The 72089-nt window shown below is 38.8% G+C and overlaps 2 protein-coding genes across 2 annotated transcripts; one reads left to right on the forward strand and one right to left on the reverse strand.

Moving 5' to 3' along the window:
* Positions 1 to 6271: 6271 nt before the first annotated feature.
* On the reverse strand, positions 6272 to 40879 carry LOC140242767 (proteasome assembly chaperone 1-like). Its single transcript, XM_072322525.1, is given in 9 exon segments — positions 6272 to 6529; positions 10057 to 10193; positions 25147 to 25188; positions 25191 to 25341; positions 27865 to 27945; position 29843; positions 30242 to 30371; positions 31423 to 31517; positions 40762 to 40879. Coding segments are annotated over 9 exon segments (816 nt in total). The 5' UTR covers positions 40863 to 40879; the 3' UTR covers positions 6272 to 6451.
* Positions 40880 to 60391: 19512 nt separating this feature from the next.
* On the forward strand, positions 60392 to 66968 carry LOC140242555 (protein fem-1 homolog A-like). Its single transcript, XM_072322298.1, has one exon. It carries the CDS (start codon positions 60392 to 60394, stop codon positions 62372 to 62374), a length of 1983 nt encoding a protein of 660 aa, XP_072178399.1. The 3' UTR covers positions 62375 to 66968.
* The last annotated feature ends 5121 nt before the right edge of the window (positions 66969 to 72089 follow it).

Here is a 72089-nt window from a genome sequence, read left to right on the forward strand (position 1 = left end):
GAATCGATGCGATGAAAAGACTAACTGCGTTGAATCATCAAGATATGTATTCATTTTCTGAATGTTTACTGTGGTTGAAGAAACCTACGAAACAAAAACCGCATGTACGCGCTTATCAGGTGCAAGAGGAAGAATACGCGCGTCGTATCCAGTGGTATCTTTTATGACGTCATAAAAGGACGTGCACGATATGCGGGCCTGTTTGCACATCCATTATAGCGTCATCTAAGTATTCAGGTTGCTAGTATGTCCTTTATTACGTCATCTACGCGCTTGGTTCCTATTCCGATTACAAATTCCTTCCCGATCAAGATACTCAAGTACTGTAAAACGAGATGTGTCCGCGTGCATTTTAATTTCGGGAATATCGCGAGAGAAATTAAAATGCACGTGAAAGTTCTTGTCTACACTATGTGCATTGAATGTTAGAGGCAACTCGCGACAATTTCGTGCCGAAAAAAACAAAACAAAACAAAACAAAACAAAAAAGCCATCGGCTCCAATTCGCGAAAGTTTCATGCCGCGAAAATATCGCGTTTTACTAACCCCTCCCTTCTATTATTTCGGTATAGATAAAAAAGGAACGGAGATGAACCATTACTTACCTCGTCCTCAATGATACTGCCCCTTTAACCTATAAAAAGAAGAGTACGGACAGGAGGGTCTTGTACCTCTGACGGTAGGTCCTACAACAGAACACCCCCTCCCCCCCCCCCCCAACACACACTAGACTTGGTAACTTGTGATCATCAACATACAACTGTACGTACACATTCACATGTATCATAAAGAAGAACTACAGCACGGACAACTAGATGAAGTCAGCATCAAAATCAATGTACATGTATTTTATTGCCTCAAACAATTTTACATACCTTCCAGGAAAACATCACATATGAATATGATCTATATACTCCTATCTTACAGAGAGAATCTAGCGGAGAGCTCTTCACAACTCTGATACATGTACACTATTGTACATGTAAATAGCACATGAATCAAATTGATGTCATTCAATCTCACTTATCATGTCTACTGACAAAGTAAAAATGAACAAAGATCATAATTGTCCATGGAGCATTAATGCAAACATAATTTGATTATGTAAACACATAGTGACGAATTCTCCCATGAATCTTGCCACATGGATTCATATTGAGAAAAAAAAAATAATAGTGGCCATGTTCATTGAAATGAGTTGCAACTGTGAGATACAATGTAGTCATTATTCATATCTTGTGACAACAGCACAATCTTGACCAATCACAAATTATCATGCTTACATCTCTTAATATGAAAAAGCAGCTACACGACTACAAGTGTTCAATGAAAATCACCAGCTGCATTAATTTGACGATTGGTACAATGTACATGTACTTCAAAATAAGATGTGGGGGGAAAATACAATGTACTAAGTACAGGAGTTCCTTTTTTGACAATTTTACTTTTTGTTTAGTTTTTTGTTGAAAACAGACCTTCAAGAGACAAGCCAGTTCCCAAGTTATCATATACAGCGTATATTGATGGAAAGAGATGAAGTACTGCTTACGTACTGTCGTAGCAAACAATTTTTTTTTTTCTGTTAACACTGATAATTGACATGGTTTGGTGGAGATTTATGCGCAAATGGACAAGCAGGGTGCAGGAAAACATACAATGTATATGAAAATGCATGGCAGGCATTTAAAGTTTAATGAAGAAAAAACCAACAGGTGACCCCCATTTCTCCCCTTGTCCATACCCCTTTCCAACCAAGGTTTCTTGGGTAACATAAAACAAAGTAAACACATTATTGTACAAGCCTGTATAATACACACAGGAGAAGAAGTTTATTTGCAAAAGGGGCTAGATCCACTTTTAGTACTATGGAGAAAAATTGGTTTGTTTGTGAGAATTTGTACACAAGTGTATGGAAAATCTAAATCTAATTTTGCGATGATTTCTATTCAAACGGTTGTCTGGAGTTGAAATTTTCAGTGTAACTAACTCAAATGGAATTCTGTGCAGTGATGCTAATAACTCAATTTTCATCAAAAATGGATCTAGCCCCTTTTGCAAATATGCTCTTCATATTCATCTCTGGCAATGAAGGCAAGGAAAATGAAAATCATATGATTGGGACAGGTAATACATTGTTGATTATCCACTTTCATTTAAACCCTTCCAATCAGTTGTGTCACAGCAAAGCAGACTATTCATTAGATACTTTGATAAAAGTTATATGTCTTTTCTAGAGAAAATGAAAGCTTGTCAGAGAATACAGAGTGTTGTGCCTGTTGACAACTAACTTGTAAACAGACCCAGTCAACCTCACTCAAGTTGACACTGCGTAAGCACACTAACCACTGATTAACTTTAGTATGAGATGTGTGGCTGTACACTGCTTTCACTTTATTCCACAGGTCTCTGTCATGGAGTCAATGTTCACAACCCCTGCAGTCAATTATTTGTACGATGGCACACATGTTCATCAACAACTTCAGGGGATTTAGTATTGATGGAGATGAGGATTGGGCTTTTAACTTTCTGCGAGATACCCAGAAACCGCTTATGAAATAATACAGAGCATACCATTCTTAGAGGAATTCAAAATTTATGAGATGAAAATTGGTTTTGGAATGGCTGGGGCATCCAAAAACAAAGTAAAACAAAGCAATCCAAATAAAAATCACCTTTTATTAGGGTTGCTCTGTCTTGGATAGCTCAGCCATTTCAAAACCAATTTTCATCAAATAAATGTTAAATCCTTTTTGAATTACATGCTCTTTCATAGTTCATAAAAGGTTTCTCATTTTCTCGTTACTCCATTATGTTATCTCATTATCAAATAATGTTAACCAATTCTCATCAAATAAATGTTGAATCCCTTTTGGAATTACATGCTCTTTCATACTTCATAAAAGGTTTCTCATTATCTCTTTATTTCATTATGTTATCTCATTATAAAATAATGTTAGAAACCTGAAGTTAGGTCTCAACCAAAACAATACGATCCCTCCAATGCATTACGTTACATATTCCTTGGTATGCATAAATTTTCTCCATATTTTTTTTTCCCAACCAGTGCACATTAATGTACGCAATGCTTTACCATACACATATTCCCATTTAACACGAGTCCTCAACTTGTCTAGAAATTGTGATTCCTTCATTCTTACAGCACTAATTCTAAGAATCTGCCTAACACAGCAGCAGCTTTCATAGCAACTATAGTACTGTAGAAGCATACACAGCCAAAGATTTTCTCTGACATTCACATGATATATGTACAGCTCAAAATGTTGTAAAGAAATATAAACAAGAAAGTACATCACATGCATTTATCATTACCAATGCAAAACAAAAAGTTTATTTTCATTTTCGTCTTTTTTTCCCCATCTTTCCATATTTTCCACTGAAAGGGGAAAAAACTCAGGTGAATTATAACATATGAAAATTCTCCAACCACAAAACTTTCATCATTTACTTGACTCGCTATTGATTGATTCTGCGATGACAGATGGGGCAAAACACTGCATGCAGCCATACTTCAGTACAAAGCATTAACTACAACACTCATTTGTCACTCATGTATACCTATCCTCACACTACTCTATGATAGTATGTCTATATTGCATAAGAAGCTGAAAGAGAAGACCTTGCCTTGTTATGTTTGCAATTTCCAATATGCATTTTGCCCATTAGAAAAACATATACAGTGTACAACTAGAAATGTCGCTTTGGCGACTGGTATGCCTCCGCCATAATGCATGATTTTCCCAATAGGTCTAGATAGTACATGTGGACACTGTGTGATTACATTTTCACAAAATTGGTAAAATATTGGAATGACAAGTTTGTCACAAATGTGTTGAATGTTCACCTTCCTTGACGTAGGTTTAATTGGATGAATAGGAGAGCATGTATCTAGGGATTTAAGGACTTTAACTTGACTTTGACCCATTCATACATTTAGGCATTGAGTAATTTTCAAGGTACAGGTGTGGAGAAAAAGTGCAATTTCTGAATTGAATAGTAAATTGTTACCATTTTCATCTGGCCCTTGACCCTAAAATTCATAAGATATTACTTTCAGGTAGAACATGCATAATATGTACTAAGTTTCAAGGTAACTTGAGCCACTTCCGAGATATGGAGGAAAAAGTTAGTTCAGCACTTTCACTTGATCTTTGACCTTTTGACCTTTGAGGCAAAAAGAGAAAAAAAAAACTTTCCAGAGAATTTCTATTAGGTTACACACGCATACACCAAGTGTAAAAAAATAACCCTGCAGGCATTGCATAAATATGAGGGTAATAGTAAAATTTTGAAGTCTTGCACTTGACCTTTGACCCCTGACCTTTGACCCCATGAACCCTATATTCTCTAGATAATCACTTCCAGTCAGTACATGTATATACTATGTTCCATGAAGATACCTTGAACAATTTTCCAAGGTACGGAGAAAAAAAAGAAGTTTTAATGTTTTTACTTTACCTTTGACCTTTGACCTTTGACCTCATGACTCAAACTTTCACCAGAGAATCTTAATTGGGTAATACATGTATACACTAAGTTTCAAGAAAATCTCTTCAGGCATTCAATAGATATGGTGGAAACAGTGAAATTTTATGTATTTGACCCTGACCTTTTGACCTTTGACCTTTGACCTCATGACCCAAACTTTCACCAGAGAATCTTAATTGGGTAATACATGTATACACTAAGTTTCAAGAAAATCTCTTCAGGCATTCAATAGATATGGTGGAAATAGTGAAATTTTATATATTTGACCCTGACCTTTTGACCTTTGACCTTTGACCTCATGACCCAAACTTTCACCAGAGAATCTTAATTGGGTAATACATTTATACACTAAGTTTCAAGAAAATATCTTCAGGCATTCACTAGATATGGTGGAAATAGTGAAATTTTATATATTTGACCTTGACCTTTTGACCTTTGACCTTGAGCATGTGCACCCAAAAGTTGATAGGCACAACTTCACCCCCTAATACACATACATGCCAAGTTTCATTAGGATACCTCAACAGGTTTCGATAGTTACCTTGTCCACAAAATTCATTACGGACGGACGGAAGGACGGACGGACGGACAACCCGAAAACATAATGCCTCCGGCACCACTTCGTGGCGGAGGCATAAAAACAAAGAAATAACTTTGCATGAGAAAGGATAGTGCTGAAGTGATAAAAACGAAGATTTGGTTGGGAAGAAAAGAGTTCTAAACATTCACAATGGTGCTTCTAAGGTGAGTAGCTCTTAACCATTAATTCCTGTGTATATACGGTGAACTTTTACCACAGCAGAAGCAAAAGAGTTACATTTCTCTAGGCTACATACAATCCTTTTGATATTGTGGCAGAAATACTTTTTCAACAAATACAATTCAGCAAGACTTATAAACATCAGGATGCCAGTAGTATCAATAGTGCCATATCATACCATTCTGACCCTTATCATTAATTGAGCGACAAAAATGAAAACACATAAAAAGATTGATATTCATGAATCTGTTTATCCATAACTCTTCCAGCATAATGTTTAATGCACCCAATTTCCTGTGGAAATATCAGATCCACACAAAGCTGTTAACATTGAGGCACACTATAAAAAGTCTCTCCCTATTAAAATCATCTTTATCAGTTGAATTTACTAAATGTAACATCAATCACTATTAAACGCTCCAAACACTGTTTATATGCATTTGATAGTTATCAGGTCATATGACCAAGAATACCATAATCATAATTATACGCAGCAAAGTCTAGTCTGTTTGTACACTTTCTGATATTGCAGCAAAAGCGATGAAAATGAAGTTTAACCTGACCAGCTACAAGATATCTACATGCGAGATGTACTGCCCAACTACTTCCACACAGGGCTCGATTCTGTTCACACAATTTTCATGTCTAGATGAAACTGGGCCTGACAGTTTTGCTGGAGGAGACTGGTAGAGGAGACTATCAAATTTACAGTACTGTATTCCCATGCACTTGACTGGCTGATATGCTGAACATCACAGGAAAGATATCAAACAGTCACTTTTCCAAGCTGAAAAAGTAAGAAATAACCGGCAATTTTGACTGCCATTCTCCCATTTGGCACGAGGTGCGGGGGAGGGGCATTATTTTTAAGTCCCCAATCACCTGCTTCTTTTCCTACTGCCCGGTTAACTGCCTCCTTTCCATGGCATCAATCATCGGGAATTACCCGATACTTTTTGTGCCCGACAGCAAGCTGCTCGATTCCCCCCCCCCCCCCCGGTCCGTAAACAGGATGAGGGAAAACCAGTGCGAATGGAAGTACCAGTAAGTGCAGGAGATACAACAGGCGTTGGAAAACCAATGCGAGCGAAAGTAAACACAGAAGACAGACAGACAGACAGACAGACAGACAGACAGACAGACGGACAGATGGACAGAGATTGAGGACAGGAGAGAGATATGCCATCACAAGTAGAGAGAGCCTGTGTCTTTCATAAATGAGGCCAATTTCTTGTGTTCCGCGGCAAGCTGTTGGGACACGTCCTGTGAACAGAAGCGGGGGAAAAAAAAGAAATAAGAAAACTGATACATGACAAATGACCAAGCTCGCGTTTCACAGAAATGCCAACGGGCAGCTCAGCTTGCAGCATTTCTCACTTGTTTGTTAAACTTTTGATGAATATATTTATTCACAAAAAAAAAAAAACCTCTCAGAATATTGCAGACCATGAAACATTGATATCCAAGTCTACAGTGTTCCTATGAGGACTGGAGTATGGTAGTGGAAACACTTGGGGCATAGAGACAGATAGACATGGGGGAGAAAAAAATAAGAAGAAAAGACGACCCCAAATCAATCTGCCTTGGGCAGTCTTATTGGCAGCTCTATGAAAACATTTCTAAAACCACAATGAGAAGAAACTCTATGAAGAGCATACCCTTAGAGGACAACCACACAAAAATCCTACTGACCTCACAGGAACTAGTATAATAATGCATTGAGAACGAGAAGGTGCTAATTCCATGGTCACTGCACAGTATTTGTGTCCTTTTGGTGCTTAGGTGATGACAATAGCATGAAACTCCATTCCACATTTAAGTTAACATCAATAAAGTGTATTCACCAAAAAAAAAAAAGAAAAAAATGAAAAAAAAATGACAAAGAAAGGTGTTTTTTTTTTCCTAAATTCAAATAGAAAATAAAAGAAAGCAATGTAATCTTCTGAAGTACTGCATGCTTTATGAATGGGTCACAATTACCGATACATTTATGGCTATGCAATGTTAAATTAAAGAAAATAGTTCGGTGGAGCTGCTACTTTAATATCAATATTAAATTGTCAGTAGGTGTAAACGTTGGACAACAGCTGATGTTCAAAATATATCTTATGAGTAGATCAATGGGAAGCTTTGAGGGTATGACATCATCACCTCATAAAACATGCATTACTCCTGATTATGGTTGATCTTACTGTTTCACCAACAACATCAAAAACACAAAAATAACAACAACAACAACAATCCTTGGAAATTCGTTTTACAGCATTCTTTTAGGATTTCACTGGAGTGACATTTTCACAGCTGTTTTGACTAGAAGTACTTTAACACTGTGACTGTTGACTGAACCTGAAGGTGGAAGTTCCCCTTTCACACACACACACACGACAAAAAAAAAAAAAAAAAAAAGCCAATTGTCATCACCATTAGGTAGAAGAGGCATGAAGGAAAAGGGTGTGGTTGTCCCAACCCCACAGCCTAAACAAAGTCAAGCTTTTCAGAGGAGACTACCCCACCCACCACTGAAAAGTGAATGGAAGAAATCCTTACATGATTCTTCATGAGAAATGAGCTTCTCTACACTAAACATTGGTTTCAAGAATGTCACCCATGTGGAGAATCTCCAGAGTAGTAACAAAGGTTAAGATCAGACGGTGATCCTTGACCTCAAGGATGAGCTAACTTTGAGGATAGGCTCTATGGGGCGCCAAGTGTCGCACGGTCAATTTTGTTACGAATTATTTCGTCGATGAAATGACTGATTTTGAGATGAATTGGCCATTTCATCAAGTAAATGACCAATTTCGTAACAAAATCGACAGTACGACACTTGGCGTCCCATAGAGCTTATCCTCAAAGTTAGCCTATCCTCAAGGTTAAGGATCACCGTCTGGACATTACTTCTACTTCCACAAACGGCTACAAATTTGTATGAATGGCCAATTGCATCATTTGATACAGATTGCACAACAGTTGAAACTCCACATTATTCTTGGGATGAGAATTCTGTACTTCGAAATCTCACTTTCATAAACTAGGCCATAGTAGCAACATTTTTGTCAGTTTTAAGATGCAAGGAAGTAAAAAGAAAAATAGGAAACTAATATAAGTAGGACAGTGAGATATCACAGTTTGGATGTCTTGAAGACAGTCTCTCACATAAAGATGGAACAAGTTCAGAAAAAAAAGATTGCAAACAGAGCTACACAATGATGTTAAAAATGCATGAAGAAACATGTCAGCAAGCAACATTCTGAAATTTACGATGTCACTAGCAAAAGATCTATGAAAAAAAAAAAAATCACCACACTGATATAAAACCAGTCACTAAATGGTTTATTGTACATAATACCTCACACTGGAGTCTATAGAAATTATTGAGTATATGGGAAGCACAGTAACTTGTAGATTCTCACTCACTGAAGCATACAACGCACATGAATGTTAACTTAGGTTGATTCTTGAAAGCTTGATCATTATGTGGCCTAAAGAATACCTAAACAAGTGCTCTATATTTTATAATAATTTTCCTGCTATTTCTTCAGATTACTCAGAGAGGTGTATGCCCAGAAAGAACATCCAAACCAAGATTCTGTATTGACATCATCTGCCAATCACTTGTAAAGTACCAAAAGATTAACAACAGACATTGGGCCGAATGCATAAAACAAGCAATTGCTTCAAGCAAAAGCAGAAGCTCGTCTAGCAAAAGGTCTAGATCAAGCAATTGCTCAAATCCATATGCATAATCTTTTGCTTATGCCAATACCTTTTCCCGCACAAGCAATTGCTTGCGTTTTCAACAAAAGGGATGTCACGCCTGTGCGAACACAAGAACAAAGGCGAGTGTGGCAGCATGTATTTGAAAGGGCATGTGTGTGTGGAAACATTTCCTGACATAGCAGAAGAGCTATGAAATGCACACACAGACACAAACACACACACGTATTACTGGCTGATTCCCATCACTGCAGCTTACAGCAGCCCGGATCTGCCAGATCGCACGTGGAGAGAGGTCTCCTCGCTCTCCACCGAAGTCAGACATCCTACCTGTTTTTTATCACATTTTGCGTGCTAACCACCGGACATTCTCGTTGTTGAAATGAAAAAGTTTCTTACACTACTTATGAGTAATTTCTTGTAGATTTATACCACTCCTTCACAAGTGTGGTCTTTCTTTCATAAATATGAAAATGATACTTAAAAGGGAACGTTCCGGTTCAAACAAAAGCTCAAGCTCATTTTACAGAGCTTGGAAAATCGTAAGCAATTGCTAGCAAGAACTAACAAATGGTATGTTTTATGCATACGTTTTTAAGCAAATGCTTGGTCTCTACGCAATTGCTTGCGGGCAGCAAGCAATAGCTTGTGCTTGCTAGCAAAAGCTTCTGCTTGCAAGCAATTGCTTGTTTTTATGCATACGGATTCGAGTAAAAGGCTAGCACAAGCAATTGCTAGCATTTATGCATTCGGCCCATTGGACTGCACCTTACATTTAACACACTGTCGTGAGTATAATTTGCCTGTTTCCATATTACTAATATGATTTAAACATAAGACACTGCCGGAAAACATGCAAGTTATGCTCAGTCTACGGGAAGGTGCAGCTATGAAGTTATGATGCAATCATAATAACATGCATATGAGTACAAGTCGAAAGGTTATAGACAAATGACCACAGAATTATCAAGAATGCTGCATAAAACTGAAAATATTTCATACTTCAGATCATTTTAGATTCAGAAATTCAAACAAGAGGCAGCTACGTATACATAGATAATCAACGAGCTCACCTGTATGTAGGGCTGGATGACTGAGCAGGCGAGGATGGGTGTGAAGGCAGCTATGAGCTGTGTCAGCGGGTCCCTGCTCGATACGTAGGCTACGTAGAGCACAGCGGGCACATGCTTCACTTCACAGTGCGTCAGAACTGGAGGAGGAGGCAAAGCAAAGAGAAGGAATTGATATTTTCATATTCCTTTCTGTTTGGGTTTTTTTTTTTTTTTGTCTAAAAAAGCAATATGATAGAGTACAGAGCGTGAAACAATTCTGGGTGAAACTACTCGGTTGCGCCTGGAGGACAAGGCGTTTCATCTGAGGTCTGTCAAAAAAAACAAAAAAAGAAAACAAACAAATAAACAAACTAAGCAAAAACAACAATAACAAAAAAGTGGTAGTATAGTATCGCCGTTTTGAAATTTGATTTGTTTTATGTGGTTGCTGGGTAGCAAACCAACAGCTTTTTTAAGTTCTTCTGAAATCATTTTTTTTTTTACTGCACAAAACAGGGAGTGAGGAAAAAAGTACTTGCAGAAAGAAAAAGAATGACATTATGCATGTACACTAACTCCCACCCCCATGCCATTAGGATGTTGAACATCAAAACACAAAAACAGTGAGTGATTACTTGTCACAAGAAACCCTCATTAATTTGTAAATTTATGAGTTGAATAGCCAGAAAATATTTCTGTCGACCTTTCAATTCTTCACACAATTCTGACAGGTGTTTGAATTCTACGTAACAAATGTCTGCAGCCCCTCCCCCCCCCCCCAATCTTTTGGGCTCTTAAAAAGGACAAATTAAGAGAAATCACAACACCATAGACTTTCCGGAAGGTTCTGCCATTATATTCTTTCAATGTAAGTGGGGTCGTGGTACAATTGACTCTTGTGCCCTGACCCAGGGAATGTTCTGCGGCCCCTGCATCCTACAGCGTATGTGTATCATGACAAGCACTTATTTTCGTTTCTGTTCATCTTCACAGTGCAGTTACCAGAGAACTCTACCTGACATCAGCGCAAATAATTCACATGAACTTGCAATGTATGAAGACAACACTCATACATCGTATCACAGTATGAATTTCTTGTTCTATGATTTCATCTGAGAATGCTCCCATGCAGGAATGCCTCTTGTCCTATGAAGAATTTTATTCAAGTACACATTACAATTGAAATGCGTTTATCCTGTTGTATACTTGAGGCACACTGCAGACGATGTGATTTTCACTTGTAACTGCATGGTTGCAAAATACATAATGTATGTACATGTACAGTTGTATGATATGTTGTATAGTAGTGCTTGATGTTCTAAATGTCAGTGTAGATAACATACTGCACAGAACATGCATTGGCACAAAAGATCTTATCTTCAGTTATTATTCAGCTACCCCCCCTCCTTTCTCTCTTTGTCGTTCTCTTTTTGTGGTTTTCTTTTTCTCTCTGCCTCTGTCTATCTCTCTCCATCACACAACCAGTGATTGATTGTTACATCATGTCTACCAAAGTACATTGCAGAAATTTTGTTGTAAAATTCAAATCTTGTCCTTGTTCAAGTCTTAAGCATTGGCACAAAAAAAAAAAAAAAAATCCTTACAAGGAGCAAAAGGTAATGTAAAGTCAGGAAAAAAATGAAATAAAAGCAGAATTGATTTCATCAAACTATTTTTTACTTTTTCCTTTTAGTATCGAACCTATACTGTGCTTCATCTGCCATTTGGCACGGATATTTGGAACTCGATTGTCAATCTAAAAAGATAACTTTAGAATACATGTAATCCCCCTTTCGAAGCAATATTGTGTCAATACAATGTATTACCTTCCTTTCATCAATTCATGAGGTATTGCAACACCTACATGTACAATGAACGGTAGGCTGTCTGTCTTATAGGGCATTTTGGTATTTTTGTTGCTGCTCATTTGTTGTTGTTGTTTTGTTTTGTTTTTTGTTTTGGTTTTTTTTTTTGGGGGGGGGGGAAGAGGGGACTAAATGAATGCTTGTGAAACACATTGGCAGGTTGTAGATAAGTGCCTGTTTATGAGCACATGAAGGGTAAGGATTAAAGAAGGGTTGGGGAAGGGGGAGGGTTATGGCCAGGTTGATTGCTAAGGAGAGCCCACTGTGTTTGGTATAATGTGGCAATAAAAAGATCACCACCCCACCTGCCGGCTACATCACCTTTCACCATTGATATCAAACTGACATGACATGTATCACGATGGCGAGAGAGCTTCCACTCCATCTCTTGCTTTTAAAGGTAGGGGATACCTTTTACAGACCTCCCAAAATGCAGCAAAACATTAAATATGAACCTCAGGGGACTTGTTTAGGCCACTGCTGAGAAATTTGGAAGTCAACAGTTATCTAAAATTTGAATAATGCACAAAACTCAACTGCTCAGTAGTTCTGTGTGTCAGCCACACTTAAGCCTTTTTGTTGCAGTCTTCTGTATTTTTTTTTTTTTTATCTATAAACACAAATCTAAAAGTATAAGAGCTGAGAGTGTGTGGCAAGAATGTATATAGAAATGTTTGTAAGTTTTGATGAACTTTCTTCACAAAATATACATGATGGAGACACATGCAGTGCATGGGTCTGCAAAGGTAGCCTAGTAATGTACTGGAATTTACGGTGAGCCCCGAAAAAAATTCAATTCAAAATCTAACGGTCAATAAAAATGTACTAAATGTTACCTTCCACTTTTAATACTTAATGGGAGTTTCTAAAATGATACTCTCTTCAACATACCACTGTATTTATACAACTCTTCATTTAAGGCATGCAAATGGGATTCCCTACCTTTAAACATACCATTACCAATAACATCTCAGCAGGAAATAACTGCAGCTCACATTCTACAGTCATCAAAATGGTACTTGCACTTTATAATGACTTGGTTTTCTACTCCCTGCAATATGGATTAAATTGACTGATAAAAACTGGTGGGGGGGGGGGGGCTTCTGTACCACCCCCCCCCCCCCCCCAAGATCGGCTATCGGCTTGTGGCGAAAATTGGCACACACATTGCCTATCATATAATCTTCAAGAATGAATCATTAATTTTTTCAACAATATGATCGTTTTTTCTTTCTAAATTATGCTTATTATGTTAAAATCTATGCATTTTTTTTTTTTTTGGTGCATCAGATTTTAAGCTCTAAATCCATACACAAAGTTTCAAATGGGCTAATTTTTTTTTTCTCTTAATCTTTTGCAGTATCATTAACGAATTTGCACAAAAAAAAAAAATTGCAGTATCAAAATGAATCTCTTACGTATCTTATTGTTTTTTTTATTACCTCCGCCAAGGGAGGAGGTTATGTTTTCGTTACCGTTGGTTTGTGTGTTCGTTCGTTCGTTCGTTAGTTAGTTAGTTAGTTAGTTTGTCCGTGTGCAAAATAACTCAAAAAGTATTTAACAGATTGGGATGAAACTTGCAGGAAAGGTTGAAATGACACAGGTAACAAATGATTAACTTTTGGTAGTGATCCGAGAATTTTGGGGGAATTTATGAAGGATTTTCTGATATTTTGGCAGGTAGGGTCAATGAACTTGGGAGTTCAGGCTGCGTGCATTTGAGGTTTGTATGTGCGCACTAAAGTGCGTGCTCTAGTTTCTGCTAGGGCGAGGTGCGCCGTGCAGCTGAGGGTTTATGACGTAACAAAGGCTTCTATGTTGGGAAATCGGGCGACTTTCAGCACACTATAAACACTTTCAGCATGGTGCCTAAGTACGTATGGGTGGAAATCACTGATATCTCTATGGAAGAACAAGATCAGCGGTGGAAATGAGCTGCATGCTCGGCGGAGGTCTGCGCTCTCAGAGTGCTTCTCTAGTTTCTTATAATATGTATTTTTTGGTTTTTTATTTGTTACACGTATGCATTTCTTTGTTTTGTTTTTCATTGTTTCATTGTTTCTCTTCACCTTTATGATAACAAAACAAAAAAAGAATGCTATCTGAGAAAAACTAAGTGGAAACCATTGATCTTACACTTCTTGCAAAACTCATACAATGTACACACAGAAGTCATTGGAAGCAGCAGTTTTTGATGACATTGGTCACATACATGTGCCATATCTCAGAAAGCATACTGTAGCGTCGATTTTTGCAAATAAGGTCCTCACAATGTTCGCAAGATGTGACAGAAAAAAAGTAATGAAATTTAAGCTCAATAGATTCCCACATTAAGAAAAAAAAAATTATCGTGAAAAAGGCTACCTTTCATGGCACTGAATAGATCCCTTGAATACCCACACATCGAACCCTCGAGTGTGAGCAACCTCTGGCGGATGTGTAAGCACACGCTTCTTTACAGTTGACACTCCTTTCTTTTCCAATGTACTACTGTAAAACATGAAATATTCGCGGCATGAAATTTTCGCGAATTGGAGCTGACAGCCTTTTTCGCGGCATGACATTTTCGCGAATTGCCACTGGCGTTCAATGCATGTAGTGTAAACAAAAACTTTCGCATGCATTTTAATTTCGCAAATTTTGGCGCTCGCAAAATTCGCGAAATCAAAATGCACGCGAAAATTTCTCGTTTTACAGTATCTCTTTCGCATCCCCTCTTCATCCATGTTGTTATCCTCCCAAAGCAAAATGTATTCAGAGTCAGCACCGAGTACAAAGATTGTATGATGGATCTGATGGCTGAAACAGACACCATCCATTTTCCGCAATTCCCCCAGCAGCCCCCGGGGGGACGGTAAGTGGCTGTCGGCAACAAGGAGTCAAACGCTCCCTTGAGCCGCTCAGGTGGGCCACGACTTCACCTCTTGCTTGGTGCATTCACATCAGGCAAACTTTCTCAAATTATGTTTTTGTTGCTTTTGTTTTGCTCCATTCTCCTTTGTCAACTTATAAAAATTTCCAGCCTCTCTTCTTCCTGCAATTCAAGCTCCTTGCACACAAACACACAGACAGACAGACAGACACAAACACACCATTAAACTTTATAACTTTGATAAAAATGCAAAATATCATATCTAAATTTGAATCATGGCAGAAGACGGTATGTAAACACATTATGAATTTTGATATAAAATTCACATGAACAGGAGTATCTAATGCCTTGCATTTTTAACAAAATCACAAAAATAGCACAAAGCACATGCTAAAGATGAAATAAGATCTTCCCATTTGCACAATGCCAATGACTACTAGATAAAGTGTGCATAATATTCAGTACACTGATGAAATTATAGAATGGTATGAACATATTTTGACACTGGCTAGTGAAACATAAGTCACATTTTTAACAGTATGTAATTTTTTTCTGAGCTAGAAACCTATCAAAGTTTAAAAAAGAAGCTCTTTTCCTTTACATTGTATGTATAACATTGCCAGGAAAAATAAAGAAAGTCTGTCATCATCCTTTCAGAGGAAGGGCTTAAGATGTCAGTGGCTCAACAGATTCCATTCAAACTTTAATCTGCTAATGTCATATCATGCTATAAAACTGACCCTGTGAAGAGGTTTAACTCAGTCTTAAAGGGAAGGTAAACCCAAAAAGCAATGTGGATTGAGTGAAAGCAGCAACATTAGTAGAACACATCAGTGAAAGTTTGAGAAAAATCGGACAATCGATGCAAAAGTTATGAATTTTTAAAGTTTTGGTGTTGAAACCGCTGGATGAGGAGACTACTAGAGGATATGACGTATGAGTGGACAACAATACAAAGAAAATATAAAGGAAATTCAACAAAAATTCACTTTTCTAAAATTATGAAAGAGCAATGGACCAACCTCTTTCAGAAAGCAGGGGGAATAATTGCTACCCCTAACATACTTATGTCAATATCAAGTTGATGGAATTTGTCATTTTCATGAAAAATGGATTTTTGTAGAATTTTCTTTATATTTTCTTGGTATTGTTGTCCACTCATACGTCATAACCTCTAGTAGTCTCCTCGTCCAGCGGTTCCAACACCAAAACTTTAAAAATTCATAACTTTTGCATGGATTGTCCGATTTTCTTCAAACTTTCACTGATGTGTTCTACTAATGTTGCTGCTTTCACTCAATCCACATTGCTCTTGGGGTTTATCTTCCCTTTAATGATTCTTTTTTCTCTCTGAAATAAACTCTGGTTTGAGAACCAACCACTTTGCTACAGTCAATTGTAAATTGTTGATTTAAGAAAGATATTCATACTGTTATTCATCCACCTACATGTATTCATTCATTCATTCATTCATTCATTTATGTCTATGTATTGTTTTCTTGATGGTTTGTTTGTAGGAGGAACATTGTTCGTTAAATAACTGCTTTTTGGTTCTTCTCATCATATCATCATTGACAAGTAATGTGAAAACATTTACATTCCTAACACATAGTCACATGAACCTGGATTCCTGGTCATCAGTATCCAAAATGGCACAAGATCATTATAAAATTATAAAAATATCATGGAAAATTGAAGGGCTGAAGCAGTGATAATCTTGGAGTGATAATCTAATAGAAAACTCTATCTTTGTGATTAAAATGTAACATCCAATGAGCAATGAGCATGAAATGGCTGCGCTATCTTTTTTCCCATGTTTATAACATGCTTCAGTGCCCACAATCAAAATGTGTTTGACACCAATAAGCTTTTCCGATTGCATTTCTCGAGTTGTTTAGTTAATCATCTCTAACACAAGTTGAGAGGAAGGTCTTGTAACTGCGCGAACCCATTGTGCAGTTTGACCCAAGGAGCAGAGATTGTGTAGTTGGTACATTGTAGTGGTTGGCATGGGCAGGCCTGAGCTGTTAACACGTTTCTAATGACTTAATGCGTTTATAATCTCCACAGAATGCATTTCAGGCTCAAATACATAATTTACAATCACTTTTTTTCTACGTTCCAGAAACATGTTTAACAACTAACCCCAATGATAAAACAGCTTTGCGATTATCAACTGTCCACATTTCTCTGAAAGTACTTTGGAAACCTTGCGCCAGAAGTGAGTGAATAAAGGCACACAATGTCTGGTGTAAACTCCCTCCTTATGAAATGAAACAGGTGGCAGCACTGCTAAAATAGCCAAAAATCCCTATGAGAGGGGAATTTGTACTCATGATGGATGGGGCTCAAAGAGACAGAGACAGACAAACAGACAGACAGACAGACAGAGACAAAAACAGACGCTGAGTAGGTCGTGTGTTGAATGTGGGGGTGGGGGCAGGTTTAATGATGGCATATGAAATGTTAGTACGTTGTAATTGCAGAAGACACTTTAACTCCCTATGTGCCACGTTTGCACGTACGGGTGTACAACTCAGTCGACGGCGTGCCAACTTCGCAGATTCTGCTCAATCCTACAAACCCGCCCAAACCGATCGACAAATTGCCAAATGCCGCTGTACGTGTACAATGAAAGCTTTTCTCGCACTTCCGTTCGTCTCATGTACCTTGCATTTTATGTGATGATTGTCCATCAAGCAGGGTTCCCCATTAAAGATTTGTGTGTAAATTCTAAGTTTCTGTCACTGTTTTGTCTGCAGAAGTCATGCCTTTACAGTAATGTAGCGGAAAACAATCATCGATCGATATTTACAGATCAGCAGTTGCGATCTTAACACATTTGATTTGTAGAGGGAGACAAAGTGAAGAAACTCACACCTGAATCATCGATTTGTCATTCGATTTTCATCATTTAAGCAAAGCTTGGCATTTTCTCTACAACTTTGCTCACTACAGGTCCAGCTTTAACAGAACTCTATAGAAGTTTAGTTACATAGATTAGGAAAAACAGAATGTTTTCTCAAAGCATGACTACAGTGGTGTCTCAGAATAATGTGGCACACAGGGGGTTTCCACCACGGTGCATAAAGAGTTAATAAATATCTGCACTCTTTCTCAGCTGGCACATACACTGCACATGTACCAATGTTCTCCCTGCAATAGTTGATTGTGGATGGCCACTTGCTTTTCCTCACTTCAATGTACACCGTACTGTAAAAACTGGAAATCTTTCCTGCATTAAATTTTCGTGAATTGGAGGCGACAGCATTTTTCACAGCATGAAATTTTCGCGAATTGCCACTGGTATTCAATACACATGCAGTGTAGACAAGAACTTTCACATGCATCATAATTTCGCGAATCTAATTGGCTCTCGTAAACTTCGCAAAAATAAAGTGCACGTAAACACTTCTAGTTTGACAGTAACACTTCATGCTAACAGAACTTATACATACCCAAGTAATTGCGTATTTAATTGTGAGAGTGAGATAGACAGATAGAGGTAAAGGAGACATGATATAACATAGTAGGCCTACATTCTAACACTGAAAACTATCAAAAAGCATATTGCAATGCAATTTAATGATTATTGCAAACCATCAAAGAACATGCTTGTTGATAAATATTCACCCTGTGAAATCTTTCTCATTTTAAAGCTTAATAGAGTTTATACTCTTTTAAACTATGTACACTGTAGAAAAAAAGTAAATTCATCTTGGCCTACTGTTTGCAGGTTTTGAGCTGGGCAGTCAAAATGAAGAAATCAGTGATATTCCTGGCGAAGTGAAATTTACATACAGGTGTTAACCACAACCCCCCCCCCCCCCCCCCCCACAAGAAAAAATAAATGTGTGTTACTCTGGACTAAAGGCCATATGGAAGTCAATCACAAGTTAACTTTTACTAACAGAGAATAAACTGTGAGAACTCTGTTTGCAATCATATCATACATAGCTACATGTATTTGCATGAATCAGCACTTTGCTTATAAATTCCTTTTTTTATTATGTTTATAGGTGTGCCATGGTATGTGACATTTATGATCTCAATAGGTCTTACCGACGGATGAACTCGCCATGAGGCAAACACTAATGAGTGACCTGACAAGTTTGAGCAGATGCGTGACCTGTTACCAGGGGCAACATCAGAGATCACTCTGACTGCCATTTCAGAACATCAAAACCATTGCACATTTCTTCTGTGTGTGTGTGTGTGTGTGTGTGTATTTTGTTTGTCATTTGCTTGCTTGTAATACCATAAACCGTGTACGCAACATGATGTGGAGAAATATGCAAAAGCTATCGACCCCTGTATGTCCTCTCCCTGTGGTGAAATTGGCTCTTTAGAAGGGAATGAAAGAAATGTAACTTGAAGAAAAGAAGAAAGAGACAAGATGTCAGACAAGAATTTTGCACACTTACAAGAACACGAAACAAATGTCTGTTTCTTGCAAACTGGCTAGATGATTGCAAAAGAAGAAGAAGAAGAAGAAGAACGAAATAAATATGACATTCAGGTGGAGCAGAACTAAGAGTTCCAGAGTGAGGACTAGGCATGTATTCTAAAAATCAGTCATTATCTCTGTGGAAAATTAGAAAACATATTTAGTGATGAAAAGCAGTCAGCTCTTTAGCAATGATGACCTTGATTTCACTCTTCCTTCCTGCTGCCCACCCCCCCCCCCAGACTCTACTGCCAACTATCCCATTAAATTTGATCAATAACATTCTTCTTCCGTTTTCTTGACTAATGCAATAATTATAACTCATTAAATAGCAAATGTTTTGAATAACAATGACCTTTATATATATATATTGACTCACTGCATGTTCCTGATATTTAAGTTCAATCTCTTTGTCATGTTTTTTTTTGTTTAGTTATGAAAGAGAACATTAATCTCTGAAGTATATCAATTGATGCCTTTCGTGTGTTTACTGCATACAAATCTGTACAGTCTACATTTCACTGAAATTGTTGCAACAGCAAACCACAATGTTAATTGAACTGAATTGAAAATAGCTTGGATGAAAGAAAGGTATAAAGAATCCAGTTGTAGGAAAAAATAGTCATGAAATTCAGATGTGGTCAAGCAGAGGAAATAATAACAAATGCATGACACCCCAACTTTCTACTAATATGAATTAATCAGGCATGAGACAGAGAAATGCAAAAAAAAGAGGAGGGACCCTGTGAGGGAGCGCAGCGACCGAGCGGGGGGAGGGTGTGGGAGGGGGGTGTCCCCCCTCCCATGGTGAGGACTTTTTGAAATTTAAGGCATGAAAAAACTTATTTTAATGCATTTTCCAACTGAAATTTACTTTTGTTATGAGGTACATTTTACAGATAAACATTGTGATAATTGAAGTCATGAATGACACTTGCAAAATCAAAAGGAAGGAATATGCTTAACTGTTATACCTACTCAAATGTGAGGCCATTTGCGTGGGTGGAAATGAGCTGCTTGCCGGAGGTTTGCGCTCTATGAGTGCTTTTCTAGTTTTGTTTTTGTTTCCTTCTTTTTTTTTGCCATTTTGTAGTTGCTGGTTTGTTTGCTTGTTTGTTTGATTTGGGATTAGGGGGGAGGGCATTTCCAATGCTTTATTTTCAATCTGATATCACTATTACACTTGCTACACCTTTGCTACTTTTTTGTACACCAAATATTCAACAGGAAATGCTTGCCCCATATCACAAAAATAAAAAAAAAGATGTACATGTATGTAGCATCTCGCACAGCAAAAAGTAAGAATCTAAATTCCAAAAATGACACTTCCAGCGAGTTGTAAAATGACCCACAGTGCAGTTTCATGACACACAAGTGTAAAATGATAGCAATTGATTTGAGTCATGTATTGCATTCTCCTGAGCCTTACTGAAACCAGAGATTTGAGAAAATCTGTGAAAACTTTGAATTTATAGCTAAAAATGATTTTGCATAAATGAATGCTTCTTGGCCTCTGTGAAGGGTTCATTTTTAAAGAGGTCAGATATTCATAAAAACAAAACATTACCCGAGGGGAAATATATAGTGAAAAAGAATACTCCCTGATAATCTTGTTTTTAAGACTGTAAATGATAGCTTATTTCAATTGCATAATATTGCATTGCCTCACAAACAAATTCCAATTAAAATTTGACATCTTCGTTTTATTCAAAGTGCATTTCTTGGTGATAGTGTATTTATAGTATTCTGAGAATACATACAGTGAGCAAGTGCATACTGTAGCTTCAAGGCATTGTTTACCATTTGCAGATGAAACAAAAACCCAGCTTTAGTGCTTCAAAAAGTAAAGTTAGGAATAAAAACAACTATGTTTTTTTTTATCATGTTGAAATGATATTCAGTATAATCAATGTCAAGAATTATTGAAGTTAAACAAAATGTGAACAGTAACTTATAATAACATTGTTTCTAGAATAAACCATAAAGGTTATGGTTTTTGAGAAAAACAGTGATATCTCCTTATATCTTAGGCTTTATTGCGATTTTTTTTTTATATGCAGGATGTTTTGTGACACCACTGACCTACACATATGCATCAAATGTGGTAACTCAAAAATTTATCAAAATCACTGCTCCCAATGGTAAATAATACCTTTAATAATCATTTGAACTGGTATTTCAAACATTCACAATCTAAGGGGGGGGGGGGGGGGGGAAAGAAAACGTTCCTGTATCATACACTTTTTTTTTTTGTTGTAAACACTGCAATATTACAAAACAACACCATATTTTCGTATATTTGATTTCCTTGAAGGTGCTGATGGCATTCACTATTAAGTTCACCTACAGTACATGTGTAGGTTGAAGTTACATGGAAACATTGACATCTGTTTTATTTTAAATATCAAATAAAAATCATTGAATGAAATGAACGTCCTACACAGGCATATCAGTGCTTAACCCTAAATAGGCCGGGCTATTCCGGTAGATGATAGAGCCGGAGGGGCCATCGATAGCGCGATCGCAACGTAAATTACATGTAGCACACACATTGCCTGTGATGTAATTTAAGAAAACTGTAAAGTTGATTTTTCAAAAAAATTATCATTCATGCTAAATTATGCTAATTTATGTATAATGATGCATGAATTAATTTATGTATAATGATGCATGAATATCACACTATTTGTGACCGTGCACCACAAAACAAACAAAAAGTCACACCCCTTGATTTTTACGTGAGGACTGAAAACAGTGAAATGGGTCAACTATGTCAATCTTGAGTTTTTCATTTTTTCTGAAAGAGCTATCTTTCTTCTACATTATTCTTTTAAGTTTGGGATCATAACACAAATGGGAAAGTGTGTTATCAGCAGTTTTTATATAACCCTTTTTGGGGGAGAATATAGAATGATCACAGTGTATGTATTAGAGGCCCCTTTTCATTTCCTTGAAATCCTTTGTACATTCTTCACTTTCGAGTCTAATAACTTTTGAAAGGATAATGCTACTGCTTTGTTAGTTGGCATTAATCATGGACAGAATGTTTTGATAGAATATGCTCAATTTCAGCTTAATCTGATAATCCCTTCATTGTTGTTGCTCCGGTGGTTGACATCCTGTGTTTGTCCCTTTCATCGCACAGCTAGCGCTGCTTGGTGAAAGATTAAGCGGTTGAATAGACCTTGTACTTCAGAGCCTCTTTTCTCAGTTCACACTTTTCCAGAGTGTGTGCTTTCTTTCCAGTATTTAGGTAGGTTAGGGAGTCCACTTGAATTGAGTTATACATCATTTTAAAGCTTAGAGTCTGCTCTTTCAGAATCTGCCTTCAACTAAAAATCCATGTCTGGCGACGTTGGTTTTGTGATGCAGGGTCACATTTGGTATAAATCACTAAAGCTCAACAGGCACATTTTTTGTGTAAGTATTCTTTCTAGTGTCCTTATAGCAAATGTAGATGAAAAAAGATTGTGCCATTGTTTTTTGAATTTCTTATATATTTCTTTGTTTTTTTGACTTCCTGTTTTTCATTGTTTTTTTCAATGAAATTTGTCCGCACCATTGTTCCGAACATGAAAATGTGTTTTTAATTGATTTTATCTATAAAACCCCAAAATAATCATGTTTTACGAATTTGACTGTAAGCACAGTTTGCATTGAAATTGTACAAGAACATGTTTTTGAGCAATTTTTGGTCTGACATGCATGTACTATGCGTAACTTTGGAACCGCATGCCCGGGCATCGCAAATTTTGTGTCAAAAGATGCGGGAGACCCAAAAGAAAAAAAGTCATGAAACATCGCGGTGACAGCTTTTGCGACGGCGATACATCGCGTGGAATGTCAAGAGGGGCCTCCGAGGTCCCCACCCCCCCCCCCCCAGCCTAGTTAGAACACTTTCTTCAATTCTTATATATTGTGTCCATATACATGTACTTCATATTATACTCAAACTCATTACATATACTTGTGACAAAATGATGGACAATTTCCGTGACTGAAGCAAGATGACCAGCTGAACTTGTGTGATTATACAACTGTACAATGTAGTTTATATGTACAAAAGTTGTAATATGCCCTGCACTGAGATAATCTAGTTGAAAACACAGATTCTGATGGGTGATAGCATTGTTTTCGTAGGGCAAAACAAGCAAACAAACAAACATAAACACACACACACAGTGCTATTGCTGCCCCTGAGAATCTAGTGGCTTGAAACAGTGCATGATATTGTCGGCTGAGAATGAGAAGGGTGTTCAAGTTGCCTCAAACGCTATGGCTTTACTGGTCCACTCGACCTGCCAACTGCTGTCTAGTGGCATAATCTTGCCAACCCAGCTATGTACGTTTAGCAGGCTTCTCAGCACAAAGGCCTAGGCCATTCATCTACACGGAGGGCAGGTGGAGGGTGCAAAGATATCAGAAGCATTACTCCAAAAGAATTTAGCTTTTAGAATAGTCACGTTTAGAATAGTCATGTTTCTTGCCTCAAAACTCTAAATAAAACTTTGTAGCTACAAAACGAAGAAAACTGACAATCTTGGTGCTCATTTTGTGTGTACACTGTTTGTCAACTGATGACTTTCTGATTTTGATAAAGACCAAGGCTCTGTTTAAAGACATTTGAAGGTTTGAAAGTGAGATATACTGGTATTATAATTCGTGGTATCGTCAATGCACGGAAAACTTTTGCGCACGCTACAAAGCCCTGTCACAGATGCACTGCGGGATTCCTTGATGCCATTGTCACTTCTGGCTGTCTTCCTTGATGCCATTGTCACTTCTGGCTGTCTTGTGCGTGTCTTAGTTCCCATGCAATTCAATGCAATTTCTGTCTGCTTTTCTTTCATTGCTGCTTTTCAACTAAAGAAGAGTTTCAAATTTAAAAAAAAAATAATGATTTGCAGTCACCAGAGTCATGTTTCAGTACTGCAAGGCTTCAAAGTGCTGGTCACATGATGGAAAGCAAAGAAATCTTCAACAAAAAATACCCTGGGTAAAGATGGAACATGACCTGATGAGTGCATATGTGACCCTGCATCACAAAACCAACAAAAGGTCGCGAGACATGACTTTAATAGCTAAGGGCAGATTCTTAAAGAGCAGACTCTATAAAGCTTTAAAATGGTATATAACTCAATTCAAATGGACTCTCCTATCAACCTATCAAAATAATGACAATAAAGCACACACTCTGGAAAGTGTGAACTGAGAAAGAGGCTGTGAAGTACAGGGCTTATTCAAGCGCTTTAATAAATAGCAATCTTTACCTCACAGCTAGCTGTGGTATGAATGGGACAAAAAAAAAAAAAAAAAAAAACAGGATGCAAACCACAGGAGCAACATCAATGAAGGCATTATCAGATTAAGCTGAAATTGAGCATGCTGTATTAACACACTCTGTTCATGAGTAATGCCAACTGTCAAAGCAGTAGCATTATCTTTTCAAAAGTTATTAAAGTTGAAAGTAAAGAGTTTGCAAAGGATACGAAATGGGACCTCTAGAAGACATACCTCATCACACTACTCTTAAGAAAAAAAAAAAAAAAAAAGTTGTAGAAAACTACTAAAAACACACTTTCCCATTCATTCTGCGATCCCAAACTTAAGGATAATGTAGAAGAAGAATAATTCTTCTGATAGTATTTAAACTCAAGACTGACTTGGCTGACTGGTGTCACCTTTTTGAGTCCTCATGTAAAATCAAGGGGTGTAACTTTTTGTTCGTTTTGTGATGCACGGTCACAAATGCAGCCAAACTGGGGCAAGTTTGTCCCCTATTAGAGCTATCCCATACTGCATCTAAAACGCTGCTTTGCGCATGGCACTTACATTATTAGCTATTGCCGATACCAAGAATTGTCCCCAGTCTGTCTTTCCCCAAAGCAGTATGGATGTCAACTGGAGGAAAAACTAAGCACACTTACCCTCAGCACTGAGTCCCCCTATAGTGTTGGGTGGCTCTAGGAAGGGCAGCACGGCTGGGATGTGAGGGCAGATGACCGCAGGGCATACAGCGGGAAGAGATCTCCGCTGGTCAGGAGTTCTGACCCAGACTTCAGCCGGCTAACATTCTGACTATCGAGGATTATGACTGTGCTGGGTTTGATTGTAGAAAACAGCTGGAAATAAGACAAAGAAAACAAATTTTAAACAAGAAATAATATTAGGGTACTTGTATGTTTCAACAGTTTTGCTTTTGTAGTTCACAAAACACCTGATATTGGTGCTCATTTCACTGAGGGCTGCAGCAAGCCCCCAAAAATGTACTTTACATAGCATGATAGATTAGAAGCATTAATTATGTAAACATCCATTTCTCCAATACCTACATAAGTAAATGTTGTATGTTTGTGACAATTGAAATAAAAAAACATTCTCAGTGCATTATCCTGAAAGACGCATGCAGCAAATATGCTAAACTATAAAGATTGTCATGGTTTCTATCATAGCCTCTTCACAGACACAGCCAATAATCATTAACCCTTGCAGAGCTTTATTTGCCATTAGGCACACACATTAGAGTGATTATTCCTTTGGCATATGTGACCGTGCATCACAAAATGAACAAAAAGTTACACACACTGATTTTGCGTGAGGACTGAAAATATATGAAATGGGTCAACCTAGCCGATCTTGACTTTTTCATATTTTCTGAAAGAGCAAGTCTTTCTTTAACATTATGCTAAAGTTTGGGGTCATAAAACGGATGGAAAAGTGTGTTTTAGCAGTTACTCTTGAACATTTTTGGTAGAATAGTGTGATTAGGTGTGTCGTTAGAGTCCCTTTTACATTTCTGAAAAACCTTGCACACACTCTTCACTTTCAACTCTAATAACTTTTGAAAGGATAATGCTACTGCTTTGAAAGTTGGCATTAATTATGGACAGAATGTCGGAATGAGGCATGCTTAATTTCAGTTTAATCTGATAATCCTTTCATTGTTGTTACTCGGGTGATTTACTTCCTGTTTTTTGTCCTATTCATCGCACAGCCAGCACGGTTTGGTAAAGATTAAGCGCTTGAATAGACACTGCACTTCAGAGCCTCTTTTCTCAGTTCACACTTTTCCTGAGTTTGTGCTTTCTTTCCAATATTTAGAAAGGTTAGGAGAGTCAATTTGATTTGAGTTATACATCATTTTAAAGCTGAAAGTCTGCTCTTTCAGAATATGGTCTTAACTAAAAATTCATGTCTGGCGACTTTTTGTTCGTTTTGTGGTGCAGGGTCACATATGGTATCATTAGGCCAAAAAAAAAATTGTTGCATTGGCGTAACCCGCCCGACCCTAAAAATTCCGCCGACCCCATGTTTTTTTTGTTTTTTTTTTTGCTATCGATATCAAATATCTTGTTGAAAACCCGGAAGTGGAAACGGCTCTGGGGATATCGGATGTACGAGGGAGAGATCTAGCGCCTCGCATAAGCCTTCCTTGATCAGTACGTCATCAGTTTCCAACACGGACACGTACTCTAACAAGATTTATTCAGTGTATACGTAGCATTCAGACTGCGATGTATTGTGCACAGTTTTGCCATAGGTTTCTTGTGTGGAGAACTTACACGAATCTGTATATGTGGGACTGTAATAGAGATCGCCGTGTGCGATGAAAAGATCGTACATATGGGTCAATTTGCATCTATCTTATCTAAGTCAAAATAGTAAAATATGAAGTGAAAACATTCAGGATACGGATTTCAACATCTTTAAATTCTGTGAAGGGGTATAATTCCAGTAATATCGGCCTCATAAATGATTTGTAGAATAGATCGATGAACACAGCACATTCGGTGCAGCAGCTGTAACTGTTTACTGAGCTGAGCACGAGTTTTACACGTAAAATGCAGGTAGCAAAAAAAAAAAAAAAAAAAAAAAAAAAAAAAAAAATCCGCCCGACCGACCCTATTTGAAAATCTCATGTTATGCCAATGCAACAATTTTTTTTTTTTTGGCCTTAAACGAATAGAGACTGACTAATCCCCCTATTCTCTTTTGTGTCACCATGGCCACGACAGCAGCTCTTGCTGGAATGGCAATTGTTACGGTAATGACAAGAATCCTGATAGGCTGTTGCTATGGGAAGTTGCTATTCCAGCAAGAGTTGCTGTCATATCAACTTTCATGAAATGGGACCCCGGTTGGACAGAGTATACATTGCTTCACCCAAATTAGACTTGCTAATCTGCAACACTACGGCCCGAATTCACGAAGGTGGAACAATTGAAACCATGGTTTAAACCATGGACAAAGACCACAGTTTTTCATGGGGCGCCAAGTGTCGCATAGCCTGTTTTTTCACGAAATCAGACATTACATTGACGGAATTACCATTTCGTTAACGACGAAATGTGAACATTACGTCGATGAAATGGTAATTTCCTTGCAGAACTGACTGATTTCATATTAACGAAATAGGCCATGCGACACTTGGCGCCCCATACAAAACTACGGTCTTTGTCCATGGTTTAAACCATGGTTTCAATTGTACCCCCTTCATGAATTCGGGCCTACAAGTTGAACATCAAATTTAAAATGATTATGGAATGCTGACGCTTGGCAAGCTACATGTAATCTAAGTGCTTGGGCATGCAAAGGGTTAAAATGTATTAAACCAGAACATGAATGCAAGATCTGTTAATCCCTACCTGTTGGACCCAAGAGAAGGACTGCTCACTTGACACCTTTTCTCTGCACTGCAATAGGGCTACCTCTGGCCTCCCTTGCGTCTGTGAAAATCATAAAACAGTTAAAGCCAAATTTAAGAAGAAATCCACTCCAAAATTCTGTCAATTTCATAAAAAAGAGAAAAATATTCCCTGCAGAAAGGTGCAAAAATGATTGAAATCGGATAATAAGGAAGTTATGACATTCTGAAATTTCACAATTTTCCAGAAATCATGTCTTGACCAGGCGTTATGGATATTCAAATCATCAAGTTGACGATGTCATGTTCTCACACTTTCCTATTCATTTCAATAACATACAGATATGACAAAAATCTCATATTTCAGCTGATGAATACAAAAATTGCCTTAAAACTACACAAAATAGAAAAGAACAAATATTACCTCTTATATATTTTAGTATGAGAATAATGCATTTATTTCAATCTTTTTTTCATATTGAAAATGCAAGAAAACTTGTGAGGGCATGACATCTTAAATTTGAATATTCATAAGCACTGATCAAGAATTGTTTCCGAAAAAAAGTTGAAATTGCAAAATGTCATATCTTCCTTATTTCTTGTCTGATTACTGTCCTTTTTTAAACGTTCTCTTCTGTATTCTTTTCTCTTTCTTTTGGAGGTTGATAATTTTTTGGGGTGGATTTTCTCTTTATAAACTAGAAATGTCGCTATGGCGACTGCTATGCTTCCGCCATAATGCATGATTCCCCTAATAGGTCTATAGGACGTCTTGACAATGTGTGATGACAGTTTAACCCTAACTAGGCCGGGGGGGGGGGGCCTCCGAGGCCCCCCCCCCCCTCGACGTTCCGCGCGATGTATCGCTAACGTGAAAAGCTATCGCCGCGACGTTTCATGACTTTTTCTGTCGAGTCTCCCGCATCTTTTGACACCAAATTTGCGATGCCCGGGCGCGCGGTTCCGAAGTTTCGCATAAATATGTACATGCATGTCAGACCAAAATTGCTCAAAAACGTGAATTCGTGTACAATTTCAATGGAAACTGTGCTTACAGTCAAATTTCATAAAAGCATGATTATTTTGGGGTTTTATTGATTAAAATCAACTAATAACATATTTTCTCGTTCAGAACAATGTCGCGGACAAGTTTCATCGAAAAAACAATGAAAAACATAAAGTCGAAAAACAAAAAATACATAAGAAATTCAAAAAACAATAAAATACTTCAGAAATTTTTTTGGATGGCTCAATTTTTTTCGCTTATATTTGCTTAGGACACTAAAAAGAATATTTACACAAAAAAATGTACCCATTTCGGGCTTTATTTAGTGATTTATACCAAATTGTCTGATTTCATGCATCATTATGTATAAATTAGCATAATTTAGCATAAATGACAATTTTTCAAAAATGTAACTTCGTAATACTTTAGATTACATCATAGGCAATGTGTGTGCAAATTTTCGTCGCGATCGCGCGGTCGACGGCCGAGATCTTGAGGGGGGGCCTGGGAGGCCCCCCCCCCCCCCCCCCCCGGCTCTATGATCTACCTAAATAGCCCGGCCTAGTTAGGGTTAAAACAATTAGCAAAATATCAAAATGACACGATTGTCACAAATGTGTTGAATGTTCACTTTCCTTGAACTAGGTTTAATTGGATGATTTGAGGATTTTTACTTGACTTATAAGTCCGACAGCAAGTGTTGGTTCTATGAATTCAGTGCTTATTTACGTCGAAATAGGGCAATTTGTCAATCAGTTGCAATGAAACCATCTCGACAGAAGAAATTCATGAATTTGAATAACAAAGCAGTACCCGCTGCATGCTATAAGGATTAGAACCAACACTTGCTGTCGGGCGAAAGCTCGGTGGTCTAGTGGAGATGACGCCTGTCCGGTGATCAGGAGGTCGTAGGTTTGAATCCTGCTCGAGTATGTACGCCCATGATTTTTTATCATGGCTACTACTAAAAAACACTGATCAATTCAGTGCTTATTCACGTCGATGTAGGGCGATTTGTCAATCAGTTGCAATGAAAACATCTCGACGGAAGAAATTCATGAATTTGAAAAACTTCACTTTTGCGGGCACGTTAGGCATGACTTAACCCGTTGAAGACGGTTTGATTTTGCTACAACATGCATTTTCCATAGACACCTGCCCGAGTATACTCGGGACTCGTCCTCAACGGGTTAATATCAACAAACCTGATGCTAAGAATCTTGAAATATTTAAAGGTACAGATTGAGAATAGAACAGAATATGCTTGGTACTCCTAACTGACAGTTTTTTGGTTGGCTCTCTTTTTTTTTTTTTTTCATTTTTACAACTTTTCTTCTTTATGTAGTAAGGTATTGTTTGTCCTTCATCTTACCGCCAGACGAAGCAGGAAGAATCTTGAGGCGCTGTTTGACTCCAGCTGCTCAGGAGAGTGCTGCTGCCCCCACAGCACACGCTGCATAGTATCTCCCTTTCATCCGAACAGAACAGACTGTCTACAAATGCTGGATACAATCAAGGAAATGGGATAGAGAAGAGAGGCAAGATCAGATATGGACTGGGTCAGAAGACATTAACAATAAAGTGCTCTCAACCTGGATGAAACATAAGCACTGTCTTTAAATCATGCTCATGATAGGGTACTCACTTGCGCATTTGTCAATTACATTTCGGAAAGAGAGTAACAACACATATTAGAAAACATACGTTCACTCTTCAGCTATCCAACATCACAATACTTCTGACATCTAAAAAATTTAGTTCATAATCACAACTGAATAAACTTTAAATTAAAAATTTAACTTTAAAATCTAAATTTAACTCAAAAGTATATCATGTTCAAACTTTCCTCTATGCCCCCTTCCCCTCCCTACAGCAAACACCTGACGTACCACTTTTACATACAATGTACATGTACTTGTGTTCATGAGCTTGCTCTTTGAACACAACAGTCATTATGCACTTTCAAAATTCATTTTGTAAGCATATTTCACAAATCAAGAGTTGTATTAGTTAAACACAATTACATCAATAGCTGGGAGATACTATTTAAAAAAAAAAAACAAAAAAAAATTCACTCACAAAATTCACAAACGTATCACCAGAACCAGAACATGTAATAAGTCTGATGCATAATTCTTCAAAATAAAAGTCTATGCGCAAACACCATCATCATTCAGGTGTAAGCAGGTGAACCTTCACTCCTTTGAATAATATTTTTCTTTCATTTAATATACCTTGTCCGCCTTGGACAATTTAACATTAACAATGTCAGAATTTCGGAGCTTGGGTATTTGTTCCAAGTTCATCGTGTCAGTGCCGGCAACCAGGGACAGCCTGATGGTAGTGTTGCTGCCCGGAAAACAGTAGATGACAGGTTCGAGTCCCACTGGTTCTTTTTTTCCGACATGTTTGTTATTTACAGATCAGCAGTTGCGATCTTAACAAATTTAATTTGTAGAGGGAGACAAATTGAAGAAATTCACGGTACCTGAACCTTCACCCTTCCGAATAATCGATCTTTCTTTCATCATCATTATTTGCGGTCCTACTCACCTGCTGCTACCTGACCCACTGCGATAATGAGACACTGGCAATTCAGTTTTCCCTCTCCATCCAGGAGTTTCTTGTTCCACCTCAAGACAGGATCCCTACAGGAAAGAAGTGCAGACAGCAGTGAAATTGAGAACAATTCACAGAGAAAGGGAAAATGAGCATGGCCATATAGTTGAACATAATCATGTGATCTCTCACTAGACCAACCTCCTCCCCAAGTTAGGTGCATGTCTGGCCCGGGACCAAGCTACCTGGGGCCCGTTGCATAAAACTCCCACCGGACTTTTTTCCGGTTGAAATCACAAAATTCCGGTTGGAAGCTCCCAACCAGAGTTTTTATGCAACGGATTTTACATTCTTAGGTTAGCAACCTTAAAAAATTCAGGTTGGGTAAATCCCAACCTGAATTTTCTAAGGTTGCTAAAAAAGTTTTATGCAACGGGACCCTGGGGAAAACAGGACCCAATATAAACTGAAGTCTTCCTGTTCTGGACAAGAACAGTCACTGTTGTACTGCATAATATGGCCAGGGTCTAGTGTACCGTTGGTCAAAAAAAAAAGAAAAAAAAAATACAACAGGAACTAAGCAATAAAACTTTAAAAACAGTGAATCAATTCAAACACAAGTTCAGGGTATGAAACTATAACTTATTACCCACATTTTACAGAAAATCCCATCCGATTTGCTTCAGTGGTCAGAGAAAAATGAGAAATTTTGTAGAGCATGTCAGGAATCCCTTCCCTCCGAGTTCTGTCCATTGTGTTCACACATGAATATGCAGTTTCCAAGAGCATCCAAGTGCCTAACATGAACGAATCAGACCCATGACATGCATTACAATGATCCACATTCTGATTGTATTTTTTTTTTTTTGGGGGGGGGGGGGGGGGAGGTACTTTACATTGTACAAAGGCTCTGTCTGCATTGTATACCCCTGCCTTAAGACTGTGTTCTTAGATAATCCCTCTGTGCTAATTAACATGGCTATTAAAACAATAACATTCATGTTAGATTTCCAGTCACACACACACACACACAAACACACACAAGCACCAGTCATGAAAGTCTAGCAATGTCAGTACGCAGTAGACTTCAGTGTCAATTTACCTTAATAACACAAAATTAGATAAATTGATCTAGATCTAACAGTAGTAAATAGTTAGACAATGACTAGAATCTGGAGTAGATCAGATCTAGAATTCTAGACAAGATCTTGATCCTATTCCCACATCCTAGATCTTCAATCTAACCATTTCAAGAGTTCTACATCTCTCATCTAATTTATAACTAGAAAAGCACTCTGAGAGCGCTGAACTCTGCCATGCAGCTGATTTCCACCCATACACACGTCAAAAATTGCCCAATTTCCTAACATATGTGATATAACAGAAGCCGTTTGTTTAAGTCACCAGCTTCCAGACCAGGCTCTGCAAGTTGCCTTGCCCAAACAGAGCCCATGCTTTTAGTGTGTATGCAGACCTCAAGTAGGCCTACGTCAGGCAACATTGCCAGAGTTGTCATAATTAGCTTATTATGCTTTCTGACATAATTTTAGACGTATCAGCATCTGGCATTATGCTATGCATAATTTGGTTGTTTTTAGCATAATTCTGTTCTAATTTCTACAGATAGGAAATCTCCACGCAGTTTTTGTGCTGTGGTACCTCTTTTTGGTTGGTTTGTTAGTTTGGTTAAAGGGATAGTACAGTTTTGGTGGAGATGAGAATTGGGTTTTTAACTTTTTGCGAGATACCAAGAAAACATTTATGATATAGTACAGGACATACCATTTTAAGAGGAATTCAAAGTTTATTTGATGAAAATCGGGTTTGGAATGATTGAAACATCACAAAACAAAGTAAAACAAAGCGATCGTAATAAAGTGTGGGTCCCACACTTTATTAGAATTGTTCTTTTTTGATATCTCAGCCATTTCTAAACCAATTTTCATCAAATAAACATTGAATTCCTCATAGAATCACATGCTCTTTCATATCTCATAAGAAGTTTCTCATTATTTCAACAAAAAATGTTAGAAACCTGAAAATAGGTCTCAACCAAAACTGTACGATCCCGTTAAGTTGTGAGGACATATTTGTTTGTTTTCTGTGTGTGTGGTTTTTTGTTTTGTTTTGGCAATTGAGAGCCACAGTTCAGTTGGGAACATAGAAGTTGAGGACCTTTTTTTATCTCCCTGTACAAATTAAATTTGTTAGATCACAACTGCTGATCTGTAAATTAACAAACATGTCGGAAAAAAGGAACCAGTGGGACTCGAACCTGTCATCTACTGCTTTCCGGGCAGCGACACTACCACCAGGCTGTCCCTGGTTGCCAGCAATGACACAATGAACATGGAACAAATACCTTTAAGCTCCGAAATTCCGACATTGTTATGTTAAGTAGTCCAAGACGGACAAAATATATGAAATGAAAGAAAGAAAGATATTATTCAGAGGGGTGAAGGTTCAGATGCGAGTTTCTTCACTTTGTCTCCCTCTACAAATTAAATTTGTTAAGATCGCAACTGCTGATCTGTAAATTTACAAACATGTCGATGCCTGGAAAGCAGTAGATGACAGCTTCGAGTCCCACTGGTTCCTTTTTTCCTCATGTTTGTTAATTTACAGATCAGCAGTTGCGATCTTAACAAATTTAATTTGTAGAGGGAGACAAAGTGAAGAAACTCGCATCTGAACCTTCACCCCTCTGAATAATATCTTTCTTTCTTTCACCTTTTTTTATGTTATTTTTTTGCTAGTCAAAATGGGAGGACAATTGGGCACCACAATTTAATTTAATTTTTATTGGTTTATTGCTTGTCAGCCAACTGGGCACCATAATTTGTAGAGGTACCGTATATTGGCACCACAATTAGTTGACTTGATGTGACATATTAAATTTCATGGCAATTTAGCATAATCTTAAGCCATTTCAAGCACAATCCCGTGTTTTTCACTGGTCAGTAACACTGCCTACGTGCAGCTTGAACTTCTAAGGACCATAGAGTTAGACCCTTTGATTAATGATTGTCTGCAAAAAAGTCAAAATCTTTCAAAAATCCATGAAAATTCTTGGATCACTACCAGAAGTTCTTTGTGTCATTCAGATTTAACTGCATGTTTCACCCAAATCTTTTTTTCTTTTTTTTTTTTTTCATTTATTTGCACACAGACCGACAGTGACAAATAAACAAACCAACCAACGGCAACAAAAACATAACCTCCGCTCCAGGCCTCCTTCACCTTCCTTGGCGGAGGTAGAGTAGACCTCTACATTGTAGATCCATAGTAAAGTAGTCTGATTAGATGTAACATTACCTGTTAGTTACATTGTTAGTTATAACATTACACTACAAAAGAAAGGAAAGGGTAGAATTAGAACCTAGTAGAAGTAACGTTAGAACATGTATTTTACTATAAAAACCATAGCCCGACCAGACGCTGTGCGAAGCAACGTCTGACAGTCGAGGCATGCACCTTCAAAGTGGGGAACCACAACACAACTACAAAACTTATGAAAATTTATACATGTACATTTCTTATAAAAAAATGTATACGTTACTCACGTTAAGTGCATGCTTGTATTACAGAAGGTTCATAAGTTCATAGAGAGCCCTCGCGATAAGTCCATGGAACAAAAAAAATGACACTTTCTGGCACAATCCCTGACCATCAGGGTTCATCGTTGCAGAATTCAAAATGGCGCATTGACCACTCAGCAAATGATGCGTGCGCGTGCGTGGCTAGGAAGTGCAGCGATCTATTGCCTGCGTGTGCTCTTTGGCACAATGGTAGCAGCAAGGTCGACAGTGTGACCTTTATAATTAAAGTGCATTCAGATCGCGTGAACTGCCGATTATCAGATGTACCGTTCGCACATGCTGTATAAATCTTCATTTTCGGTAAGTTGTGAAATGTGTATGTCAATATCGATAACATAGATAGATAGGTTCTATGTAGCGTCATTAATGAAGATTACATTTAACAGTTAAATGAGTTTCAGGTGACAAAAAATGATGTTAAGAATCAAAACTCAAAAGCGATCGCAATGCGATCGCAGAGATGAGCTCTCGCCTTGTGGGTCATGATGGTACAGCTCTGTCACTATTTATACAGCGACTGAGAGCTGTGTATAGTTACAGTATATACCAAAAGAAACTTTGCGTTAATTTACTTAACGTTTCATTAACGCAAGCGGTTTCACCTGAATCGTTAGTAACGCAAGCTAACGATAGGGAAAATTAACGTTTGTAGTAACAATGAGTAACGATGAGTAACGATCCCTAGCGCAAATTAACGATGTTTCATTAACATTAACGATAGGTAAGTAGCCTTCGTCATTCAGCACTAGATGGCGCTCTCGCGCATGTACATCGTTTTCTACACACGCAGTGTGCTCAGTTTCTGAGCCCATTCGCGACGATCACTAGCTGTAGCAGTTATGACAGGGGTGCATTGATATCATTCTTTTCAAAAGTAATACGGCCGTACTGCAAACAACATGTTCGAATCACAAACCTGAACTACTTTTGCCATCCTGAATGTGGGTTTGCGTCTGCTACATACCACTAGTAGCCCGAGGAGGACGATCTGTTCGGCATGCTAAGTCGAAATTTCGCACTTATTTGTTGTGACCTTGGGTGTATTTTCGTACTTAATCCACATTGCGCAAAATATGGCAGTATCGACACTTCACTTTTTTCAAAATTGAAGTGTTTTCTGATTTTTTGAAAGGAAAATTTATTGACCTCACTTAGGCTCAGTATGTTACAACGGTACATGAAATGGACCTTGCAATGCCTGTTTCAGTGAAATTGGCTGGCCCGATTGGAGCCCGTGAAGAGCTTTGCGGTTGCTGCCGCGGAAGTCGCTATGGGTGTTGTGTGATTTACGACTGCCCGCGGACGCCGCGCGCTGGCTCAGCTCTCTACTTATGATGATCGGCAAATCAAAGCCGCTAACTGGTAGGGCGCTCGCTACTTTAATGGGAAAATCATAAACGTGAAAAGTTATTAAAATGCAATACAAGAAAACAAAAACATTGGCTGATTTCAACACTTTTTATGTGTATGGTAGCCCTACTACATACATGTATCGACCACCCTTTTTGAAACCGACCGCGTATACATTGGCGCACAGAACGCTTAGTACATGTACAGTGTACGCACTTCACTGCGCACAGAGCACATAAAAAGGATTGGCTTTGACTGTTGATGAGGATGGTGTGGGAAAACGCGAAAATTCACTGTTCACTTTAATGGTTTAAATCAAGGACAAAATTTCGAATGAATATTTTCACCGAATCGTAATGTAATGTCTATGGAAGTTTCTAAAAAGCTTTGTACAACTCGGTTTGCGTGCATTGTCAATGCAAAAACAGCGGTCGATCTCAATAAGGAGCTTTACCGCGGGGAGCTGAAACGAGGCCACGCAAGTTCGACGGCGATATTTTTGCACTGAAACTTGGAATCGAAAAGGGAACAACGGCATTTGATAGTGCTGGATTTTCTCAATCACGTAGGTCAGGTTCTTTACGTGAATTTCAGTGTTAAATATTCTTATCAAGCAAATAAACATTAGGCGGTCGATGAGTAGTAGGTCCAACCATACGTATCAATCGACGGATAGAAATTCTAATTGATCTCATGCTCATTTCATGGCTTGGTGTAGCCTGACCAGACCGCTGTGCACAGCACAACAGTCTGACATGTACTAGTGTTTAAACGTACGTAAACGACTGTCGCTTTTGACGGCAAGACCACAAAAATGTCTTTTATTTTGTTTGATTTTAACAGTAATACCACCCACCTATATCGTATGTTGCTGACGGTTGAGTTGAATTTGGTGTTTTGTTGGTATCCAAACCTTATTGTTGAATTTTTCGGAGTAGATTGTGCGATGATTCACAAAATTAACGAACAGCCACGAACGCTCAACCCGAGATACCGTGTTAGCATTTTACGTACGCCCGTGCGTTTCGTGTGTGATACATTGTACGTAAAGCTTGTCGTCTTCTACCATGTATTTCCGCGCGTGCTGCTCTCATGATATGACGTCACTCCGACTACCTCCGACTACCTACGTTGTAGCATAGGAGAGTGATTGCCATTCAATAACACGCAGAAGATGAGGAGTGAAGCAATACGGACGCTCACAGACCTGATTTTAAGGACGGATTTCGGTAGGTTTTTGATGTAATTAAAAAAAGATACGCATACCGATTATTGGATGATTATCATAGATTACGGGGATTCCTTATATTTCAGTTTTCCACGATTCAAAAAGATAGTCATGAAGGAGTCGCACAACCACCACTGAAAAATGACAAGTCTGCGAAGGAGTACACGTGCAGCGCTGTCGCTTCGCCACAGCGGCTGCGTGTAGTTAGGCTTGGTGTAACAGTTACATCTGATTGTGCCACCGCTACTATAAGTTATAACCAGAAAGTGTACACTGACCTACATGTTCTAACGTTAGGCCTACTTGCTTCTACTCTAACCAAGGAGCTACTACAGACATGGAGTCCCATCAAGCCAACCTTCTTTGATCTAGCTTCGATGCCGCTCCGACGAACGCGCGTATACGCAGCGGGGAGCCGAGCGTGATTTACGACATCTGTGTCCGCGTCCGTGGCATAATCGCCCGGGTTTGGCGTTTCTATTGCACGCTTTGGTGGTTTCCGCACTGCGTTGTGATAAACATTACGGAGCGATCGCGTTTTCATCGGGGAAAACCCACTTGTAATCCGTAATTCGGAAATGTGTGTTTGAAGGGGGAGGTGCGGAATTGGTTGATATTTGTGCGGTTTCTGGGAGACACTGCATAATGCATGCGCTCGATCGCGTTCGAACTGCTTGATTTTGCTTGTTCAATTCGTTGTGTACCGTCCAAACATTTGTTCGATATGGCGGGTTTTGACGATATTGCGGACAGTGAATTGTGTAACCTGTTAGAAATCGAACAGTTGGAATTGGTTCCCGATGATTCTGAGATTGATTCAAACAGAATGTCGATTTTCATTGTATTTTTGGCCTCCCCAAATCGGTCTTTATACACCAATTCTACACTACAGTACAGCACTACAGCTACAGGTACCCACTTGCATGTTTTCGTGTCCGTAGTTGTGAAAATATGAGGGAAAGCAAGGAGCTACTACAGTACTATTACAAAAAAAAAAAAAAAAAAAAACTAGCTCCTAGGGGAAAGGAACAGACCATGGCATGGGATGGAAAGGCAAAGGAGAAAGCCGAAACGGCTTAAATTTACTGATTTTATTTTCACGAATTTCGTGAGTTAAGACATGACCGAGTATCACATATTTATTTTATCAAGCTTCTTACTCTAAATTTTGATCTATAGTAAACTAAGTAACAATTTAGTTTTATTCATATTCTTAGACTTAAGTTAAATCTTAAGACTAAAGTTGATTAATCGTGATGAACGGATAATCGTATTCGTAATCAAGTCTGAGTCTGGGCAGAGATCAAAACTTTGTCATGAATTGATGACTAACACAAATATGAACAAATGGGACTGTACGAAGACGTGGGCAGACGACAGTGTCGCCCACCGTCATCTCACTTCCAATGCATTTTAATATGTGTTGGCACCTGTTGGTACTCTTATGCTCGGTTGCATTCGAAAGGTTGAAGTATCCTCTTTCGAACGGAATTTCTTTAAAAGTTCCCACAAAAGTCATGTTTCATGCAGAGGAATTTAAAAAGCGAAGGTAATATGGATCGTATTCGTAATCAAGTCTGAGTTTGGGCAGAGATCAAAACTTTGTCATGAATTGACGACTAACACAAACATGAACAAATGGGACTGTATGAAGACGTGAGCAGACGACAGTGTCGCCCACCGTCAGCTCACTTCCAATGCATTTTAATATGTGTTGGCACCTGTTGGCACTCTCATGCTCGGTTGCATTCGAAAGGTTGAAGTATCCTCTTTCGAACGAAATTACTTTAAAAGTTCCCACAAAAGTCATGTTTCATGTAGAGGAATTTAAAAAGTGAAGGTAATATGGCATGTTTTCATACATATTTCATCATAACTCACCCATCTCAGGTCCAAATTTCGCGAAATAACGACTACCAGATTCGAAATTTCGTTGTGGATTCGATGATTTCGATTGCGCATACTAAAATGGCTGACTTATGGACTGCGCATGCACAAAAGAGACGTGTGTTTGTTTCGACAATTTTTAATCTACTCCACTAACGGACAGAGCTGCGGCATCGAACTTGATCTTGAAAGCGCGCTGCAGCTGTCACCGGGGGCAAGATTTTGGTGATAACGTCGCTGCGGCACTTTGAAGTTAAGCGCGTTGCGTAAAGAGTTCGGTCGTAAATTACTCTGTTGGGACTCCATGTCTGTAGTAGCTCCTTGCTCTAACGTTAGGCAGTTCTATAAACTGTAAGACTGAGTGTTACTACTAATTCTATTTCTAGTCTAACAGTTACCCTTTCCTTTCTTTTTGTTTTCTATGCCAATAAAATAATAGGGTCTAGATCTAGTAATGACTCCACTCAAGACAATTCATGTTCTAACACATGTTACAACTGTAACTGTTAAGTGTACATGTAACTCTTACAAGTCAAAATAAAGGTTGTTCAGAGAGCATAGAGCACATTAAATAACTGTGATTTGGGCATACTCGTGAAATAGGCCCCACCACTGCGTGTCCGTACAAATACTACGGCGGCTCGCGTGTTTATACTCGTGAATTCAGCCCCACCGTGTGGCGTTCATCGGTAGATAAGCACGGCGGTGGGGCTTTCTTCCACAGTAAAATACTCGTGACTGCGGCCCCACCAAGCGGCGTTTACGCGAGATGCATACGGCGGTGGGGCCGATTTCCACAGCTTAGCATCTTTCGTCCTCCCTTTCTCCCGTCTTTTCTTTGGTCTTCTACTTTTTATTCTCAAAAGGACTCCCTAATGTCCCTTGACTAATTTAATGGCCAATTTAACCGTAAATACAACTCTACCTAACCCTAAACCCTAACCCTAACCTAACCTTGCTTGCTAACGCACGGGTGCACGCGCACTGCGGTGGGGCCTATTTCACGATTTTGCCGTGATTTGTGAATGAATGACATTTAAAAATGCGGAACTGCACCCCAGTCGGTTCTCCAGCCTCGCTGTGATCTGATCTGTGTAGGCCCGCCCTGACCGAAAACAGCTTCCCTTTTTAACTCCGTACCGGTGCGTTGAAGTAAACATTAAAAGGGCAATCAATTATCAATTCCGTCCGTGATAAAAATCCGCGCACAGATTTTTATGCCATAACCGTCAGGCGGCGCTGATTATCATATTACTTCTTTTGACTTACGGTTGTGGCTTTTGAGAGTCTTCATTTTCTTCGTCAGAATCGTCTTCCGTTACGCCCTCGGCCCGACTCTCCGGGAGATCGTCTTCACTCTGGCTATTCATTTTCCAGCAGAATGGAGAAACAGCTACAGTCAGGGGTGTTGTTGTTGTTTTATACTTCGCTGATGCTTCGATGCGCTTTCACACAGCAAGCAGCTGCAATTATTTGGTCGCTAGAGGGTGTTCTCACTGTGTGTAGTATTTTCGTCACAATTTTATTTTACAGCTCATCAATGTTGTTGTTGCCCCCACCCCCCCCCCCCCCCCGAGTTTGTGTTCACTCACTGGTGCTGGTCAGCGAGGGTCGAGGCAAGTCGTTCGAGCTGTTTGTCTGTATAAAATGTATTATAAAGTTTTTAGTAAACTTTCTCACACAGCACAACGAAGGCTCTGCCAACGAGAACCTCCAATAAGACAAACAGTGAGACAAAAAAACAAACAAAAAACAAACAAATTAACAAACAAATTTTAACTTCTTTAAGAAATCCAATGATCCCACAGAAGCCTGTCGAACTTTACGGAAAGATATGAAGTCCAATAGATATTAAAGGGTGTGTACAGTTCTGGTTGAGGTGAGGATTTAGCTTTTAACGTTTTGCAAAATGTTCAGAAACCACGCACTACGAGATGTCAAAGAGCTGCAAAAAAAAAAAAAAAAAAAAAGTTTATTTGACGAAAATCGGTTTCGAAATGGCTGATATATCCAAAAACAAGGTGAAACAAAGAGATCTTAATAAAAGGCGTGGCCTGTCGCCTTTCACTTTTTTGGATATCTCAGCCATTTGAAAACCAATTATTTTCATCAAATAAAATAAAATGTTGAAATGCACGGTCCTTCTTAAAATTACATGCTCTTTTCATACTTCATAAGAGGTTTCTCATTATCTCACTTAGGAATGTTCAAAACATAATTATATAAATCCCCACCACCTCAACCAGTACTGTACAATCCCTTTAATCCTAACAAAAAGTCATGCAGGCCCTATCTGTCCTTTAATGGTTGTGAAAAATCGGCCATTCAAACATCGCGCGTTATCTTGAAAAATCCAGGGTACTTAATTGACACGTGCTGAGCTTGATAAAAGTAATGACGCCGACTGACTTTGATATCACCTGAACAAAATTGATCAATCATTTATTTCAATGAAACCTCTCTGCACATAGGCCCTATTATAATTAATATGTCAAATAGGCCTATAGTTAAAGGCCTAATTGCAATGACTGAAGCTCTATCATATAGGCCTACTATAACTACGCGTTTGTAGATATTCATCAGTGTTCATCATTTAATGCGAACACATAATATTATTATCATTCATCTCATTATATCCGATCGTTCGTGACGTTATTCGAAAGTTTGGTTGTCCTTTCGAAGGTTTCAGGTTAATCCGGAAATGAAATAACCGTTCCTTAATAATCCAATCGTTTAAACTTTGTGGCGTTATTCCGAACGGTTCGTTCTTTCTGATTAAAAGGTTCAGTCCAGAAATGAAATGAGGTTCATCGTAAATCCAATCGTTTGTGGCGTTATTCCGACTATAGGTTTGTTCTTTCAAAGGTTCAAAAATCCGTAAGGTTCGTTTTAGTCCGATCGTTTCTGAGGTTATTCTTATAAGGTTCTTTTTTCGAAGGTTCATTAATCCAAAAATGAAGGTTCGTTCATCTGAAAAATAACGAAAAGAAGGTGCGTAGCTTACGAACCTTCGGAATTACAGACCTTTTATGTCGTTTTAGGATCAACGAATCTTCGGAAAAACGAACCATATTTCATATTTTCGTTGATGTTATAAAAGGACATAAAAGGTTTGTAATTTCGAAGGTTCATAAATCATGTGTTTGTGTGTTTCGAATAGTTCAGGAGTGTGATTTTTTTTTTTGCTTTATTTGTTTTTGTTTTGTTAATCTTACAGAGTTGGTTAACGTGTTTTGATTTTTTTTTTGTAACGAGTAGTCAAACATTATGCAAATTGATGGCAACAGCACATTATGTAAGGTAATATCCTGTAATATACTTATTGTTTAAAGCACATATTGAAAAAAAAACACTAAAGAAAACTCATTAACCACCAGTAGTTTTGATATTTCCACAATCGTGAATATCGGCGCGCGGTGATTGTAACAGACTAGTTATCTCCATTTTTTTTTCCGTTCCAAATTAATGGTTACTTAGAGCACATTAATCAGACCTTTTATTTCAAAAGATTTTTATTCCCCCTCTCTTTCTCCCTCTTTCTCAAAAGCACCAGTATCCTATCTGATACAAGATGTTTGATTTTCCAAAATCATTAAATTTTTGGTGAGTTAGGAACATCCAATTTTGATGAATTGTCATCAGAATCTTTTCTTTCTGAACAATGTCTTCAACTGAAACAATCTTATACAGGACTTTTGCACAACCATACAAGCCTTCTCAATAATGTATTTTAGAAGTAACGATGGACCTTTAATAGTCAACTATACCTATGAGAATGACTTAGAAAAAGAAGAAGAAGACGACGACTTTTGCACGGTCACCATGACATAATATACTCAATAAAGTACGGATGGACCTCTTTTACATAATATAATACTTGTCTGAATGTTAACATTATCTATCCACCAACAACAGTACATGTACTTATAGTCTTGCATCAACAATGGCATTTTGTTAATTGCCGTTGTGACGCTCTGAAAAATGTTCTCGAGGTAGGGGCTGCAGAAATATCATTACCCCTGCTGTGGCCTGCATGCATGCCTGCCTGGATGCGATAATAAGCTGGCTTTCCTTTCAATGATTATAAAATTATGAAGAGATATCGGTATTATGTTGGGGGTTTTTTAAAGACGAAAAACAACAACAGTATAAGACCTATGTAGGAAACAGTAAAAGTTTTCCCTGCGGAATTTTGACTTGCTTTGATCATAGGCATATAGCTATTGGACTCTGCAGTAGTAGTTTAATTCTATAGAATTTCACTATTTTTTAAAAGTGTCTTTTTGAAAATATTGCTTGAAATATAGATAGGTCCTATTATAGAATAAGATTCCGAAGAAAGATCTTATGAATTAACACTTAATAAACCCCGTGACCTGCCATGCACATCTACAAAATACGCCTACTGTTGGTAATAATCCAATTAACACGTCATGCAAAGAGAAACTAGTTCATGGCAAGAGGATAGATATTGATTGCCGATATTCCCATCAATTTCTCATATTCATCTACCGTTCTTTTTTTTTATTTTTTTTTTTTACTTTTATACTCTTCATCATGCATGATAGCCAAGGCTATGCAGCCTATAAGATGCTCACAGGTATAGTGCTGCGTACCTCCCTAGTAATGCTTCGACGAAGTTATTATAAGATAGTTTGTAAAGAGTAAAATCTTACGAGTACACGTGTATATTATGGGGAACTATACAACAGTGAAAATTCATCAAAATCAAGGAAGTCATGAAAGAAATGCATTTCCTGAAAAAAAGTTTCGAAACTTCAAATTGTCCTTACTTCCTTATTTTTTTCATCCCATTTTGATCAAAATTGTATTGGTGTGCTACTGAGAAATTCTTTCCCAGTTCTTACCTGAGTCATTAATCTGCTCTCGATCTGCTATGTCAATGTCGTCAGCCCACTCAGAGGTGGTAAGAACTAGAATTTTGTAACCGCAATCATTCCAAATCTTGTTGATACATTTATTTCAGTTCAATTGGAAGGTATGTTTGTGCAGGAAGGTGAGACCTCTCTTGTTTGTGTGACTTTTCTCCTTGTATAATTGGTAGAAAACTAATAATTTATCTGGGGTACTGCAACTTAAAGGAGACCTCCGGATGATTTTCAGATTTTTCCATTACACTTGAACAACTATAAATCAGTTATACTGAGGACAGAGTTTCAGAATTTGTGATAATGTGGATGAAGAATAAGTATATTTTCAGAATTTAGAACAAATTGCAATGAACAAGGATGATGACATGGCAGAGTCACCATAAGAATGCATGAGTTGGGGCTCAAAGAAGCAGAACAAAAGAAGAAGGCGCATGCATACATTGGCTACACAGGTGAACTCGCAAGCAAGCGGTATTGTAATGAAATTGCACTGCTACATTTCTGAAATATGTGAACCTCCTATGTCATCATCCTTGTTCAGTGTAATTTGTTTAAGGTTTTTCAAAGTATTGTTTCTCTGGTCAAGAACCACAATAAATTCCACAAATCTATACATGGAGTTGTCGATTTATGTACTACATGAAGTGAAATAATGAAAATCGTCTGGAATGTCCCTTTAAGTAGCGACAGGATCTTACATGATCTAGGCCCCTTCTAGACTGTGAGCATCGTGAACAAGTATGTGAGGTCATATCAATGGGGTTGTTGTTGTTTTTGTTGCTGTTAATAATATTTGAGTTCCTCATTCCCCTAAGAATATTTACGACGCCAAATCTTTTTTATAAAATTTCTCTCCCAAATTTGGAACCTTGGGTGTCCCCCCTCTCACGGTAGGGAGTTTTTGAATTATATATCTTAAAATGGGGCCATTTGGTGCACACAAAAGTGACCTTTTTCAGCATACTTTAAAAAAAAAAAAAAAACTCATTATGTTCAAATTGGTGATAAAACCTGTGTTGGTCACTTATTACAAGTTCGTTAATCGGTAAGTTGAAAACTGCATAAGTGCATTAAAAAAAAAAAAAAAAAAAGTTGCTGACTAGCTAACCTTACACCTTCCTATAAAGACCCCAGCCCTCGAAAAACAATTGTCTTTTACAAAAAGTGGACCTTTTGAAAATTTGGGGTCGGGAGGTGAACCCCCCCCCCCTTGCATACACCCATGGGGTACCCTTCACCTCCTCTTTAGTGTTTACTCTTTTCCTTTCATGACGTGAGACAAACTTTGAAAGTATAATAAATACATCTAATGGGAATGCATCTAGCAGTACGATACAATAATGTAATTTCCACAATCTGTTGACAAGTGGATAGACATACACGTACTTTAATTTTGGTGATTCGCGTCTTTATATCGCTTTTGCGTGGCGCGTTTTAGGCCGGCCTGAACAAATAAAAAACAGAATTTCGACTGGTGTACACACATGGACGGTATATCTTCTCGCCACGCTTACTCCAAAATTAATGTAAATAAACAGCGGACTTGCAGACCATAGTGGTGCATGCGCCTATTGTAAGTGTACCGTATTTACGGCATACACACACTGGCAGTGCAGCTGTATCATCACCACCACATGCGTCTGTAGAAGTTGTGCGGCAATCGGTGAGTACCAGTCCACTGGTAAATTTACTGATTATTCAGCTACCTGAGTCCGCTTAGGGTGTAGAAATAATGATTCTGACTTATCTTGTAATATCAATTGTAATATCAGTAAATGACTCACATTTTATTAGAAGACATAACATGAGTATTCTAGGCCAGTTGTCATCAATGTAGAACCTTTAGTCCATGACATTGAGAAAGCTGTAGTGTTAGTGTAAGTTGAGTAGTGCGGAATTGAGATGGCAAAACAACGTTAACGTAGGCCTACCCGGTAGCGTATTTTTTATTTACACGCAAGCCTGTGGCTTTTCGCAATTTAATTCAATGAAACCGCTTGTGATGCGTCTATGCTTACTCCGCTCAGGTTGCGAAGAGTTCTGTGGGTTACAGTGCCTCCGCTCGCGCCGATTCGATTCGTACACGTGCATCAGTGAGTGTGTGAAAGTTTTGCTTGCCGTGGTAGACCTGCATCCAACAAGTCCATGTACGTACATTGTACTATGTAAACGAGTGAGAGTGCGAAAAACAAGACAATACAAAACAAAAAAATTGAAAGTTATGGAATAGGCTGGTACATGTGCATGTACATGTATCAGAGAGTTCTGAAATAACATGATCGCATAATCTAATGACACCTGAATGGAATGAAATACATTGGAAAATCATGCTTGCCATTTTTCTCATTTTAAAATTAATACATTGTATCAAAAGTATTTGTCTTTCAAACCCCCCCCCCCTCACTCTCTTATTTCCAAAACGTCTCTCTTCTCCGTCTCTCCATACATCATAGTATTTGTTCCAAATACAAGCTCTCTCCTATCTCTCTTGACTCCCTCTCATATCACATGATTTCTGTTTCTAAGACCCCTTCTATATATAAATATACCGTTAGTGCACCAGTTTTCGACAGGACCCAGATTTCGACACCCAGCAGATAATTCTTATTAAATTTTATACTCGGTACAAACGTCTGACTTCAACAATCAACCAAGTTATCAATCACATTTCTAGTCTTATATAAACACCGTTTGTCACTTGTCATCATAATCCGACGGTAGAATATTTAGGAGAAAAGCAACACAGTGTCAGCAGAAATTTTGATGTCGGCCATTTTCAGGGGTTCACACAATATGACGCATTTTGTAAACATCGCCGTAAAATGAAATTCACCCATGCCGGTTATCTTACTTTAGTATCAGTTTGTTTGCCAAATCCTGATGTTTGATTTCATAATCGTCTTTAGTAATTTCATAACTAAATTCGTGATAAATGAGCAAACTTGTAGAAAGAGTTGGCTTTGAGAATGTGGCACCAGATTTCGACATTCCCATAGTAAGACACGTTATAGAGGAAACAACAAGTTCTTGCGCCGGTACTTTGCTGGTTTGCGTCCACAATGCAGTGTACGCGTACTGTACGCGCCATGTGATTTATGCGTGATGCGCGCTAGTGATTGTGTCGAAAAATGATGCTGTGTGTCGAAATCTGATGCCAGCGACGGCGTGACGGAAATCGCTAAGATTGAACACGAGTGCATTCAAATTGGAATTCGTTCAAGGCACATTATCATTGGCCTTTGTAGCTCAACTTCATATCGAAATTCCGAGGTAAAACGGTGCAGTATTGATGGTAAGCAAGGAAATGTGCTAAAGTGTCGAAAACCGGTACCCTTACTGTACATTGTATGTATACATGTATTTATGTTATTTCTCCGACCCCAACCCCCCTCTGTTATATCTGTTGCTATAATAAAGGCCCTACATCTATCTTCATACTGATGGTATATTATTTTGTTTCTCAAACCTGCCCCGCTCTTTCATGGGCGTAAATCCCGGGGGGGATGGGGGGGATATATCCCCCCCCCCCCTGAAATGGAGGAGGGGGGGATGGCCTGTACAATCATCCCCCCTGAATTTTGAGGGGAAAAAATGGAGGAAGCAGAAATGTGATTGTATCAATTTTGGCATATTGCATGACGTTTGTACGCCGGCCTTTAGACAGGTAACAGAGCTGAACAGTATTCTATCTTGTAGGAAAATGTATAATTTTCTCAAGCGCTCGCTCGCTTCGCTCGCTCGCGAAGAAAGTAACATCGACATACACTGTAGGTATGGCTCAGGCGTTGACAACGTCAAATAGTATAGGCCTACATGTAAACATGCTATGACGCGAGTAACTGGGGACCATCTGCAAAATATGTACGAAAACATACAAACAAACAATAACAACAACTTTATCGCCATAATTGAATCCCCTCCATTTCCTGAATCATTCCTGAGAAACGATAGTGACTGATGACTCAGTCAGGATACATCTATGGGTATACCAAGGGAAGATCAGGGACGTCGAATCTATGGGGGGCAAAGGGGCATTTGCCCCGCCCCAAAGGAAGTGTTTAGACAGACAAATCATTTATCCCCCAAGCAATTCCCGAGATGAGGACAAATCTCGAACTTTCTTAATGGAAAATTGTCCAAATATCGCCAGAACTATGCACCAGATCGTTGTATTGCAATCATGAACATGCAAAAGGTCCGCTATACAGGATAAGGGATAAACTTTGTACACTTTTGACATAGACGTATATTCCCTAATTTATCAGAGTGTGCAGCAGATCTTTCACTTAACAAAAGCAACCTAATATGTATAGAGGCGTCGATGGGGGGGGGGGGGTGGTTCTCAAATAAAAGTGGGACAAACAAAAGCGAAAAATATAGCTACAAACGGCAGTTTTTAGAGTGTAAAATGTTAAAATTTTAAAGCTCGCTCGCTCCGCTCGCTAGCATTTAATCAGTATGCCATTCTCCTGATGTTGCTGCCAGTAATTGCCGGCAGTTGCGCCCGGTGTGCCCCCTTAATTTCCAAAGCGAAAAAATACAGCCACAAACGGCAGTCTTTGGACTGTAAAATGTCAAAATTTTCAAGCTCGCTCGCTCCGCTCGCTCGCATTTAACCGCTATGCCATTCTCCTGATGTTGCTGCCAGTAATTGCCAGCAGTTTTCGCCCGGTGCGTCCCCCCCCCCCCCCTTAATTTCCAAAGCGAATAAATACTAGTACAGCCACAAAGGACATGTGGGACTGTAAAATATCAAAATTTTCAAGCTCACTCGCTTCGCTCGCTCGCATTTAATCGTTATGCCATTCTCATGTTGCTGCCCGATTGCCGGCAGTTGCGCCCGGTGTGCCCCCATAATTTCCAAAGCGAAAAAATACAGCCACAAACGGCAGTCTTTGGACTGTAAAATGTCAAACTTTTCAAGCTCGCTCGCCCCGCTCGCTCGCATTTAACTGCTATGCCATTCTCCTGATGTTGCTGCCAGTAATTGCCAGCAGTTGCGCCTGATGCGGCTCCCCTTAATTTCCAAAGCGAAAAAGTATAGCTACAAACGGCAGTTTTTAGACTGTAAAATGTTAAAATTTTCATGCTCGCTCGCTCCGCTCGCTCGCATTTAATCGCTATGCCATTCTCCTGATGTTGCTGCCAGTGATTGACAGCAGTTGCGCCTGGTGTGCCCCCTTTAATTTCCAAAGCGAAGAATATAGCTACAAACGGCAGTTTTTGGACTGAAAAATGTCAAAATTTTCAACGCAAAGAGATTTCACCGTAGGAGGGGGAAACCCCCCTACCATACCCTCCCCCCTCGCTTGATTCGTTCCCTCACATAACCGCTCCTCCTAAAGATCAAATCCTGTCTACGCCGATGATAGGCCCCATTATTTAGTAGGCCTTCACAGTGATGTCGCACAGCAAGAGCTGAAATACCACGATTTTGTCATGCAATAATATATTGTGAATATTTCATTTTCTTATTTTTTTTTCAAAAGAAAAGAAAACAAAATTTTCACCCCAAGTGAGCACCAGATCGCTGAATTTCAGGTCTGAAAATGCAAAATCTTCCTCGTGTGGGAGAGGGATCCCCCCCCCCCCCCATACACACCCTTCCCCCGTTTGGTCGTTCCGCTCCCTTGAGTCACAGATATTTCCAAAAAAAAAAAAATGTTTTCATACTTTCAAGGTCTGATTTTCCGCCGAAAGTCGTCTGACAAGCAAAAAAAAAGCAACAAGAACAAAAAGTCTTTATGTTGTTGCTGTCACTTTTCTCCCACTTTATATTTCATGCAAAAGAGTGGGGCATCCGATCCCTGTAAAGTGTGTGTGTGGGGGGGGGGGAGGGGGCACAAAGCTTCTCCCCCACCCCCCCCCCCCCCCCAAAAAAAAAAAAAGGCTGCGCCGGTCCGGTTATGGGCTTGTAATCGTTGTGATGGTGACCATCCCCCCCCCCCCCCCCACTCCTCAGTATGGATTTACGCCGTTGCGCTCTTTTCTTCATACTAGTTTCAAAGACTCACTCTGCATATTCATTTTTCCGACCTCTCTCGACCCCTTCCTTTTTCAAATGCATGACTCGTGTATTCCTTGCTCGATCACTGCTTGAATTAGCCTATATATATCATACAATTTATTTGTTTCTCATACTCTCTCTGTCCCTCCCCCTTCTCTCTTTCTGATTCTTAAACTTTACAATGTTTGTTTACAAGACCACTTTCTACTCTCTATATACATTGATCAGTTTGTCTAGAAACATGTACAGTCGCTACAGTCACATGTATGAAGGAAAATTACACCACTATTGCATGAAGTCATTATGCACTTTATTCACTTCTTTATATTCAAGCACTTTTTTTTTCATGAAGGTACAGATGTAATCTGATCCTCCAATATCCAAGAAGTACTGTAATACAAACTAGAAGTATCACCTAATGTGATTAATATATACCCCCAACTAGACACTGAGGCAGTTAGCTCAACTAGCAATGATTACTTTGTATGCTTTTCCTGGAAAAAATGCCATGACAATGTATTATTGAATAAAATTAACAGTACAGTAATGTGTTATTTTGCTCACTCACAATAATGTGCCATATCTCAAGTCATGTGCTCAAAACCTGAGTGAGTAAAGTAAATAAATCAGCAATTTCTATGATTTTCATGAAAATAATGTTACCATGGCAACACAATGTTTGACATTAAGAAAAATATGAAGTTTGCAAAACTATAGCTGTCACATGTGCCAAATTTCAAGTCAGATGCTCAAAAGCTGAGGGAGTTAGGTGATTTCACAATATCATTATATGATTTTCTTTCAAAATATGCTGTCACCATGTTAGAGCTCACTAATGTCAACAATAATCGACCGCTAATGTCATAACAACCACTAATGTGGTTGTCGCATCTTCAAGCTATATGCTTATTTGACGACAGTCTTCTGAATTTACACTCCCAATACATGTGCCATAATTCAGTCAGATCATTTGATTTTCTTTATTCCGAGTGGTTCCCATTCGATGTGTTCTCTTAGCCTTTTCTTTGATCTGTACACGTATATCTCAGTTTTATATTCGGATGTACACACTGCATGTTCCATTGTCTCGTAAACAAAAAGAAATGACTGTACTTCATTTTTATAATATCATGATCGATGCAGAACATTCTTCATAAATTCATTTGAATTTGGATCGTGCAATATCATAACAACCTCTAATGTCATAACACGTCGACGACAAAATGTCGTAATGACCACTAATGTCATAACATGTCGACGACAAATGTCAAAATCGGATTAACAACAAATGTCATAACACGTCGACGACTAATGTCAAAATTCCCATTTTTGCTGCAATGCAAATGTCACAACACGTCGACCACAAATGTCAACATTTCAAAATTTACTGCAAATGTCTTAACGCGTCACAGGGGAGAATCCAGGAATTCCGTAAAGGGGAGGCGCCTTTACAAAAGTAACCCCTCCTTCATTTTCTTTCTCTTTTTTTTTTCTTTTAAACAAAAGAAATAAAACGAAAAAAAAATAAGAGGGATGGGGTTGCGCCAGCCTTTTATTTTGAAAGGTGTCTCCCCTTTACGGAATTCCTGGATCCGCCCCTGAAATGCAAGCAATGAGTTTTGACAATTGTGGATGATGCAATCGCGAATCGAGAGGGAGCGCATCCCCCTCTGGTGCCCCTTATATTCTTGTTAAAACAAGAGAAGTAAAAACAAAAAACAAAAATGGGGGCGGGGAGGGGGGGGGGGTGCGCCAGCTTGTACTTTTGTAGAGGGGCGGCGCGGCGCCCCCCCCCCCCCCCTCCGTCTCTTATATTTTTGATATAACAAAATGAAATAAAATGAAATAAAATGAAGCTGGTTGCGCCAGCTTTTGATTTTGTATAAGGCGCCTCGCCTTTATGGAAGTCCTGGATCTTCCCCTGTGACACGTTATGACATTTGCAGTAAATTTGGAAATTTTGATATTTCTGGTCGAGGTGTTATGACATTTGTGGTTAATCTGATTTTGACATTTGTGGTCAACGCAATCGCGGATCGAGAGGGGGCGCTTCCCTCTCTTGTGCCCCCTCTCTATATTTGTTAAAACAACAGAAATAAAAAGAAGAAAGGGGGGGGGGGGGGTTCACGCCAGTCTTACGGAATTCCTGGATCCTCCCCTATGACGCGTTATGACATTTGCAGTAAATTTGAAAAATTTGACATTTGTGGTCGACGAGTTATGACATTTTGTGATTAATTCGATTTTAAATTTTGTCGTCGACGTGTTATGACATTAGTGTTATGGCCATTATGACATTTGTCGTCGACGTGTTATGATGATATTATAGTGGTTGTTATGACATTACACGATCCAGATTCAAATGAATTTATTAAGAATTTTCTGCATCGATCATGATATTACAAAAATGAAATACAGTCATTTCTTTTTGTTTACAAGAGAATGAAACATGCAGTGTGTACATCCGAATCTAGTCTTGAAGTTATTAAATGTGGCGTCCCTCAGGGTAGTATATTAGGACCTTTACTTTTCATCATATTACATAAAATTTATGTAAAAATTTATCTACAAAAATCATTTAATGATTTTTGTAGATCATCCGACATACTTTCTTTTATACGTTTTGCCGATGATTCAAATATTTTCCCACCAAAATCCAATCACTCTACTGTTAATTCCGAATTAAAAAAAGTGACTCAATGGATAAGAGCCAACAAATTATTACTGAATCTTCAGAAAAATAACTATATGTTATTCAGTAAGTCTATAGAAGTTTTACCCACAGATATCATCTTTGATGACATTCACTTAGAGCGTGTATCTCATATAAAATTTTTCGGTATTACAGTGGACGATAAACTTTCGTGGAAGCCTCATATTATTAATATTAGTAAAATGATTTCGCGTAATATTGGTATTATTAATAGACTTAAATCTCATATCCCGTTGTCTTCTTTGCTGACGTTGTATTTTTCATTAATATTACCTTATTTAAATTATGGAATCTTAGCATGCATGGGGTATAGTGCCCATTAAACTTTATTAGATAGATTATTGTTGTTACAAGAAAAGGCACTTCGTATTATTTGTGGCGTTTCTCCACGTTCCCATGCAGATCCATTATTTGTTAGATATACGATTTAAAAAATCAAAGATTTGTTTTTCTTACAGCTGGGTCAGTTTACGTTTAATTATAACACATATGCACTTTCCAGCATTTTTGATTCAATGTTTCCCCGAAATTATCCCACCAGGCGATCAAATGAGTTTCATTTACCCCTTCTGAGAACATTATTGGCTCAAAATACATTTATATACACTGGCCCTAGATTTTGGAATTCTTTAAGTTGTGATATAAAAAATTCTTTATCTTTGAATTCGTTTCAGCGTAAGTTAAAATATTTTTGTTGAACTCATATATTAAGATATATACGATTCATTACTTAGCTGGTCTTTACAGCCTAAGGGTTCATCGTCAATCATTGATTTCATCATTGTGTATTTTTTTACATTATCTTATTTGTATACACTTTGCTCGGCTGACTGAGCTGAAACACCTCAATTCCCTCTTACGATCCCGATGTTTAGCGTGTTGGCTTTTTCTTTCATTTCCTTTTTCTTTCTCTCCTTCCTTTCGGTTATTCTTTTGTGTTTTATTACTGTCATGGTATACCCTACTGTAAAGTCATGTAATGTCGTTGTGTTTCTATTGTCCTGTCTATTGTCCTGTCTTGTTCTCTCCTGTCTTTGTAAAAAAAAAAAAAAAAAAAAAAAAGTTTAATGTATTCACAAGAATCCTTTGAGTGGTTCACAATTTACAAGCATGCTTTTCAGTGAACCTCTCAGTTCTTTCTTTTTTTCCCCTCCAAACATAACTTTGTATTCTGCCGGTGTGCATGTATAATTTCCTATTTGTTAACCATTATCTACCATGTAAAGTCGAATACATGCCTATGTTATATCTTCTGATTCATTTCGTGTTATGTTTGACGAAAAAGAAAGAAGGAATGAAATAAATGAAATGAAATGAAAATGAAATGAAATGAATATAAAATTGAGATATATCGACAGATTAAAGAAAAGAGTATAATGAGAGAACGCGTCGATAGGGAACCACTCGGAATAAAGAAAATCACTGACTGAATTAACGGAGTGTATAAATGCAGAAGACTGTCGTCAAGTAAGCATATAGCTTGAAGATACGGCAGTCACATTAGTGGTTGTTATGACTCTACTGGTCGATTATTGTTGACATTAGTGGGCTCTACACATGGTGACAGCACATTTTGGATGAAAATCTTATGCAATGATATTGTGAATTCACCTAACTCCCTCGGATTTTGAGCATTTGACTTGAAATTTGGCACATGACCACGTGACAGCTATGACATATAGTTGTGCAAACTTCATTTTTTCTTAATGTCAAACATTGTGTTGACATGGTAACAGTATTCTTAATGAAAATCATAGAAATTGCTGATTTACTGACTTTACTCACTCAAGTTTTGAGCACTTGACTTGAGATATGGAACATGTGACTATCAATGAGCATAGTAACACATTATTGTTAATTTTATTCAATGTTGAACAATACATTGTCATAGTATTTTTTTTAAAGAAAAGCATATATACAAAGTGATCATTGCCTGTTGAGCTAACTGCCTCAGTGTTTAGTTTTGGGGATATTAATCACATTGAGTGATAGTTCTAGTTTGTATCACAATACTTCTTGGATATTGGAGGATCCGATTACATCTGTAGTATACCTTCATGAAAAAAAGTGCTTGAACATAAAGAAGTGAATAAAGTGCATAATGACTTCATGCAACAGTGGTGTAATTTTCCTAGATAACATGTGACTGTACATGTTTCTAGACAAACTGATCAATGTAGGGAGGGGAAGTGGTCTTGTAAACAAACATTGTAAAGTTTAAGAATCAGAAAGAGAGAATGGGAGAGACAGAGAGAGTATGAAAAACAAATAAATGGTATGATATATAGGCTAATTCAAGCAGTGATCGAGCAAGGAATACACGAGTCATGAATTTGAAAAAGGAGGGGGTCCGAGAGAGGTCGGAAAATGAATATGCAGAGTGAGTCTTTGAAACTAGTATGAAGAAAAGAGGGACAGGTTTGAGAAACAAAATAATATACCATCAGTATGAAGATAGATTTGGGGGCCTTTAATGGCAACAGATATAACAGGGGGTTGGGGTCTGAGAAATAAAGTTAATACATGTACATACAATGTATATATAGAGGGGGTCTTAGAAACAGAAATCATGTGATATGAGAGGGAGTCAAGAGAGATAGAGAGAGCTTGTATTTGGAACAAATACTATGATGTATGGAGAGACGGGAGATGAGAGACGTTTTGGAAAGAAGAGAGTGAGGGGGGTCTGAAAGACAAATACAGTACTTTTGATACAATGTATTAATTCTAAAATGAGAAAAAAGGCAAACATTTTCCAATGTATATATGATGTTTGTTCCATTCAGCCGATTCAGGTGTCATTAGATTTAAGCGATCATGTTATTTCACAACTCTCTGATACATGTACATGCATATGTACCAGCTGTAGCCTATTCCATAACTTTCAACTACTCTCCCTTCAAGCTTTCCATCCATGCTCTTCTTCTCCACTCCTATTCCCTTCAATCTTTCCTGTCAGCATATCTAAATTATCAATCAACGGAGATGGAAAAGTGTTACATTATTATATACTTACGTTCTGTTAGATTACTCGTCATGTGTAGGCCTATTGTGTCGTTATGCGTTTCAATATCGGGGGGGGGGGGGTGGATTGGCTTCACCTTCAGTCCCCCCCCCCCCACATATCAGTAAACGCAAACGTGCATAGGCCTACAATTTACAAAGGCGAAAAATGACCATCTAAATGTAATTCTTTGGGAGTATGCTCAGCGCCCCTACCATCCCTTTAAAAATCACTCCAACCTGTATATATATATATATGAATATAAATGAATATATATATATATATATATATATATATATATATATATATATAATATTCGGTCAGTGTAGCCCATTATATACACCCCCATCATACACCAATAATTGGTCTTCCATGGAATGTACCCTGATTTGATGAGATATCACAGAATATTCATTGCTTTTTTTATCTCATTCCTTATGATTCTCTCTCTCTCCCCCTCTCCTCCTGGTCAGATTTTTTGTTTTGTATTGTTTTCTTTTTCGCACTCTCACTCGTTTACATACGTACATGGGTGTACTTGGATGCAGGTCTACCACGGCGAGCAAAACTTTCACAGCGCGTACACACACTCACTGATGAACGTGTACGAATCGCGAGCGGAGGGTTCAGTGCAGGGAGGTGTGAGAGACACCTCCCTGTTCAGTGCTCACAGAACTCTTCGCAACCAACAACCCTAGTGGAGTAAGCATAGACGCATCACGAGCGGTTTCATTGAATTAGATTGCGAAAAGCCACAGGCTTGCGTGTAAATAAAAAATACGCTACCCGGTACTAGCCCGACCAGACCCCGTGCGCTAAGCTTGTGTACAGGGACAGGGCTGTGTATAGTTAACCCGGTACCTGGTATCTGCATCCAACCTCATTTCCAGTGAATCGAGCTTGAATTTTCACAAACCTACAGCTCTTTTTCTGTTTCCGTTCAACACTACATATCTTTCATACCCTATGCCTATGCTAGGCCTAGTCGAAGGACCAACACTATCAGTCTAAATAACTATACACAGTCACAGCCCAGTCGCTGTTGCTGACCCACTACAACACGAAGAGAGTTCAGCGATCGCATGCGATCGCTTTGAATTTTGATACTTTAGATAATTTTTTTTGTCACCTCAAATTCATCTAATGCGAATCTTCAATAATGAGACTTCATATCTATGGACTATGCTGTCTATATTGAAATTCACATTTTACAACTTACCGAAAATGATGATTATATCCATATGTAGCAGCCATAACAAGCATGTGTGAATGGTACATCGTCTTTCACGCCAGGCCATTTTGAATATCGGGAGGTCACATGATCTGAATGCCCTTTCAAAAGGTCGCGCTGTCGACCGTGCTGCTACACTCAAGCAGCGCACGCACGCAAAAGATCTCTCCGCAGCAGACGACGTTGGGCAGTACAGTACAATGTACATTATGTGTACTCCATGTGTACTATGCGCACACGCTGTGCTCGCTTTGGAGCACTTCCGGTCATGCATGCGCATAATTTGCAGAGGTCAAGGCGCCATTTTGAATTCTGCAACGATGAACCCCGACGGTCAGGGATTGTGCCAGAAAGTGTCATTTTTTTTGTTCCACGGACTTATCGCGAGGGCTCTCTATGGACTTTACATATGAACCCTCTGTAAACAGAATGGGTTCTGATTTCAAGATTTGGTCAAGAGTTATACTAAATTTATAGTAAGCTGAAATATGTGACATGTTACATTTGTTTTGCAATCTCATAGCCGAACTGTGGTATCACTGTAAACCCCGGGCCACCGGCCGAGGCGCTGTTTACAGCCCGCCACCGTGAACATGACCGCATGTGGTGGTCGCCGGTGCGGTTAGGTTACAGCTATCGACAATGGTCATTAACACACATGTAAACAACACAACAAATGAAATGGGCCGTACTTAATTTAGGTATGTAGAAAGTGATTGTATGCAGTCGTACTCATATGTCAAGATCCTAGTTGCTGTGTCCATGACGTGTTGAATCAACACTCAGAGTCGGACAACAGGAATGGCTGGACAGTAGTACAGTAACCAAAATCCCACCAATACAAGGAGTAATTCTGGAATTTCTGGTCATTATTTATTGCCAGAGGCTTCTGCTTCCTACATGTATGTAGTAATACTAAATAGTATTTGTGCTATGCATCAAAATTTCTGCCACATAATAAACAATGTAAAACAAGGTATGAACGTCAACTAGGCAAATCAAGGTAAGAAATCTGTACCACTCTGGTAAAGCTGTTATACATAATGTATTTTTTACATTATGACGTGTGTTCAGTCCCTTTTGATACATCCTTGTAAGTCATGTTTGTTTGAGAGAACAACATGCCCCCTTTTTTTTTGTTGAATTTATGTGGAGCTCTTGATATAAGTATGGTCCCCATAGATTTTTATTGAGCATAAGTGTCAGTTACAACTACATTGGACCAGTGATAAATCTTCCCCCGGTGATTAAAGGCAGTTGTACAGTAAAAAGAGAAATTAATGTTCGCATGCACTTTAATTTCATAAATTTTGTGAGAGTCAAGATTCATGAAATTGAAATGCATGCAAAAGTTCTTGTTTACACTACATTATACAGCCATGGGCTTGTACATGAATTGAATGCCAGTAGGCCTACATTAAGAATTTGTGAAAATTATATGCCATGAAAAAGACCATCACCTCCAATTTGAAAAATTTAAAGCCACGAATATAGTTTGTTTTACAGTTTATGAGTGATGTACCTGTAATAATAATAATGATAATAATAGTCAATAATATTAATATAATACATGTATGTAATTGTCAGTTCTTAGAACGCATACACTGTAATACCATAAGAAAAATAACAAAATTAATGAAAACAAAATTTATCACATATATCTCTATTCAAACATATAATGTCATGTCATTGATAGGCTAATTGTGACTAGCCCGAACATGAAACCTTCCAGTGGAGGCAGTGGAATGCCTGGGGTTAGTCATACAAGTAGGCCAGATACAGTCCACACACAGTAAGCAAGGCTGGACATTACCAGTGGCCTGGGGCCACCATAAACGGGGGCGGATCCAGGAATTCCGTAAAGGGGAGGCACCTTTACGAAATTAAAAGGGGGGGGGGGGGACGGATGCATGCCCCCCCCCCCCAGTTTTTCTTTTTATTTCTTTTGTTTAATAACGAAAAATAAGAGGGGACACACACCCAGTGCACCCCTGTCTGGATCCGCCACTGATAAAGAAATGTTTTAGTTTAGATGGCCTGATTTGGCCAAGAAAAATATGTCCGTCAATTGTACTCGTCCAAAAAAAAGGTAAGAGTAACTCTTGACTCGGTGCTTGACAACCACATCGGCATTTCAGCCAGCTGCCACAGACCAGGGTTGCTCTCTGTGTCGATCACCGCCTGTCTTCATGGGCAAACACAGTCCATTTGATAGCCAAATTCAACCAGACTTTTTTCCCCCCTCAGGGACAAATTTTGTTGCCAAATAGCTATCTAAAAAAAGGGTAATAGTATGTATGGTTGTAGTTAATATCTTACTAAAAATCAATGCTCAAGCAGTCCCAAAGTAAAATATTGCTTCACTGGCTTAAGATTATAAAAAAAGCAATGTCCGAGGTTTTCACTTTGAGACTAACTTCAGATTCAGATTCATTTATTGTCCATTAGGAAATTCTTTTTGTTGGCGTACACATCAATAGGCATATCTACATACATGTAGTATACATACTCTATTATTCATGTACATATATAAATAAATTTAAGTGTGCAGTTTTTCATACTCCAGTACACGGTATTTAAAGTGTATTGTACTTTATCATACACTGTACCTGCCAATTACACATAATTATTGTTTTGGGTTGTATGATTTTTCTACTGCATCAAATGATTTATTTTTTATTGGTTTACTTTTTTTGTGGCTACCAAATTTCATTGTCTGGCCTTGAAAAAAAAAAAAATCTTATTTGATGATGTTTGCACGTGGCTTAATTGGTCACAAAAAGAAATAGCATGGAACCTTGACATTTAAGTGTCATGTTAAAGATCATGAGGAGTGATGGCTTATTGCTTGCAATATTATCAAATAAGTTTGCAGTATTGAGAGGACAGCAAGCTGACACTCAGTCATTGTACAGTGCGCAACTACATGTATGCAAGCTATATTTTGAACAGTTGTGATACATGTGTGTCATGTACACTTATGTAGCATTTGGACAATGTCTGTGAAAAAGATTGTTCTTATGTTTTCTTCTGTCTGACATTATTCAGAAACATGGCATCTGGTCATGAAGATAACCTTGGTCCTGCCGTCTTTGATTCAGCAGCATCGGGGAACGTGAGCAGACTGAAGGAACTTGTCCGTTTCAAGCGATTTTCAAAAATCCGCAGATGTCTGTCATGGCGTGATGCATTTGACCGCACCCCTCTCATGGCTGCGGCTGCTGCCGGCCATACGGAAATGGTGAAGCTGCTTGTTGGAGAGTACGGTGTCGATGTTGAGGAGTCAAAGTTCAGTGAGGAATTGGGGGAAGAGTTTACACCCCTGGTATACTCTGCCAATGTTGGGCATCACAAGGTTGTCAGTGTCCTGCTTCAGCATGGTGCAAAGGTTAGTCATGCCTTCCCCCTACACAGGGCGTGCTTTGCCAGTTCTGTAGGAAATCTTGAGTGCGTGAAACTCCTCGTCGATCATGGTGCTGATGTGAACCAGAAGTACAGGAATGGGCGTTTGGGGAGCGAAATGACTGATGAGGGTACTGCCTTGGCAGTGGCCTGCGAAACCATCTGCCCTCAAATTGTCCAGTTTCTGCTAGAGAAAGGAGCTGACCCTAACATTCCAGACAAGAAGGGTAACTGTCCATTGCACTCAGTCTGTGGAGCTACCTGGAATGCCCATTCTGAAAGGAAGTGTCGTGGAGCTTGTGTGAATGATGGCAAGAAGATAGTGCAGATGCTTCATGACCATGGAGCCCAGCAGACAAAAAATGGCATGGACCTCACACCTTTCATGATTTTGGCCCTGACAGGCAACCTTGCATGGTTTTTGGAGGAAGAGTCGATCTTCAATCCATCGGCGAGAGAAAACGTTGAGGCACTGGAATTACTGGCCTCACACTTCTTGCTAGGGTCAGGAGACAATGTCCAGAAGGGATACAGAATTCTCTTCAGAGCAAAGGAGCTGTCTCAGTCTCATCCCAGTTCTGCAGTAATAAGTGAAACCTCTCCGTACGGTGATTACAAGGAACCATCAAATTGTCAGGAATTGGAAGAGTTGAAGTCTGAGTGGATGCACTTAAAAGTGGTGGCTCTGATGATACGTGGAAGACTGCTGTCCATGGAAGCCAAGAAGTACTACCTGTGGCAAGCGATCCGCGCATTTGCTGATCACTGTCCTCGCACACCAGAAATGAGACAGCTAGCTCTCAGAGCCCTGAAGTATGAGACCGAACTGGAAGTAGAGTCTGGCTTCTTTTGTGGCTTTGCAGTGGAGAGCCTGCTTCGCCACTTAGATCCTTCACAGGTCAGACTTGCAGACAGCGTCTTGGAGGATGTGGTGATCTTATTGAAGTTGGCTGCAATCAATCTGTCGCCACATGTCACCGAAATGGATCCTGAGAACAGGATGGAGGCCATCTGCTACCACAGGTTCAAGGCTACAACCGTTGCACACTTGCTCTCCATCTATGCCAACTACCCAGGACTTCCCGATGAGGACAAAGAGCCAATGTTTGTGTTGATCCAGCAGTTTGTTAGTGCATTCAACATGGCTTCAGATATCATCATAGAACATCGCAGAGAAAGAGGAGAAGCTAGTCCCTCTCTTGGCGTGACACTGTTCACTATTTACTTCCCGGTTGTTGCGCGACGACGGCCTGGTGATGAGGGGAACGTCACTGAACGCATGATAACAATCCTCCTTAAGTGTGGAGTTGATCCATGCCAGGTCACTCCAGACGGCTACACTGCCCTTCACTACTACGTCAAGATGTGTCCAGCCTCTGGGCAGACGGAGACCTTCCGCCAAGGGATCGTCGTTCCTCTTGTAGAGTGGGGCTGTCCAATCCTGCACACGAATCCACACACTGGCCAAAACGTCATTGACGACTGCAGGAACCCTGAAACCAAGATGCTCCTCATGGACCTGGTCCTTCCATCGCTCCTGCAGCTGACAGCCAGAGTAATCCGGAAGAAGCGGATTTCCTACAAAGATAGACTGCCTGCTTCTATCACCACCTTCCTTGATATGAACGTGTGACCATTGTTATATGATATCTGACTAGCCCCTGAAGTGCCATATGCAGATGTGTAATAATGTTTTTGCTGGCCATGCCTTTGAGCTTTTGTATTCCTCATTCACAGAAATAACTGTAGCGTGTGCAGTACTTTCGTCTGGAGAGGCAGTCTTCATATTATATTTTCTGTAACGTACACACAAGTATACAATAGACATCATTGGTGGAAATTGTCACTGCTATGATTATTTTTCGAGACTGTCCAGCTGTTCACATGTACAAAATGTATCTGTTTTGGATGTCTTGTCTTTGCATCTGAATACATACTTCAGTACAGTACAGTGTACCTCACTCATAGTGTCAGTAAGTTTATATTACAGGTGTAAATGTAAAGATTGTTGTCAATTACTAGATTTCACAGATTATGCAATAACTGAAGAAGTGATTTCATGCAATAACAGGAAAGGTGATTTAATATCCTCAAAGTTGGTGCACATTTGTACTATGATAAGGCAATTCTTAATTAGATGTAAGGAAAAGTATGTTGATGGCTATAAGAGGTATAACTGAGGCAAACCGTGTTTTACGAAGCTTTGTGACTTCTGAGATGCCCCAACATTGATTTGACACTGATCTTGAGACATAAATAGAGAATGACCCGATAGATGACCCAATAGATTTGAAGCAAAATGTGAATGCCAGGACATCAAACTCAACAGTAAGAAGAATAAAAGAAAATTATCAATATGAATGATTGTTCTGTTATTGCAGCAAATCAAGCTGTACATGTACACAAACTCATCAAACACTAAAGAGGGATGTACATGTACAGTAGTTAACTGATGAGATACTGGAGGATGAGCTACATTGATCCTTTGAAGGTGAGGAAGTGGGATGTTAGAATATGATGTAAGTCAAATGTTGGAGGCAGGTTGGGAAGCATGAAGGTGACTTTGTGTGATAGATGTTCTCTGGTTCTCCTCATGATTTTCCCTGTTTGTATGATGAGGAAAACAGTTTTATTGTGGGGGATGCTGTCCTTTTCCTATGAAACATGGCCTTTTCATAATACACATAGTGTGCTTCTGAAATAGCAATTTTAAAGACTCTGAATTCAATGCGTGTGTCTGAGCAAAATTTAAAGAATTGAGGGCAGTCTGTGAAATGTGTGGAGGCCAGAGTCTTCCCTATGTGAACTCTATACTGTACAGACATTACTAGATCAAAAAGTGCGGATGTCAAATTCTTTCTTAAAGTGCCTCCATCCTCCAATATGAAAAGTGAGGACTTTATTTTGTGTTCGGACTACATTACTTAACCCTTTACTCTTGTTCTGAAGAAATCTTTGCTTGATAATGTACAGTAAGTATTAATCCCCTCACAGAAAGCTATCCTCAACTGCCTTGGATTTCATCAGCGATACGTATGAAACCTTTGCCGTATTATCAAGATACATGTGACTGATTATACATTGTATAGTGGTACATACGGTGTATGTGTGTACGATGCGAGAGTGCGTTATAACAGAACAGTTAGGCTATTTTAACATGTTACAGCTGTACTTGCATTTCAATTTCTGGTGAAGGAATGTCCATCTTGAAACTGATGTTTATATAAAAGGTAATTTGTATTTCCTTGCCTTGTGTTTACATTGTTAACATGGACTTGATACTGAGTCATCTCCTACAATTTTTTTTTTTAAAATTTGGATTCCTATGGGTGTCTTTCAGTCTCGTAAGACTGAAAATGTTTGATGATGAATTACAACAGCATTGTATGACATATACGGTATGTTCTGTGCTGTGTAACAAGTTTAACTGTGTAGCTTGGTCATTATTTTCAGCTTCAAAAGTGGTGATACATGTACTTGTTTCTGAAATGACAATGTGAAAAGTAGGGCTAAATTAGATTCACATCTGTGCAACTTGTAGCTTTTTTGCATAGTCCTTATAGAGAAACAAGTTTATCTTTGTTTTGTTCATTCTTAAGCTTTGAGGAAGGGGGCAAAAATAATGCAGCATTTCAGGGAGTTACATGAAGAGAAACTTGTTATTAAAGTTCTATGTTTTGTTTTGTTAAATTTTACTTAATGGTTTATTAGGTACTTGTAGTGTAACTGTGTAGTATGTACATCGTATTCTTTTACTCTATGAGGATCAGCAATGTCTCACAAGAGTGAAAAAAAATGAACATAAGTTTGTGCACTCTTTCATAGAATAATGATATCAATGAAAATGCAGATGTTTGATGAGCTTTCACCGGTGCTGTTCGTTATTCCAAAGGTTTGTTTTTCCGAAGGTTCGTTATTTCGAAGGTTCGTTAATCCGAATTCCCTATACCCAGAGGTTTGTTAATCCAAAAATGAAAACGGGTTCGTTAATCCGAACATTTGTGGCATTATTCCGAAGGTTCGTTATTCTGAAGGTTCATTAATCAAAAAATGACATAGGGTTCCCTATTCCGAAGGTTAGTTGATCCGAAAATAAAAAAGGGTCCGTAATGAACCTTCAGAATAATGAGCTTTGTTTCATTTTCGGATTAACGAACCTTCGGAATAACGAACCTTATTTCATTTTCGGATTAATGAACCTTCGGAATAACAAACCTTATCACATTTTCGGATTATTAAACGGACATTCGGAATAACAAATCTTCGGAATAACGAACCTTCGGAATATAACGAACTGTAACCAGCTTTCACATGTGCTGTTATCATGTGAATTATCCATATCTATGAAGGGTTGTCAAAGTTGTGGTTCAACTCAGATTCCTTGTCTCTTCCTATTACACGATGTACAGTGTTAATACAAATTCAGAGCGGGATTTGATATTTCTTTCACATAATTGCCAAACAAACAGCAAATGTTTTCAGAATTGCATTCAGTAATGTAAAAATAAGTGTCTAAATAAGGACTTAGCTGTGTTTATACTGATGGAAAAAGTATGAGCTATTCATAGTTTTACCATGTTTCAGTTGATGATACAAGTACATGTACATGTGTAGTTCATCTATACCATATGATAAGCGTAGTTTGCGTTCAAAGTACAATGTACAATGTATGTCATTGTGTAGACTGCCTCTCAGGATTGTTGTGAGAGTGGAATTTTTCCTCAAATTTCTCACAGATTTCTATGAGTGTTTTTGTGAATAAGTGTTCGTTAGATATTGTTAACTGACGTTACCTTGTGATACATTATGATTATCTCTCATGTGCAAATTTCTGTAGATTCTTCAGTGCAAATTGCTCAAAATTTCTGTTTAGCACACATTTTGGAGAAAGCCCGTCCACACATATACAAAACGATGATTTTGAAGAGTTGGTTTTGAAATGCGATGCAAAAACCAGTAGTTCGTGTGTGTGTGGACACAAGATATCATAAACTCTCATGTTCCACACCATGATGTGAAAATGATTCCATCTTGATTTCTTCTTTTTTTTTAATCTCAGCTGAGTCAAAATCTCAAGTGAGCAATTGCTATCACATCACTCATCGTCCGGCATCCATTCTGTCGTCCGTAAACTTTGAATATTTCCATCTTCTTCTTGAAAACCCAAAGATGAGTCATCAAACTTGGCAGGTAGCATCCCTCGGGAAATAGGATCTCAGTAATAGCACCATCCATGCCCCTAACGCCCAGGGGGACCAAGCCCGTACCCCCACCCACTCCAATCAAAGAATCTTTACAAAAGCTTCTCTACATACAGAAGTCATAGAGATAAGTTAATGCTATGAGTAAGTATATCAATGACTGTAGTTTCATTTTTTTAATGGTGTTTGAAGAGTATTTTTATCACGATCCAGAAACAAAACAATAATGTTTGTGTGTAAGTGGGTCTAGAGACTGCAGCAGACATGCTATATACAAATATAAATACATGTACTGTACCGTACACTATGTGGCTCTACCTGCATGAAGAAATTGTAGTTCCATCTCTGCCGTGAGCAATTTGTTTAACATTACACTTCTGACTTTTTAGTAATACTATCTTGTGATGAATAGAAGCAATTCAGATTTCTGCTTCTTGTTTGGTTTTATTTTTCCCCCTTCCATTTGGGTCAACTGCTTACCACTGTTTCTCTTTGTTGATGGTTTAACAATGTTCACGTGGTAGAGAGCTTAACAAGACGGGTATAGGGTTCCTTTATAGATGTTTTTCTTCGAATAGCATTATTTTGTGGTGTGTACAATAGTTTAACAAGTGTATGCATTTATCTTGGTATCAACTCTGTAAAATTTCTTGCCACTTTCTAAGTTGATCGGTTTTGCACATTAAATCCACGTGTGCGGTAGTTTCTGTTGTATTATAGGAATTCCAGATGTAGATAGCGAGTTACTTTGTCAGTACTGTTCATATTTTGCACGCACAATACAATGTATCCTCGTGCACAATAGTTTCTGTTGAAGAATTCCAGTTGTAGATAGCGAGTTGCTTTATCAGTACTGTTTATATCTTGCATGCACAATGTCATTCATAGTTTCTATTGCTTAGGTACATCTTTTATGTCCAACTATACCTTGAGTCTATACAAGAAGCCTTGTCTGTCTTTTGAAAGCATGATTCTGATCATTTTCTTTGCAGCAAGCTTTTGCTAATAAACAAAGCAATCTTGCAAGCATCTTTCAAGTCTCGTGGTTCCCTCTTTCCGACATTTTTGTTAAATTATACATCAGCAGTTGCGATCTTACATACTGCTATCTCATTTGTTAGAGGGAGACAAATTAAAGAAAGTACACAGCCAAAGTAATCTTAGATCAAAAGTTATTGCATCAACGTTTCCCTGCGGAGGGAGTTTTTAGGCTTTTGCAACAAGTGGTAGAGGATATTTACAATTTTTTGGATGAATATTTTGAGGATGTATATATATATATATTATATATATATATATATATATATATATATATATATATATATGATACCATCAACTTGTACCAGAGTTTGATAATCATCCAGCAGATACTGACAAAAATGATTGAATTTTAATGAAACTAAATAAAATTCCGAAATTGTACTGTTCATCTAATAACTTGAAAAGATCTCATATATCTTGACTTCCAAGACTCCACCCTTAGATCATGTAGATACATCTAGAACGAGTAGTTGCACCACTAACACTTTACCCGTTACCAGCAAATGTTCTTTAGTTCTGGATGAATTCGATTCTTTTGTAGGGAAAGTTTCCGTGAAAGCAAAACAAATTCATAAGAGATTTACCCCAGGCTTTATTCAGTGTCGGTCATAGTGTGCTTTCAGGAGACCCACTTCTTTTTACCATCTTTCTTCTGCGACTGCTATTGTGTCAGCTTGTTTGTATGAGAGTACATTCTGTGCAGCAATTACAGTTAGAATTGATGATGATGCTGTACCATGCCGTTATAGTTGTTTTATTTCCAAAATGTGCAAGAGATGAAAAAATAGAGGAAAAACCTGTCGACCTTGCCATTAAAACGAGATGCATTATGTTTACTTTATCAGTTTTAAGAGTCTGGTTCTGTTAAATACTTTTAATGTGTGCAGTGTTTCTCTTGTTTGTGCCTGCATTTCAACACTGTGTATGCAATGATGATGGGACATTTTGTAGGCGTTGCATGATTAATTTATGTGTGTGTGTGTGTGTGTGTGTCTGTTATGTTGTTCAAGTTGAGAGTCACATTTTATATCAAGCCCGAGTTTCTCCAGATTTTGGTGAAGAATACACGCAAGCAACATTACTACATGTATATACATAAACAGTTGTATATGAATATATACTGTATATATAATACATGTATATATATATAAATTATATACATACATACATACATAAAATATACATATACATATACATATACATTCAGTGTATATAAGTTATCATACATACTTCCAGAATTTATGATTTTATATCATTTACTCGTGACAGTCTTTACACATTTTTTTTTTTTTTGTTGGCTCTAATGAGAACTTTGAAACACTGGGAAGGATTTAAAACCATAGGGGAAATTGTTGTTCTAGTATCATAATTGTATTGGTGCATAAAGCAATTCATACTATTATACCGAGACTTTGCTAAATTCTGTTTTATTGTGATGGAAATGGAATGATGATTTAAACTTAACTGAACTGAATTATGTGAGTGTTGATAAATTCTGCAACTGACAAACACCGAACATTATGCCACATCTTTGTCAATGGAAGAAAACATTCGTCAAGAAAATGCTGGTAAGAACTGTTTTTGCTTCATGAAGTAGAGAGCTTCCAATCTAACAGCAATGAATCATGAATCATAGATTACAAAAATGCTAGTAAACAAAAACATCGATTATTATCGATATAGTGAAAAAAATAGTGTCCGTACCATTCAACGGCGTAAATCCGTACTGAGGAGTGGGGGGGATGGTCACCATCACCACGCTTACAAGCCCATAACCGGACTGGCGCAGCCTTGGGGGGGGGGGGGGGGGGGGGGGGGGAGAAGCTTCCCCCCCCCCCCCCCCCCTCCACACGCACACTTTACAGGGATCGGATGTCCCACTCTTTTGCATGAAATATAAAGTGGGAGGAAAGTGGCAGCAAAAATATGAAGACTTTTTGTTCTTGTTGTTGCTTTTTTTTTGTGCTTGTCAGATGACTTGCGGCGGAAAATCAGACCTTAAGAGTATGAAGACATTTTTTGTTTTTGAAATATCTGTGAGAGAGAGCGGAGCGACCGGGTTAACGGGGGGAGGCTGTGTATGGGGGGGGGGGGGGGGTTCCTCTCCCACACGAGGAAGATTTTGCATTTTCAGACCTGAAATTCAGCGATCTGCTGCACACTTTTGGTGAAATTTTTGTTTGTTTTTTCTTTATAAAACCAATAGAAAATGAAATATTCACAATATATTTTTGAATGACTAAATCGTGGTATTTCAGCTCTTGCTCCGCCTGTGCGACATCACTGCGAAGGCCTACTAAATAGTGGGGCCTATCACCGGCGTAGACAGGATTTGATCTTGGGGGAGCGGTTATGAGATCGTGAGGGAGCGAAGCAAGCGAGGGGGGGGGGGAGGGTATGGTAGGGGGGTTTCTCCCTCCCACGGTGAAATCTTTTTACATTGAAAATTTTGACATTTTACAGTCCCAAAACTGCCGTTTGTAGCTATATTCTTCGCTTTGGAAATTAAGGGGGGGGGGGCACACCGTGCGCAACTGCTGTCAATCACTGGCAGCAGCATCAGGAGAATGGCATAGCGATTAAATGCGAGTGAGCGGAGCGAGCGAGCTTGAAAATTTTGACATAATGCTTTTACATGCTAAAAACTGCCGTTTGTAGCTATACTTCTTCGCTTTGGAAATCAAGGGGGGCCGCACCGGGCGCAACTGTTGTCAATCACTGGCAGCAACATCAGGAGAATGGTATAGCGATTAAATGCGAGCGAGCGAAGCGAGCGAGCTTGAAAATTTTGACATTTTACAGTCCAAAAACTGTCCTTTGTGGCTGTATTTTTTTGCTTTGGAAATTAAGGAGGGCGCACCGGGTGCAACTGCTGGCAATTACTGGCAGCAACATCAGGAGAATGGCATAACAATTAAATGCGAGCGAGTGAAGCGAGCGAGCTTGAAAATTTTGACATTTTACAGTCCCAAAACTGCCGCTTTTGGCTGTATTTTTTCGCTTTGGAAATTAAGGGGGGTGCACCGGGTGCAACTTGTATACTGGCAGTTACTGGCAGCAACATCAGGGGAATGGCATAACGATTGAATACGAGCGGGCGAAGCGAGTGAGTTTGAAAATTTTGACTTTTTACAGTCCCAAAACTGTCGTTTGTGGCTATATTTTTCGGTTTGGAAATTAAAGGGGGCGCACCGGGCACAACTGCTGGCAATTACTGGCAGCATGCAACATCAGGAGAATGGCATAACGATTAAATGAAAGGGAGCGAGTTTGAAAATTTTGGCATTTTACAGTCCCCAAACTGTCGTTTGTGGCTGTATTTTTTCGCTTTGGAAATCAAGGGGGGGGGGGGGGACACACCGGGCGCAACTGCCGGCAATTACTGGCAGTAACATCAGGAGAATGGCATAACGAGTAAATGCGAGCGAGCGAAGCGATTGAGCTTGAAAATTTTGATATTTTACAGTCCCCAAAAACTGTCCTTTGTGGCTGTATTTTTTCGCTTTGGAAATTAAGGGGGCGCACCGGGCGAAAACTACTGGCAATTACTAGCAGCAACATCAGGAGAATGGCATAATGATTAAATGCGAGCGAGCGAAACGAGCGAGCTTGAAAATTTTGACATTTTACAGTCCCCCAAACTGTCGTTTGTGGCTGGTATTTTTTCGCTTTGGAAATTAAGGAGGCGCACCGGGCGAAAACTACTGGCAATTACTAGCAGCAACATCAGGAGAATGGCATAATGATTAAATGCGAGCGAGCGAAGGGAGCGAGCTTGAAAATTTTGACGTTTTACATTCCCCAAACTGCCGTTTGTAGCTATATTTTTTCGCTTTGGAAATTAAGGGGGGCGCATCGGGCGAAAACTGCTGGCAATTAGCTGCAACATCAGGAGAATGGCATAATGATTAAATGCGAGCGAGCGAAGCGAGCGAGCTTCAAAATTTTGACATTTTACAGTCCAAAAACTGCCGTTTGTAGTTTGTAGCTATATTTTTCGCTTTGGAAATTAAGGGGCCGGGGCGCACCGGGCGCAACTGCTGCCATTCACAGGCAGCAGCATCAGGAGAATGGCATAGCGATTAAATGCGAGCGAGCGGAGCGAGCGAGCTTTAAAATTTTGACATTTTACACTCCAAACACTGCCGTTTGTAGCTATATTTTTCGCTTTTGTTTGTCCCACTTTTACGGGGGAACCATCCCCCCCCCCCCCCATCGACGCCTCTGCATATGAGGGTGCTTTTGTTAAGTGAAAGATCTGCTGCACACTCTTTGATAAATTAGGGAAATATACGTCAATCTCAAAAGTGTACAAAGTCTATCGAAAGGTATCCTGTATAGCGGAGCTTTTGCATGTTTATGATTGCAATATAACGATCTGGTGCATAGTTCTGGCGATATTTGGACAATTTTCCATTAAGAAAGTTCGAGATTTGTCCTCATCTCGGGAATTGCTTGGGGGATAAATGATTTGTCTGCCTAAACACTTCCGTAGGGGCGGGGCAAATGCCCCTTTGCCACCCCCCCCCCCCCCCCCCAGATAGATTCGACGCCCCTGATCTTCCCTGGGTATGCTCATAGATGTATCCTGACTGAGTCACCAGTCACTGTCGTTTCTCAGGAATGATTCAGGAAATGGAGGGGGTTCATTTATTATGGCGATATAGTTTTTGTTATTGTTTGTTTGTTTGTTTTCCTACATATCTTGCAGATGGTCCCCAGTTACTCGCGTCATAGCATGTTTACATTATAGGCCTATACTATTTGACGTTGTCAACGTCTGAGCCATACCTTACAGTGTATGTCGATGTTACTTTCTTCGCGAGCGAGCGCTTGAGAAAATTATGTATACATTTTCCTACAAGATAGAATACTGTTCAGCTCTGTTACCTGTCTGAAGGAATGATTCAGGAAATGGAGGGGGTTCATATGGCGATATAGTTTTTGTTATTGTTTGTTTGTTTGTTTTCCTACATATCTTGCAGATGATCCCCAGTTACTCGCGTCATAGCATGTTTACATTATAGGCCTATACTATTTGACGTTGTCAACGTCTGAGCCATACCTTACAGTGTATGTCGATGTTACTTTCTTCGCGAGCGAGCG

Source organism: Diadema setosum, chromosome 19 (assembly GCF_964275005.1).
Source record: "Diadema setosum chromosome 19, eeDiaSeto1, whole genome shotgun sequence".
In the NCBI taxonomy this organism is placed as follows: domain Eukaryota; kingdom Metazoa; phylum Echinodermata; class Echinoidea; order Diadematoida; family Diadematidae; genus Diadema; species Diadema setosum.

What these genes read in the sequence shown, in the direction of transcription:
- LOC140242555 (XM_072322298.1), top strand. Translation starts at nt 60,392, where the DNA reads ATGGCATCTGGTCATGAAGATAACCTTGGTCCTGCCGTCTTTGATTCA.